Here is a 71529-nt window from a genome sequence, read left to right on the forward strand (position 1 = left end):
GAGCTGGCCAGATTGGTCCTCACTGACTTAGAGCGCAGGGTTTTGCCCCTTAACAAGAGCCTGCAGAGCCAGGAAGGGGAAGGGGAGGGGCCCTAGGCCAGCTGTGTCTGCAGAGCAGCAGGCCTGATATTTACGACTATGATAGTCCTTCTCTAGTGGACCTGCTTTGGAACATAAATAAACTTAATAGGCTTCAAATAATTGTGACAACCGAGTTTAAACCCTAGACTGTGGTCCAGAGCAATGGATGTCTTTCTTCCCAGGAATCATCAGGCAGTCCACCCGACTCCATAGCATCTATGCATTCAGTGTTTCGCAGGCTGAGCAGCACTGACCTGCTGGTACTTTGGCTAAGACGGGGCGGCCTGGGGAGTGAAGCCCAGTGAGGAGGCTTGCTCCTGCAAGATGCCCCAGGCTGAGGTGTATGTGTTCCTCAACTCACCTTGTCTGGCCTCCATCGATTGGCAGGAATTCTGTTTTTTTTTTTTTTTTTTTGCCTAGAGAGAAGCATGTGCCTTTCTCCCTTTCTGATTCTAGCCATCCCCAGAAGCCTTACTGAGACATGTAGGATTACGATTGGCTCGAGGTGCAGGCATATTTGGAACAGTTTGTGTAAGACATCATGCCATCCTGTAGGAAAGAAAGACATTTACTCTTGGGCAGAGAAACCCTGGATAAAAAGCTAGGCATAACACAGAGTTATAAAGAGAGCAGAGAGATAGGAGAGAGATTAGTTTCTGCTGATCAGGGATGGGACTTTCCAGGGGAGGGAACGACCTAAACAAAGGCACAGAGACGAGAGAGCAGGAGGAATGTTCAGAGAATGGTGCGGTCTGTCGGCTGCAAGAGCAGCAGGATAAACATGTTGGAGCCAGAATGTGGAGAGCCTTTCATTCTAAGGGATTTGGGTTTTATCGAGTAAGCGCTAGGAAGCAGGGTTTTATTTTAATGTTTTAAAGTCATAACATGCATAGAGTGAAATCTTCAAACAATGGCTCTCTGATCCCTAGGCACCAACCTCCCTTCTCAAGACGCATTTGCTGTTCCCGGTTTCTTGAGTATTCACTTGGAGAGTTGGTCTTTGCAAAAATGTACAAGACCGTATGGACACAATTAAAAAACAAGCTATTCCTGTGTTACATACATTGTACCCCGTCTGACTTACCTCACTGCAGATATTAGATGTCTAAAGTTTAGTCCATTCATCTCCACAGTTTAATTAAATAAAATCACACCTCGGGATGTTTCATGCTTGTAGTCTTTTGCTACTTAAAAACACGGGTGTGGAGAATAGCGCGGCGTATAATTGCTCTGCGCCAAAATCTATAAATTCATCGGCATAAAATTGCTTGTCAAGGGATATTTTATGTCTGCTGTTGTAGACTTCCTGTGGAAGAATCTAGTGGAGAGGATGTTGGGAACAGGCTTATTTTAGGAAGGTGTGTTTGAAGGCGATGGCAGGGTGGGCAGGCAAGGACAAGGTAAATTTGGAAGGTATTAGGAGAAAATCAGGCTAGATATAATGAAGCCCGGAACAGAACACTGGCTGAGGAAGAGAAGGTCAAAGGTGGAGACACTGGTCACTGTTTAGATGAGTCTGCGTGAGAGACAGCTTAGCTGCAGGGCCTTTCTATAATGGGGGTGGATTAACCATGGGATAGTATGCATAGCTTTAACCAGACCTCTTACAAAACAGAAATGTATCTGCGGAACTGGTAAGGAGAGCTGAGACAAAACAGAGCAGGGAAGAGTGCGGACTTGGAATCCTCGCCTTCAGAAATAGCTTTTACACTTTATTAGTTTAGCCCTCACTGGAAACGACAATCATGCTTCAGGGGTTTCACACGGTACAAGATTATCTGTGACACAAATCGCCATCTGACACAGGTTCTCAAAGGAGCGCCCTGCTCAGTATAGTTAATGAAGACCCTGTGTTCTTCCATATCCAGACTCTAGTGTCTCTTCGACCCCTGGGGCCCCCTCCATTCAGCCACTGAGTAGGAAAAGAGACTGTGGATAGGGAGGTTTAATGGAGGTTTAATACCCACCCGCCTGCAGAGTAGTATTGAATCTCCTGGCTGCATGTAACTGCAAGGAACCCTAGGAACTGCCTCTTGCCATTTGCCAGGAGGAAGAATTACCCGATGCGCCGGTAGGCGACCACTGCCTACAGAAGCTGCAGAACAGTGACTTGTAGTCTCAGAGGCTCTTCTCCCGTGTGTAGAATGGAAACAAGGGTGCTGTAACCTCAGAGATTAGGTGAGGGTCAAATGGGATCAGAGTGCCGTCTGCCCAGCTTGGCACTCAGAGGTAACCATGGCTGCCGTAGATACCCGTGATGTGATCTGTTTGCTGCGACCCTGTGAGAGCAGTTATAGCAGCGTTCCTTGTGTTTCTCTGTCCTTGCCAGGGCTAAACAGAGGAAAAGCACAGTCCATTTATGGCCAGCCTGGATTGGTCTGGCCCCAGAGTAGATTTATTTTCTTGAAATAAATCATTTAGTTTGGCCAACTCCACCGATCAAATTCATGAGATTATTTCCAAATCTCACTATGCCTGGTCCATGGAGCTCCAGTCTCTGCCAGACAGCTCTTTTACTGCATATGCAGCTTGCAGAACGATCCCTACCCAGTCTTTCATGTTGCTCCCACAGTTCTGAAGTCTGGAGGCAAGCTGAATGTTTGCTGTTCTGGGATCATTTGAAGCCGGGCATGCAGAGTTCCGAGTCACTTTCAAGTCAGCCTGTAGGAAATCTTTCTTGGCAACCAGACAACTAGCATTAGTTATTAAAGGCATGTCAAATGAATACAGACACCTCTGTGAGGAAAACCGCAAGGGCAGTTACTTTTTCTAATATGAATGGGAGGCTAATATCAAATCACCTTTAATTTTCCACTCTTTCTTTGCTGTTTCGATGGGAGGTCAAATCTAATAATACGGATACACGGGGAAACCGTTTGTTTTCATCTCCCTCTGCAGATGTGTGTCTTAAAACCAGGCTGGGGAATTTTAAGTGAGTACCTGCACACTGACAAGGCTGTTTCCTCCTGGAACGTTCCACTGGATGCCAAGCCGGTGCTGCCCTCACAGGCAGTGAGCTGCCGACCATGAAACGCAATCAAACTTGGTCTTGTTGATAAGTCACACAGCCCACAGAACCCAGGCCACAGCGTTTGCCCCAAGGCAAGGATGACCGTGTACACTTAGTTACTCTGCTCCCTAGGACCCAGGGAGACAGGCGGAAAAGCATTTTGGAAAGAGCAGGCTGTTTTCCAGATGTGAGCCCCTGAAAACCTTGAGAAGGCGCTTTTCCATGTGGCCTCTGTTTAGGATCCCCGAGGACAGGTTTGCGATCAGGGGGAGCTAGTGACAACCAGGAAGTGCCACATGGTGGGGAGGAGGCTCCGGTTGGGAGCACTGTGTTCTGCCTACACCGCTGCTTTCTTCTTGCGGGGGAATTGTGCTGGGATTTCCCTGGCCTTTGTTTTCTCATCTATAGAATGGGAGCTATGCCTTCTCACATGGTGATTTTAAAGATTAAATATGCAGAAATAGGGATTTCTCCTCTTTTACTACCGTTCCTACAGGGTCTGAATATGTACCTCAGATTAGCCCTGGACTTGTGACTCTCTTGCTTCAGCCCATTGAGTTCTGAGACTCCATGTGTTTTGTCACCATGCTGGGCTATCAGTGCCTTATTCTTAAACCAACCTTTGGGGTGATCTTCCACCATTTGCCTCTGGCCCTGGTCCTTCCTTTAGGTCCTTGTGCTCAGTTCCTTGATGTCTTAGGCCAGTGTTTTGTTCTTGCCACCTGCTCTTTTCCAGTGTCATATCTGAGGCTTCTCTTCCCTTCTGGGATCCACATTTGTGGTTGTTCTGGTTTTGTATTTGCTCTGAGATTGACTGAATGTCACGATACCTCAATTTATAACAGGCTGGGGATGAACTAGAATGAGCTCTGAAGAGATGGCCAGGGAATTGAGGAGAACTTTTAATTCTTTTTCATATTTCCTATCCCCATTCCTGATAGTTTAAAAATGTGGTCACTGGTGGGTGGGTGGGGGGCAAGACTGGAGAGATGGCTCAGCGGTTAAGAGCACTGACTGCTCTTCCAGAGGTCCTGAGTTCAAATCCCAGCAACCACATGGTGGCTCACAACCATCTGTAATGGGATCTGATGTCCCCTTCTGGTGTCTGAAGACAGCGACAGTGTACTCACATACATGAAATAAAGATATCTTTTTTAAAAAATGTTTTCATTGTAAATGAGCAGAGGAATCGATGTTCTGGTGGCCTGGTTTACATTCATTAGTTCCTCGGTCGAGACTTCAGGATGTAAAGTAAACACGGAAGAGTGAGTCCAGGAGCCTGAAGAGGTGGCCGGTGGGTAAAGTGCGCACTACATAAGTATGAGAGAGAGTCTGCGCCAGTCCCAAGCCTCAGACCTCATGTAAAGCGGGGTGTGGTAGCAAGTGCCTGCAATCCCACTGCACCAGCTAGGTGGAGATGGGAATCACTGGAGCCAGCAGAGGAGAACTGCGGAGCCACAGATCCCACTGGAAGACCCTGTCTCAGAATATACAGTAGAGAAGTAACTGAGGAAGACTTCTCATGTCTTTATGTTCCAGATGGACAGATGTGCACACACGCATACACACACAACACACACACACACACAAATGATACACACACACACACACACACACACACACACACACACACAAGAAGAAAAGTGACCTTGTCCTCCCTGCCCCCTTCCTTCCTCCTTTCCCTCCCATCTTTTTCCGCACTGTATTCTTTCTTGTCACAAGAATGTATTCTAAGGTGCAGGTTTATCAGAGTGAATTGGAAATGGAAAACTTTACCCAGGTGCTCAGATATGGCCTTGACAGTTTGCTTGTGTGGATCTAAACAAGCAGTCGATCGGCCTTTTCCCCCAAACACTCATTAGTCACCTACAATGCAGCTGGAGGCCTCTACGGAAGAGGACCCCCCCTTAAAAATAAGTTACTAATGTATATGGCCACAGTGTAGCTGTCTTCAGACACACCAGAAGAGGGCATTGGATCCCCTTATAAATGGTTGTGAGCCACCATGTGGCTGCTGGGAATTGAACTCAGGACCTCTGGAAGAGCAGTCAGTGCTCTTAACCGCTGAGCCATCTCTCCAGCACAAGATGAGCCCCTTGTATGCATGTGTGTATGTGTGTGTGTGGGGGAAGAGTGTGCATGGACAAGTCTAGGCACAGCAGTAAAGGAGCCAGCAGAGGTGCTGTGGGCAGGATCTGTACCACGGCTTGCTCTGTTGACTCTTTATGACTACGAGGCAAGGTTATGATCATCACCCAAGCAAAGTTCAAGGGTTTGAAAAAATGGCCTCCATTTGTCCATAGGGAGTAGTACTGCTAGGAGGTATGGCCTTGTTGATAGTGTGATGCTGTTGTTGGGGGAAGTGGGTCACTTTGAGGTCTTATAAGTTCAAGCCATACCCAGTGTGGTACTCTCTTCCTGCTGCCTATGGATCCAGATGCAGAACTCTTAGCTACCTCTCCAGCACTGTGTCAGCTTGTGCCCTGCCATTCTTCCCCCTCTGAAGGTGGTGGACTAAACAGCTAACTGTAAGCCAGCCCCAATTACATGCTTGTCTTTATAAGAGCTGCCGAGGTCATGACGGCTCTTCATGGGGAGAGAAATCCTAACAAGACGAGAGACTGCAGCCTGGGAAGGCTGGAGGGTTTGTCCAACTACCAGTTCCAAGATAGAGGAAGATGTAACTCCAGACGTTGTCTGACTTGGGAGGCTGGAAAGAGAAAATGCTCTAGAGACAGGCCCTAAATACTCCTAGAATACTAATACTCCTAATACTCCTAAATACTCTGTAGTGAAGCTCGAGCTATGTGCTAGCTCTGAACACCCTCACAAGAGTACACTGTAATGTCTACAAGCCTGGAGTCTCTGTACCTTCCCCTCTCTCCTTTTCATGGCTGCTGGAGCCCTGACCTGCCATGGCGACTGTCTGATGCAGGAGTCTGAATTTCTCTTATTGGGAGCTAAGGTCGCCACAGTGCCCATTAAGAGGCCAGAACCCTGCTTGGGTTGGCACAGCCCAGGGAGAAGACAACTCATTCAGTTCCCATTAAGCTGGATGACCTGTGAGAGGATGCCAGGGCCACGGGTAGAACAGGTCTGGAGAGATTTCTCTGCATGAAGCCGCTTGGTCCCAAAGCCGCACTGAACCTTTTAGCAGCCTCCTCTAACTGAGTGACAGGCCAGTCTCTGAGCCGCAGGAAGCCTACCATCCCCAGTTCCATCCCCAGCGCCACAGGTCACCCAGATGCAGAGGCTGCTGTAACGTAATGCAGTTTTCATGCTCATAAGGGGAGACCCTGTCCCTCGGGGGAGTCGTCACGTCTCTGCCCTCCGACCCCACGTAGAATCTCTGGTCTGAGCGATCCTCATGGAAGAACCGAGCCGGGGTAAGCCTGCACATATGAGGCCTCAATTTCAGATTAGATTCACAAATTTAATTTCCTATTCCTTAATTTAATTCTGAATTTTAGTTTTGTTTTTATTATTTACATGGGTTCCCTTTAATGATTCCAAATTGCTGCAGCCCTCTAGCAGTATTTTGTCTTAGGTTAACTTCTTGAAAACCGATCGGCGTTGGCGTTTACTCCGTGCTGGGTTTAGTTATTTTCTGAAATGAAACACAATTAAATTAGAATAATGAACACGCTCTTTAGAGGATTAATTCGTAATAAGCAGGCCATGTGCTACAGCTCACAGAAGAAAGGGCGCGGGGACTGAAAGCTGTTTTTTCTGCCTAAATATGAAAAGTGCACTCTACAGAGCAGAACAAATCAGCTAATGACATCCAGAGTGCTGGCCAGCCCCAGAGCGGCACGGAGCTGGCATCTTGACTTAGCACAGTCCCCGCCCACACTGTTGCCTACCTTCCCTCCCCGAGAGGGGCTGGCAGAGCACAGCCTGCCCGGGCCCTTTCTCTTTAGCCTAGTCGAGAGAAGCTACTGTGAGCTTCTAAATTCCACCGGAGGAAGCCCTAAAACTCTGCCCCTCATAGATAGCTTCTCAAATTTGGTTCTCAGAACATCTCAGTACCTAACTGCCATTCTCTCGCTCATCCATGGGATGACTTCCGGCGATGGGCCAGGCATTCATACACAGGCTTCAGATATATTTGAGAGGGAAACAGGCCTGGCTCTCTGCTCTCCTTGGACTTATGCTAGCAGGCAGAGACAGAAGGAATGAGCACATTATACAGTTAAAGAGTAGCGAGTATTGAAGAATGGAGGGGCTGAGACAATGTTACATCTATGTACCCTTGGCTTGCAGTTTAAAATGTGTTGGGGCGAGGTTGGCTCTTGGGAGAAGGTATCCATCGAATCAGCATCTGAAGGTGAGAAAGCTAACCCTTCCTAGGAACAGCCCAGGGGCTGAGTGTTCCAGTGGGAAGGTCTCTTGTGCAAGAAGAGAGTGTATTTGGCTAGGTAAGGGAGGACTACACCAGGAGTGCTGAGAGGAGAGAACAAACAGGAGCAAAGGCAACCGGATCAAATGGGCCTTGGCTTCTGCTGAGAAGGCATAAGAGGTTAGGGTAGGGTTCTGAATGGGCAGCATGCAGCTGACTTACATTCAAAGACTGATGGCTGAGAAGGGACTGTTGTGGGCGATGCTGCAAGGTGCATGGAAGCTGGGCAACTTTTCAGGAGACTAAGTAAGAGCTTAGGTCCTGGAACCGAAGCCTCAGGCTCGACTGTACCATGTTCTCTGGACTCAGGCCTCACGGCCAGGCCTAGGAATTGAGATTCTCCCTCGGCCTCTTTCCTACCAGCAGAACCAGAACAATGGTTTCTAAACCACCAGAGCTCACGCCCAGCCAGGTGTGCCTCACCGTTACTCCCTCTTGGTCTCGAGCTCTGCCCTACAGCCTCTCATCCTTCACACCCACCCAGCACACTAGACTCTGGCATCCGGCAGTGGGAAGGATTTTGCTGGGAGGAGACAGCCCTCCATAGTCTCTTTGGTTGCTTGGGACCCCACAGATGGAGGGAGCCCCTTTCAGCCAGGTACCCTACAAGGCACCTCGGAAGGTTTCTCTGGTGCAGCTGCCAGAGGGACGAGGAGAGATCAAAGCGAGAACAGACGGACATCTGTGGCAACCAAAGCGAGGACAAGCTCGAGGTACAGGCTGAATGAATAAGTAAGTGGATAAATGATTGATGGGGATGGGGAGGATGAATGATTAATGAATAAATGAATGATGGATGAATATACAAGCATACAGCTGAGACCCGGCTCCTCCTCTCTCCGCTTTCGGGTTTATTCCTGCCTGGGAACACAGGAGTAAACCCCTCCCATGGCTCTTGCCTGTGGAATTTCCCCGTGGGGTTGGGATGCAGCATCTGACCCCGGACTCAGGAAGCTTTGTCTTAGAGACAGGACCTAGGGCTGCAGGGAGTACAGTGCAGGAGAAAGACTGGACCATGACGGACCTTAAAGGCTCCAGAGCAATTTGTAGGTTTTGAGGGAGGAGAGCCTCACAGGATCTGGGGGAGGTGGCGGAGAGGGGGAGGGAGAGAAGGAGAGAGAGAGAGAGAGAGAGAGAGAGAGAGAGAGAGAGAGAGAGAGAGAGAGAGGACATTTAGGTTTTGTTTTCTTAGTTTTCCCCAGTTTATCCAGCCGATGCTAGGTCTTTGGTGAGTCCTTCTAGGACCTTCTAGGGCCTGTTGGGACAGAGAAACCCAGCTGAATTAAGTATCTGGTTGTGTTATGTCAACAAACAATACGGTTTTGGTGACTAAACTTGCCAGAATCTTTTTGGGGGAGGGAGGGCAATTGGAGATGGTTCACATTTAGACCCAGACAACCTATCCACTCTAGTGGCATGGTAGAGACCTCGCTGTGCCCTCCTTTCTAGAAGTTTGTATCCCAGTGTGGCTAGATCTTGCTGTCTCTTGGGGTTGGGGAGGATGCTTGAATCCCTTTGAAAGGAAGTAGAGAGTGTCTAGAGCCCCTGAGGCTCATAGCTCCGTGCAATTTTGGGGTTTTGTGTGGGATTCTCGTTGGAATCTAGACCGATTTTGGGGTTGTAAGACTGCGAGAGTTTGGAGAGATGGTTAAGTTGGTAAGAGTGCTTGTAAGGTAAGCATGAGAACCTGGGTTTGATCCCCCATATCCAAGTGCAAACTGGGCCCAGCAGCGTGCCCTGTAATATCAGCGCTGGAGAGGTGGAGACAAGCTGATACAAGGTGCTTGCTAGCCAGCTATGAGCTCCAGGTTCCCTGAGGAAAACTGTCAAAAAAAAAATAAATCAGATAGAGAGTGAGTGTGGAAAATGAATGTCATTGATCTCTGACCTCTACACATGGGCACATGTACACATGTTACAACTGGAAGGGAATGAGTCCGATTTCCACTTTATTTTCAAGAAACTGAGCTGATACCCACTATCAACCTGGTTCCCGTTTATTGAGAGTTTAGTTGTTGAACTAAGCGCTTTGTGGGTTTTATGCCATTGATTTCTCTTGTCCACCTCAGAATGCATGGTGGGCATTTTAAATCTTTATTCTATAGATGGAACAGGGATACACAGGTCCTAAATAATTTGCACAGAAGTTGTGCAACTGGAATTGACTCCTGGGGGATGCTGACCACTTGGAGCAAGGGGACTTCTAGGAGTTTCTTCTAGCAATTCTCCTGAATCTGGTTGTTTTTAAATCTTAGGGGACTCTAGACCCTCTAGGCTGTAAGTGTGCAGAGCTCATCTTAGAAAATTCACACTTAGGGTGGTGGAGGAGAGATGGCTCCATAGCTAAGAGCACTTGCTGCTCCTGCAGGAGCAGTTTTTGTTCCCAGCACCTACGGGACCTTCGTTAGGCACCATCAGGCACACATACGGTGTGTGTGTGTGTGTGTGTGTGTGTGTGTGTGTGTGTGTGTGTGTGTGTGTGCATACTAATACACACAAAATAAAAGAAAGTGCACATTTTGTATTTCCTAGGCAGTCTTGAGGTCCAGGAGCCTCATTGAGCATTACTTTTCCTTTTCACTGTCCGCATTGACTGTTTTCCTTCCTCATAACCTAAGGGCACAGGGCAGTGCAGGGCAAGGGGCAAGGCTCGGAGCCTCCGAAACTCACCCCTGTGGGGTGGGTATAGGATCAGACAGGACAGGTTAATCAATGAGAGCTCACTGCCTGCTCCTTCTATAATTGCATTCCTGCCTTTTTTATCCTAACAGCCAGCACTTAGAGTAATTGCATTCCAATAAGGCCCCCAGGTCTAGGGCCTCTGGGACCTGTTGACATGCCATCTGTGGGCTTCTGGAGACCAGGGCAGCCTTTTGAAATCTTTCCCTGTTTCTTTTTCTGTTTTTTTTTTCTGTAAGAAAGACAAAGGACTCTCTAATAGCCTTGTCCCAGATTCCTGTGTCTTAGCCCACCCTTATCACATTAGCTCTGGAGCTCAGAGGTCTCCACTGCCCTGCACTGTCCGATATCACAGCAGTGCAGCTCTCTTCCAAGTAGATGGCCTCTGGGAATACCTGATTTGGCATAGAGTGGTTGCTACAGCCCAAGCTGAGAGACCCACCTCTTAGAAGCTTGGGAGCCCACTCAGGGCTGGGTGTTGGGGATGCCTTCACCACCTATAGTTTACACATTCATAAGATTTATCAGCACTGAACCCAGAGGCTCCTACCTGGTGAAGGAAAAACAAAGCAAAACCAAACCAAACCAAAACCAAAACCAAAAAAAAAAAAAAAAAAAAAAACCCTTAGTGCAAAGAAATAGGGACTCTCCCAGGAGAAGCAGGGGTTTTATGAACCCAGAGAGTTGTATTTCTAGAAATATGGCTTCCTCCAAAGAAGGTGCATGCGTTCATTTTCTGGGCCCCGGGAAGATCATGCAGCTCACAGAGAAAGTGCAGGGTTCATGGTGATTTGAGTTTCCCAAAAGACATGGCTCCTCTGCTGGCCCCCACCCAAGGAATGAGGTAGAAAAGGGAGAGGTCTGGTGTTTGTTATATGACTTACAGATGCCCCTCCCCGTCACGCTATTTTTTTTTTCTTGGAAGAGGTTTCCTCCAGGAGTCTTCAGCCAGAAGGCCTCCTCGAGTTCATCTCCCTTGTCCCGCATCTTCAAGGTTGGGTTCCTCATCTATTCTAGCTGTAGGAGGGAAAAGGAAGAGTTTAACCTTGCAAGAAGATGAAGGAGACCCTTGAATGGTTAACCCTTCCCCTTCCAGCACCATCATTCTAGCTGCTGCTCTTCGGGTTAGCAGAAAACGCATCTCTCTTTCGGGAAGGTGGGCTGGTCTCTGAAATCTAGGCTCTGCAGTCACAGGGCGTGTGCTTTTGGTGGGGGGAAGTCTTGTCACCTCCTTGATCATAGTTTTCCCCCCAGTGGGAACAGAGGGTGAGATTTATTCTAGAAGGTAGAAATTAAGGGGGAAACATTTTCACGATATTCTCTATATAGTTTCCTTTTTTTCTTGCACGAAGGTACTGCATGGTCTCTCCTGGATGGGCATGCCATTCGATCCACTCACCCTCAGTCCTAACCTCTTGTTTCCCTACAGCAGACCACCTGAACCCCATAGCTTTGGGATTTTCCCATCAGTCTCTGTTCCACTCACAAGCTTAGTGTTCTTCCTAAAGTGCCGGTGTAGCCTGAGGCAGGGGGACACCCACAGGCAGGACAATTTGTTGTCTATTCTTACCTGCGTCTGATCGAAGACCTCTTCCATCTAAGACTATTCGAGATGCCCATGGGACCCTGCCTGGGATTTTCAGGACAAGATTCAGGTTGTTAATAAGTTCCCCATGTGGCCTGAAGACGGACATGGGCCGTTGGGTGGTGCGGGACACACACCACTTCTCAAGGCCAGGCCTAGCCCTTCCTTCTCTCCATCGATGATACCTTTGTTCTTGCCAGATACACCACCACTGGGACACTGCATGCACGACACTCAGCACCTGAGTCAGGACTGTCTGAGCTGTAGGGAGATGACACCCAAGCAGCACATAGCAACCAGACCCTCAAGGAAGACCCCCTCACCCCTACCACTGGCACCACCATTTTGCTGTGCTTTTGAAAGCATATGGGCTATTTGTCTAGAATCTTGAAGCTGACAGGTGGTAGGAGAAAGAGTGCCAGGGGAGGAGGGAAGGGGTCAGAAGTGGCCAGAGATTAGGGATTTCATTAAACTGCCTGTTTAGGTAAGGGCTTTTAGGTGCAAATCTTCTTTGCATGATAATGGCAGTTTATCTGAATTCCATTCTACTGAAGGAAGCTTCTTCTAATCTTAATTATGGTGGCTAGTAAGCCACTGGGTTTCTCTCCAATGCCTCCCCCACCCTGTGGAAAATGGAACCGTTTGACTCTCAGCTTTAGCATCCTTAGTCACTTCAGGGGACAGATCCCTTGTCGTCTGCCCCTTTAGGGTGCTTGGCCACAAAGCAAGCAACATTTGGTGTGTGGAGGGCTTTTGGGACAACGCAACAAAGGGAGATTCGGATCGAAGACTCTTGAAACTCTGCACAGCCAGTCAGGGTAGCAGAACAGCTCTGGTCTATGTGACTGGAACCCAACAGTACTCCCCACCCTCAACCCGAAGTGCAAACTGGGACTAGCGCCACCTGGATGTTTGGCTAAGTGAACTTGGTAGAGGCTGGATCAAGGGATGATCTTCTGACTTGAGGCATGGCCCAGTGGTTGGAGGAGAGGAGCTGGCAATATTATTCAGGCAAGAGGACAGCTTTCAGGGAACCACCAGAACAAAGGGTGCTAGACAGAAAGGTTGGCTGGTGGTGGTGGTAGGGGGACTACAAGGGAAAGGGCCTGAAAGCCCTTAGGGAATCTGCACACTGGGCAAAGACAGGGAAGGGTTAAAGGGCCTGGGAACTCCTGTTTCCAATCACTTGTCAGTTCGCTTTATCAGCGAGGATAGGGCCGCGCAGGGAGAGGCCCGGAGAGCTTTCGTTTCTAAGCTCTTCCCGGACTCGAAGCTCTCAGCGTTCTCATTACCTTCTAAGGGCTCTCGGCTCAGTCCGGAGGTGGGGGAAGGGACGGAGCGGCGAGGGTTGGGGGGAGGGCTTGGAAGCCAAGCACAGTTAATGGAGTAGAGTGCAAGTTACTAAATACAGCCCTAGGGGGTGGCAAGGCTGTGGAGTCTCTGCAGTAAACCTTCAAATGGCCCTTCCTCCTCCCACTGCACCGCTGAGAGCCAGACCTGGCGAGGGCTGCGCGGTCCCTCTTATTTAACTCACCTTAGACCGGCACCCTTCAACATCTTTCCCTTTTACAATGACCACTGAGCCAGAAGTCTCCACGACGTATCTGTGTTGCTCCTTTTACAAGTCTAGTGAAGCATCCTTCACCTCATGTTAGCCTATTTTATTCTTTGGAGACCAACCCAGTCTTGCCTTGAACTCTTGATTCTTTTTTTTTTTTTTAAGATTTATTCATTTATTATATATAAGTACACTGTAGCTGTCTTCAGACACACCAGAAGAGGGCATCGGATCTCTTTACAGATGGTTGTGAGCCACCATGTGGTTGCTGGGAATTGAACTCATGACCTCTGGAAGAGCAGTCAGATGCTCTTAACCGCTGAGCCATCTCTCCAGCCCTGAACTCTTGATTCTTTTGCTCCAGCCTTCCGAGTGCTGAGATTAGAGGTGTGTACCACTCTATCTGGCATCATATTGGCTTCCCAAAGGGTGGAAGTTCTCATCTCTTACTAAGCTCCCTGGTTGCAGCCATTAGGAAATTAGGTACATTTACTTCCTGAAGTTCCTGGCTCAGAATATGATGCCCAGGAAAGAGGGCTGCAGAAGGGCAGGCCGTTATAGACCTTGACTCCACTCCTGAAGGTCGCACTGACGGCAGCGAAGGATCCTCCACAATGTGCTTTTCTGGTCTCTCGCTGTCTACCAGTGCATCTAGAGGGCTGTCTTGAAGGAAGGCAATGCACTTGGTGTCTTGAATGGCCCAGATTTGTCATTCTGGGCAACCAGGCTAATGCAAGGAGAGAGGAAGATGTGCTGCAGCAGACAAGTAAATGACAAGTCAAATATAAACAGCAGAGCCACCATTTTTTGTGCAGTGTGAACATCACCTGTCAGAACAGAATTGCGTCCAGATATGCTGGGGAGTTAGGGATGCGAGGAAGTGTCGTAGATAAGAGGTGGTGATGCTGTAGGTGGCCTCTGGGTTAGTCTAGAGTGGGGAATCCGGCTACCAGTGTGGAAGAGACACAAGAGAATTGGGATCCTGTGAAGACAGAGGTAAACTCTGGGCCGGAGTCATGCTCTTCCTGTGGCAGACGACTCCCAAGGCTTTGGTTCTTCCAAGTTTGGACGTCCCAGGCTGTTTGGCTCCGTCCAGAATCCGTCTCCCAGCTGTCCACTCGGTTTTGCTGCAACTTTTACATCCTCTAAGAACCCTTCCCTGTTTCCTCCTCAGCTCTAGCTTCCGACTTTCCAGTGGGTTATTTCTCCCACTCTGATCCCTGCATAGACATCCGAATTTATGCCCAATTTGTTTTATTATGTAGAGTTTAAGGATGCAGGGCTTAGAAGTTTTATAGACATAGGAAGATGCTGCCTCCAACTTTTAAGCCTCGCTAAATTCCAATTTCCTCATCTATAAGGTTGGGACAATAATAAACACCCAACCAGACTGGCACAGGGTTTAGTTGGAAGGGAGCTGTATTCATTATGTATGGCTGCATAACAAATTACCCTATAATTTAGTGGTCTAAACTAGCAATAAACACAGTGTCACACAGTTTCTATGGGTCAGGGATTTGGAAACAGTTTAGCTGGATAGTTTGGACTCAAGACTTCTCCTGGAGAACCAGGTTAGATCTTTGCTGGGAATACAGGCATTGCAAGGTGTGGCTGAGGGTTATGGCTCTGACTCTAAAATGGCCTGCTTGCCTGGCTTAAGACAGGAAGGAGCTTAGCCGGGTACTTGCACTGTGGCTAAAATACCTGGTAAAGATGACTATTATTTATTTTGGCTTATAGTTTCAGAGGGTCTTTGCCCATCATGGCAAGGGAAGCTTGATCTCAGTTTGTGATGGCGGGAGGTTGTGGTAAGGCTTGTTTATATCATTGCGGACCCGGAAGCAGAGAAACGGGGGTGGGGAGGGGGAGAACCTTCACAGAAGACCTACTTCCACCAGCTGGACCCTATTTCCTAGACGCTCCACATCGTCCCAAAAGAGTAGCACCAGCTGGAGAACATGTTCAAAACAGGATGTTCAGATGTACATCCTGACGAGAGGTTTTAGCTCCTCCCCCTGGGACTTCCCCACAGGGCGGGGCTCCTCTGGAGTGAGTGAGCCAAGAGAGATGAGGGAGAAGCTGTACTGTCATTTACATGCCAGCCTCAGAAGTCACACATCCTCATTTCCACAAATCCTATTAGTTACACATGTCAGCGCTAATCAGTGTAGAAGAGCTCTATAGGAACACATGAATACGAGAGGGTAATGCGCATTGGTGGCTCTCCGGGAGGCCGGCTACTGTAAGTGCTTGTCTAATGCTTGTCAAAAACATATAAACTGCAACCCTAGCTACTCAGCCCAGGTGCATTACAAGTTCAAGACCTCCTTGGGCTAAGGAGTGAGTATGAGTTTGTCTCAACACCCAAACTAAGGGCTAGGGATAAACTCGGTGGTAGGGGGCTTACCTAGCATATGCAAAGTCCCCCCCCAACCCTTACCCTCATGTAACCTCTTGTAACACATACCTACCTTCCCTCCATATCAAAAGACTCAGAAAGCAGTAGCTGCTATTCTTAGTAACTCATACTTCAACACCCCTATTTTAAAAAATGAAGTCCTTTAGGGGTAGAGACCAGGTTTTGTGCCTGTGTGTATCCCAAGGTCCTGCCTAGCATTGGTGTAAGCATATTGGTAGGTTCAGACTGAAGGTTGAACCCACAGTGAAGGTTTGGAGAGGGTCTGATCGTTGGCAGGCTCTTGAGTGAATGCAGAGAGAATGCTTCCACAGATGCTACTAAGACCCTGTGCGTCTAGGATTCCCTGTTGGTATAGAACCAAGAGCTGAAGGCTTCTCATGTTTTGATGCTTCATTATTGAGTCTGTTTGATAATAAAATAGCATGTAGGGCAAGTGCTCTGGAAAAGAGGCCCAGAGCAGCTGTTTGGTGGGGAGTGTTTCTCTCCATCATTCGAAGGGTGACTTCACTGCTAGTCCCATCCCTGGGCCAAGGCATACATGGGGACCAATTGACATTTTGTCATACTCTATTTCCTATCTTGATGATTCCTGGGTCGTTCTCCCAGGTACAATTTCCCTTTCTAAGGGACTCTGACATACATTTTCTTAGGGTTCATTCAGAGGCACACCAAGCATTTTATGTGAGAGGCCTCCAAGCAGGGCAGGACCCGAGCCTGTGAGGTAACCGATACTTTGGGCAATATTGAGTTTCCAGACGTCTAGCGCAAACTGGAGTCTCTGCCCCGGCTCCTTGTGCTTCAGAGTTCACCAATTGTCTTTTACCCTACAGACAAAGCTCTCTGTCCTTACTGATCTGTGCTGTGTGCCCCACTTTCTCACAGGGAGCTTCTCTTGAGAGGCAGTCCCTCCCGGGGCCTCAGAGACAAAGACCTTTGAGGGACAGGTGTCTTCTCAGAGATTTCCTGTGTAGATCACATTCCTACCTGTTCAAGGTTCCAGAGCTCCCTCTCCAGTTTCTTAAAATCCAAGCGAGTGGTTTGAATCATCTCTCCTCCTTTCTTAAAACTAAGGGAGTGGGGTTAGATGAAGGAGAGTCTCTTTCTTCTGGGGTGGAGGGAACCTGGTTACACTGAGCGATATATTGCCCTGGATAATGAAAAGATCAAGACATACAGATTATGGATGAGGAGAGAGCCATGGGAACCAGACAATGTCAGAATTCCGTCTAAGTCAAACCAGGTCACTGCATGGGACTCCGACAGGAAATTAAAAATGCTTATAATGGAGAATTTTTTTTAAAAAAGTGTAATTAAAATGTTTATTGATAGTAATAAAAATTAGTATAACTGACTTTGAAGGAAACGATTATGCCAGGGACCATTGTAACCCAAGGCAACTGGACTCTAGAAAGATCATCGTCTTGAACAAACCTTCTATTTCGCTTCACACTAGGAAAAGTAAGTAGTGGTTTTATTTGGTACTGGGGATTGAACCCAGGGCTTCATAGATGCGAGGAAAGGGCTGTACCTGATCTATACTGCCAGTGTTTTTAATAGAGGTAACGTTGGGAAATATAGTTAGTCAGGGAGCTGGGCCTTGTTTGTGAGGAATCCCTTGGGTGCAGGATTGGATTGAGGAGCTAGAACTGGGCAAACATAACTGTTGGTATTCTGGCTAAGCTCCACCCCCCCACAGCTACCTGGCAGTAGCCTGGTATGCTCCACCCCACAGTTGCCTGGCAACAGCCAGCTGTGCCTGACTATAAAGGGGGCTGCTTGCCCCCTCCTCTCCCTCTTGCTCTCTCTTGCTCTCCCTCTTCTCATGCCCTCTTTGTCCCTGTCCCTTCTTTCTGTACCCCCCTCCCCACGTGCTCATGGCCGGCCTTTCCTCTCTTCTTCTACTCTTCTTCTCTCATTAAACCTTTCCGCGTGGAACCATGTTGGCTTGGTGTGTTCTGTCCCGGCACGAGCCGAGATTTAAACCCCAACATTGGTCCTGACAGTAACTATGTCCCTACCTAGTTGACAGAGAATCGCGCCATTTTGACTAGAAATCCTAGGTGATGCAGGAAGCACAGAATGCGACTTAAAAACAAAGAGCGTTAATGAAACGATTAAAGTACAGCATGGTTATTAACCCGGGTGTGGCTTAGCACGTATTCTCAGCGCCGGTATTCCCAGGGGAGGGCAGGAAGTAATGCTTGACTTTGCAGCAAGTGTGAGGCCAGCCTGGACTGCATGAGACTTTATACCAAAAAGCAAAAAGAAAAAGTTATAAATACAACTTAACATAAAATAAATACTCATTATGGCTAGTTGAAGTATTTTAAAAGACTCCAAAGGAAATATGGAGTGTTTAGAGGTTAACAGGGGAGGGATGGGTACAATGAAAACTCAATGTAGAAATAAAGCTGAAGAAACAGGACTTTAGCCAATGTTTATTAGAAAAATAGCAATAACCATTGATTAAACATATAAGTTATGATTATAGAAAGGCACAAAACAGCCTTGGGAAGTCTGTGTTAGATTGGGTAGCTGGGAATTTTATAGATACTACTTCTGATTTACTGTGTAATACAAAACACTACTTTCTGGATAATTGAATTACCATTAGGCATTCTGTTAGGACGCACATGCTCCATAGGCCCCCATTTGTGTTGGGTGACAGTTCATAGATTGTCATATTGGTGAGAGAGCTCAGTGGTAAGGGCGTTTGCTGCCAGGCCTGGAAATCTGAGTTCAATCCTCCAGACCCTTGTGGTGTAAGGAGAGAACTGACGTCCATAAGTTCTCCGACCTTCACAGGTGCACACACATATGCATGCACACATGCATGTATGTACACGCAGTGATTGGCTGGTTAACATAAAATATTGAAAGTATTGATTGTCAGGAGGGATTTGTAAGGGTGGGACTGGGAAGAGAGGGGGGCATGGGAACTGTGACTGGGATGTTAACACGGTGATGATGATGGTGATGGTGGCGGTGGTGGTGGTGGTGGTGGTGGTGGTGGTGGTGGTGGTGGTGGTGATGATGATGACTGTCAACCTGACAGGATTTACGACCCTCTGGGCCAGTCTGTGTGTGAGCTTCTAGGCTGGAGTAATTGATGTGGGAGAACCCCTGGTCTGGGTCCCTGGCCTGCATGAAAAGGACAAAGTAAAGCTGTTTACTGACACACATCTCTCCCTGCTTCCAGGGCTGACATACGCCACGCCTCTTTCACCATGCCCTCCCTGCCAGGATGGCGGTATCCTCAGCTGCAAGCCAAAATAAAACCTTTCTTCTTTAAATTGCTTTATTAATATCTAAGAAAAGCAATGCCAACACCTGTGTATCTTTATGGCAACGTAAGACTGAGTCCATGGCCTTCCAGAAGTGTGGTGGTAACGTTGAGGCGTAAGATTAGGTAAAAGTCACTGGACACTCGCTCTGCATCAGCTGCTTTCTGTGTAGTGTAGATTTGTTGTGGCAGGGGGTATGTGGTTGTAGTCATACTCTTATTTTCTTGGCATGTAGGTATTCAATGTGCGTGTGTGTGCATGTGTGCGTGTGTGCGTGTGTACGTGTGTGTGAGTGTATGTGTATATGTGTGTGCCTATGTGTGTGTGTATGTGTGTGTGCGCGCGTGTGTGTGCATGTGTGCCTGTGTGTGTATATGTGTGAGTGTGTGTATATGTGTGAGTGTGTGCCTGTGTGTGTATATGTGTGAGTGTGTGTGTATATGTGTGAGTGTGTGCCTGTGTGTGTATATGTGTGAGTGTGTGTGAGTGTGTGTGTATATGTGTGAGTGTATGTGTGCATATGTGTGTGTGCCTGTGTGTGTGTATGTGTGTGTATGTGAGTGTGTGTGCATGTGTGCCTATGTGTGTGTGCATGTGTGCCTATGTGTGTGGTATATGTGTGAGTGTGTGTGCGTGTGCATGTGTGTCTGTGTGTGTGTATATGAGTGTGTGTGCATGTGTGCCTGTGTGTGTGTATGTGTATGTGTGAGTGTGTGTGCCTGTGTTTGTGTCTGTGTGTGTATGTGTGTGTGTATGTGTGAGTGTGTGTGTGCATATGTGTGTGCCTGTGTGTGTATGTGTGAGTGTGTGTGCATGTGTGCCTGTGTGTGTGTATGTGTGTATGTGTGAATGTGTGTGTGAGTGTGTGTTTGTGCCTGTGTATGTGTCTGTGTGAGTATGTGTGAATGTGTGTGCATGTGTGCCTCTGTGTGTGTGTGTGTGTGTGTGTGTGTGTGTGTGTGTGTGTGTGTGTATGGGGAGATAGTTCAATTACTTGGTTAAGTGCAAGTGCATGCCTTGTAAGTAAAAGACCCCAGGTATAAACTCTATTGAGAGACCCTGTCTGGAAAACAGAAAAAAGAAAGGGGAAGGGCAGTGCTTGAGGACAATGCCTGACCCCAGAGGTCCCCAGCAGCAGGCCACTTGGTGACCAAGATGGCTAATGTTGGCCCATTCTTGGGGCTTTGGGTTACACAGGAGCTTGCTCTCCTGTCTCTGAGGCGTAGACCTGGTTTGGTACGTGGACTCCACAGATGTGATTTAAGCAGGGAAACGGAACTTTAGAAAGATGGTGGTAGCTGGATTGGTTGCTCATCTGTCTTGAAGTTTGAGGGCACATCCATCATGGACAATTTGCATTCACTGTCAGGAGACCAAGAGTGACAGAAATGGTCCTGCTCAACTTGCTGTCCCCCTTATTTAGTCTGGTGACCACGCACACAGAATGACACCACCTATAGGCAGGGTGCATTTACTTCTCTGGAGTTGTTTGTCCTCTGGGTAAGCCTACTTCCCAACGAACTGACAGTCCAGACGAACCATTGGCTATCATGAAAGGCCTAGGTAAGGACGCATCTGGGGTTTGGCTCCTTAAGGCCTAGCTTAGGATTCTCACAGGCAGCGGCCTGATCGATTCAGGGTCTAGGCACATAGCAACTGCAGAGGTAACCCAGGTGATTTACCCCAGGGCCTCTGATGGCTAGGCTAGACACCAGGGCTGCCTAGAAGCTACCCTTTCCCCTCCTGCAGGACTGTCCATAGCAACAGGATTCATTGTTTAGGGATGAGAAAATGTGTCCAATGTTGGCTTGGTGTTGGACCAAGCCCATGGGTAGGCCCCGGCTCACTCCAGGCCTGGCTATCTAGAATGCTCGCTCTCGAACACCTTTTATTTTATTTGTAAATAGTTGTTGGATTTGATTGAGGAATGCAAAGGTTGCTAATATCTTATAATAAAGATCACCAGCGAGCTAAATTTTCGCCTTAAATAAAGCCCCATTCTGGCTCATCTACCTCTCAACCGGGGTTCCTTCCTGTGCCTAGGGCCTCCTTCCTTCCCTCTCTTGTTCTCCTTTCCATGAGAAATACCTCAGGCTCCATCTTATCCTACAGGCCTTCTAACCTGACCCCTCTTTATTTTGCCTGTGCTTCTCTTCTGGTGGCGTCGGGCTTCCCTTCCAGTCTCCGGGCTCCAGCTTTTCCATAACTGTGTGGAAGCATCATCTATCTCTCTTTTACTCCACATCAGGGAATCCTAAAGGCTGAATAAGCCCTTCAGACGAAGCCTGAAGGGGACTTGCCTAGGGGAGTAGGGGGTGGGGTGCTCAGGATCTGACGGGGCCATACAGAAGCCCATTGAGAGGCAACCCCTTAACACACAACCCAGTCCAGCCTCCATGGCTCCGGGCAGAGAGAGGTGCCCCTTGAGGCAATGGCCAACAACACAGCCACCATGAATGACCTCAGTGTCTCTGGCTGGTGGGAGACCTTTCCCCTGTAGCCTCCAAATCCTCTGGGGCTATCAACCCCACCACTGGTGTAAATATATTGGTCTTGAAAATAATTTGTCAGCACATCTCCCTCAGTGGTGCTGACTTCATTAATTGGAAGAATTAGTTCTTTGTGGTCAATGGAAGAATACGGAGCCAAAGCACATGCCACGGTTTTCCCCAGTGACCCAGAGACCCTTGGACGAACTCCTGGGTGCCATGAAAATGGATCGCTTTGCAGAAAGAATACCATTGGATGTTTATTTAACATCACCCCCCCAAAGACCTTCAAATTGCCCTCACATCTGGATGCGTGTGTGTGTGTGTGAGTGTGTGAGTGTGTGAGTGTGTATGTGTGTGTGTGAGTGTGTGTGTTAGCACACGCACGCACGCACACACGAACGCTCGCAGAGCCAGGGCAGGGAGGAAACTTCATCACACTGAAACTATCCAGCAGAGTGTAAATTGAATGTGCAGAGAGGCCATAGGAGGGGGAACCTCTCTTCCTGGGGTAGAGGGAAGGCTATGTCTTCACCTTCATTCTGTGTGGACAGAACAGCTTGTGTGCCCTTGTGCCTGCCTCGAGAGGGCTAGTTTCCCTCTGCACCTCTGTTTATGCATTGGTAAATGAGGAGACTCATCCACGGTACGAGGGCTGCTGGAGGAACAGTGCCTGGAAGGTGGACATTGCACAGAAGATACTTGATTAACGGCTGATATGAATAGTGTTGCTGGGACCAAGACCAGAATAGATCCCAACTGTTCCCATTCCTCAGAGACCTACCATTGCTTGCCCCAGTCAGCAAACCAGATGGGCAAAAATATGTCCGATGGGCTGAGACAGATGGACAGAGGAGGATGGGGAAGATTGGTTAGAGTGGCAGCCCAGTGGAGTGACGGGCAGATGGACCGTCTCGTGGGAGAGATGGATTTATGACAATGCAGAGGAGATTTAGAGCCGGTTGTCCTGTGGGAAGGACAGATGGACATGGGTCTAATACAGAGACAGAGAAATGACAACCAAAGGGGAAGACAGATGGGTGGCTGTTTTGTGGTGGGACAGGAGACGAGAGGTGTGGCTGGACGAACAGATGGGCCGGCGTGCTGATGACAGAACCTGGATTTCCTGTTTAGTCTCTAGTCCTCAGGCATGAGCATCCCAAATTCATAAGAACCCCGGGAATTCTGTGGAAGAGGGGGAGGGGAGGAGGTGAGAGAAGGGGAGGGACAGGGAGAGGGTGAGGGAGAGGGAGGGAAGAAGGGAAAAGGGAGATGGGGAGGGGGAAGGGGAAGGAGAGGGGAGTAAAAAGAGAGGGGAAAAGAGAGAGAGAGAGAGAGAGAGAGAGAGAGAGAGAGAGAGAGAGATGGAAAAGGAGAAAACTTCTTGCCTGAGAAGACACTAAGCACTAGGATCAGTCTGGACTCTATTCCTCCTCTTTTCTGATGGCCTGTCACTGGGTAGCCCCAGAGATAAAAGTTCATCCATGAAGAGGAGGAGGAGGAAAAGGAGGAGGAGGAGGAGGAAAAGGAGGAGGAGGAAGAGGAGGAGGAGGGAGAGAAAACTGCTCTTTGAAGAGAAAAGGAAATAAAAACTGGCTAAAATGTTTTATTTATTTGAAATAAAGGTTCAGTTATGCTTGACTGTAAACATGTAGGCCCATCCCTCCCTCCCTGGCTCTTCTGTGGCAGAGGGCTAAGACCACACAGCGAGCTGGGGGCAGGAGCCTGAGAGGCCAGAGTAGGCATAGGCCTGGAGAAGGAGAGCACGGGGTGCTCCAGGTGTGGGAAGGGGCCCCAGAACACCATGACCTGCACAGCTGGGCTGGGCCAGTGCTAGGCCTCTGACCCTTGGTCCTCAGCCCTTCAGTACCCAAAACTAGCTAGAGACCTCGTGGCCTCTGACCACACAGCACAGAGCATCTAACACGGCGATTACTTAGATAAATGCAGAGACACCTGCATCTGTACCGACCATCTCTTGATTGTGTCTCTGTTTAACTCCTTGTTAGCAGTTCGCACAGCAGGGTCCTAGTGGAGGTGGGCAAGCCTCCAGCTTTGAGCTGCTGAGTCAGGAGGGGACAGGCAGGAAATAGTTTTTGATAAGAGGCTTTACCTCGTGCAAGCTTCCTTTGTTTGCAGAGCCAGCTGCAGGATACAGACAAGGCTGCCGAGCCAGGGCTTGGAGAAGGCACAGCAATACCCAGCCTTGGGAACTTACGGGAAGGGCTGTAAGTTTAGGGACCCCTGGGAGCCCAACCAGGCTGCTTTCTTTTGGGGCTTGGAACTTCAATATGACTTCAAAAGGTTAATCCCTTAACCAAACAAGGAAACAAACAAACAAAGACCGGGCCAAAGGACAAAAATACCCATGGGTTTTGCTAATTCAGTTTGCTGAGCGGGTGCCACAGGTTAGAACTACAGCCTGGTCCCAGAGACTCTTGTTCTCTTGATGGGCCCCAGTTGGAACCATCATAAATGATGATCAGTAAAAATGGAAAAGACTAGTCGGGAAATCCAAGAAGGTATTCAACCCCGAAAGACCAATGACTGTTGATAAACCAAGTCCCCAGGAACAGGTCTCACAGCCATTCACAAAGCTTGGTGCTCTTTGGGCTTCTCTGTAGCTTAAGGCCCAGGGATGATGTGACCATCTGTGGTTGACTACTTGGACAACTCACAAAAGGTCTGGTAGTGGAATCCCCCCTCCCAGCTCCCGTACCCCTTACACTATTGTATCATCGCCCCCTAGGCAAGATTAGCAGCTTCTATCCATCCTGGGGGGGCCCGCCCTGTAATGCTTGTGTAATGCTAATTTGAGGTTGGCAGGAGATTGATTGGCAAGGAAAAGAACAAAGGCATGACTAGGCGTGCTCTCTCTTATTCCTGGAGTGCATCTCTCTCTCTCTCTCTCTCTCTCTCTCTCTCTCTCTCTCTCTCTCTCTCTCTCTGTACGCTTGGGACAGAGATGGAAGTTCATGAAGCACAGAATTGGAGACAGGTTATCTTCCCCCATCCCTCATATTCCATTCACTGGACACGTGTCACCAGGTCTATCCCACAAGTAAGGGCGAAAGAGGGAATAACGGTGGATAGCGATTTCGGCTGTCTGTGACACTTGAAAAGACCCCAGTGTAAGTGAACAAGGAACCAGTGTTCTCTGGTCATGTGACTTGTCTAGGCCGTGAACTAGGTTTCCTAGAGCCTCCTGGGCCTTCCTGAGCCTCTAGTGTCGACTGTTCCGTATTGGTCTCTGTTGGTCTTAGTAGCTTGTTTTGGAAGACTGATCATTCTGGAACTCCGGATCAGCCTAAGTGGATTCAGCACTCACTCACTGTCCTCACAGCCTCTTTGTGACCGGTGTGTGGTCTTGGTTTTGTGGTCAGTGGCCAGCCATGTCCACCTCTTCTCCAGAGCATCCAGTTCTTTCTTGCATTTGTTTTCTCTCCAGCTGCTTGTGGACGGTCTTTCTGTCTGACCATCTGGTAGCCATTCACCTTTATGGTGGCTTGAGAAAGGAATTAATTCCACTTGTTTCTTTAGCAATATCTGCCTCCTTTGACAGCATGTTACCTTTATCACCTCTTAAAACTCTTACTGCGCTGGTCCTTCTGGTACTTTGGGGACTCATTGGATCCCTAAGTGTGTAACTGTGTCTCCTCCTCCAGCTCCTCCCCGTGCCTTTCTTTTCCCACCAAGTTTTAAAATATCCTACATAGACCCACACCTTCTCTGCCTCCTGTTCAGAATGAAGGATTCAATCTGGCTAGACCAAGAGGAAGCTACCAGAAAGCAAAGAGCTGAAAATCAAAATCTCACCCCTACCTCCATCTCCTAAGACGTCTTAGGTCTTCTGTTGAATTCTGGTCGGGGAATGTAAAGAAGATGGGAAATGGAATTCAGAGGAAATTCCTGGCGAGATTGGGTGCTTGAGAGCTTTTCTACCCTGATCTGGTCTGACATTTCTAAAGGACTCAGTCTTGAGTCTTCTTCAAGACTCCTAGAAGTAGAGAAATTAGCCAGGCCATGGGGGTGCTTGCCTTTATTGCCAGCACTCTCCAGGTAGAGGCAGGTAGACCTATGTGAGTTTGAGGCCAACCTGGTTTAGAGAGCTAATTCTAGGACAAAGAAACCTTGTCTCAAAAAACAAAACCAAACAAACAAATAAGTGGAGAAAGTAAGGACTGGTGTTAGACTAAATATCTAACAGAGCTCTCATATGTGAGTGTGCTCTGTTGGAAGGGATGAGTATCTTACAGGGCAGAGTTTATGAACTCAACGTTGGGGACTATGTACCTTGTAGACAGTGCTCAAGTATATATCACTGTTCAAGTTCATGACTGATTACCTCGTCAAAGTGAAGCTAAGGCCATCATCTGGAAGCTTGTACACACACACACACACACACACACACACACACACACACACACACACACCACATACCATACACATACATCACACACACATCACACACACATCATACACACATATACACTCACCACATACCATACACATACACATCACACACACACATCATACACACACACATATACACTCACCACATACCATACACACACATCACACACACACATCATACACACATACACACTCACCACATACCATACACACACACACACACACACACACACACACACACACACACACACTGCATACCATACACCTTTTAAATTGTTTAGTCACTGTTAGTAGATGTAGTGATGACTATTTTCTTTTGTAATCTGAACATAGTGACTCATTTTTAAGTGGCATAGTCCTCCTTGCCTATTATCAGATTTATCATCTCTGCCCTCCATGTCTTAGACAGCCAAGTCCTGCTTATCCTTTTTTTATTTTATTATTTTTTGGATTTTTACCATCTTTTATCATGGTTGTGTTTGTTTGTTTGATTGTTTGTTTGTTTGTTTTGAGATAGGATCTTCTATAGAGCCACAATTTTCCTGCCTCTGCTTTCTAAGAGCTGAAATTACAGGCATGTACTTCCCTGCCTGGTTTAGCTGTGTATCTCACTTCGTGGGCTAGCCATTCCTTCCCCAACTCATGAATGTTGAGCAGTGACTTAGCTCTTAGATATGCTGCCCTCAGGATTCCTCTCCCTGGGAACCTCATGCCATGCTCATCTCTAGAGCCGGCTTCCACGACCTGTCAGTTTATCTCTGTGCAATGTCCTCTCGGGGCTGAGGGATAGTCTGGCTGGGAGGTCCTGCTCCTTATCGTGGGTGACCTCATGGTGAACCTTTCCGAGGCAGCGGGAGAAATGTAAAACACTCAGACAAGTTGTTGTCATCTTCCCTGCCCACCCCTAAAAAGCTAATGGAATTTCGCTCACTCTCTAAAACATGAAACTCAGTCAAAACCCTTTTTGTCTGTAGACTTAGAAGGAACGTTTAATTTGGCTCTGGGGCTATGCTGAAGAAACCGCCAGGAGGCCAGATGGGGTGACTGTGGAGGGTAGGCTGTCCGTGTGGGACAAGGTTTCACACAGGAGACTGGAGGAGTCAGTGTGGTCTGAGATCCATGGTGATCCTCCTAGCATCTACAGCTGCCTGAGGCCAGGCTCTCCCTTGGCTCCTGTGGACACTCTGGCAAGGCTGTGCCCCTAGGACAGCTAGTCTTTCTTGTTTGGAGATGGGCCCGATGGTTTCCACAGCAACGGGATAAACACCCTAGTCTTCTCTAAGAGGCCTTCTTTCTGGCTTGGATATCGAGTCCTGAGATGAGCAGGTAGTCATTTCAGAAAGGCTGAGTCATTTATATATTTGTTCACAGGGAGCCGGCTCTGAGAGCCACAATCACACATACGTGGTGATGCAAACAGTGCAGCTGGAGGCTGGATATGAGGGTGTGAGGGCTGTGCTAGGCAAGAAGGAAGGAATGCTGACTCAGCCGATGGCCACAGATTCTGATGAGTGTTGCGAATTACCGGTTTGGCATGGGACCCGAAATGGCTTTCTACCAAATTGCTGGTGGAAGAAAAACGTGCTGGCAGCAGCAGAGTGGCTTAGACAGAGTGACAGTGTCTGCGAGCTGCTCGTAGGAGGCTGCAAAGTTTCGAGAGTGTCAACACGTCTTCCCGAGGTGGGCGAGGCGGGTGGATGGTAGAGCTTACTAGCTAGCTGTTCTCCGAAGGGGGAAGATGGCCGGCCATTCCTCTGTCCCAGTTACCACTGTCCGCAGAGTGGGCACAGCATACAGAAGTGAGACGTCTCTAAGGACATGCTTTTTGGGTGGGTAGGAGAATTGGGGAGAAGATATGTTGTTTTTCCAGTTAGCCCTGACGGCCAGAATTGACTAGATGGGGGAAATGATGGTTGCTTTTTATATGGAGGCTCAAGTAGAAGGGAAGGGGTGCTGGCAACCCTTCGAGCTGATCAGTTAGATGGGATTTGTCTCTGACCATCGACCATTGTCTAACCTGGGTTACTTCCTTCCTCCTTCATGGAAATGAAGGAAGAAGGACGAGTCCATATCTGTCGTTATCAGTTATCTCTCCCAGAAGATCGTGCTAGCTGCTCTGTGATCTGGGCAGGTGACTTTCTGGTTTCTGTCGTCTGGGCCTGGAGGTTTGGAGACAATTGGGTAGGGTGCTCCGGGAGCCATGGGAAAAACTTAACTTCTAACAGCTGCAGACAACCTCCTGTGTGTGTGTGGGGGGGTGGTGACATAAGCCCCTCTATCCTGGCCTTGTTTTGCTTTAGCAGTGCTGTTCATAGCCTCGACAGGTGTCAGACCAAGGTGTCAGACTTAGCTAAGGAAGTGGCTGTCCAAGGTCCTTTGTCATTCCTGATCAACTGAGGTGGGAACCTTGCTGTCAGGGGTATCTTAGTCCTAACTGCAGTCCATCCTTCTAGGAACGGGAGCTATGGAACCATATTTATTTCTGCTAAAAAAAATTCTGAAATCAGTTAGGAAGTTTTCCACATCCAAAGGGGAATCCAGAGGAGAAGAGGAGAAATAGGGTAGATGGGAGAGAGAGAGAGAGAGAGAGAGAGAGAGAGAGAGAGAGAGAGAGAGAGAGAGAGAGATGCAAATCATCTGGAAAATCATCCCATACATTTGCAAATCACAGGAAGTCAGAAGAGCAGAAACAGCTGGATTCTTTTCATCGCCTTAGCTTGGCTGTTATCTTAAGTAAATACACTACACTTTGAGAGTGTCTAGAGATGGTGGGAGGCAACTGCTGTGGGCCTGGAGGCCCTGGGCTTTAGACTGAATCAGAAACTGACTGGTTGTAGAGCTCTGCACAAATTTATTTGTCTCTACCAAGTTTTCTTTTCCCGTGTGTGTGTGTGTGTGTGTGTGTGTGTGTGTGTGTGTGTGTGTGTGTGGTCTATATCCTATGACTCACAGGTTACAGCATGATCATGTCTCACACACAGACTGAAGATGGTTGATTGCTCTCAGGAGTGGTACACCCTCCCCTCCCCAGCCTCCTCAGAGGGTTATCACGCTGACTTGACTAACACAACTCCCATCTGGACACAGTCCAAACGCCAGATGTGCCCCCCACCTCCATTAGTGTCGGTCTGGGGAATGTTTCCATGTTGGAGAGGTCAGTGTGGGCTGGATGTGCCCAGAGTGGGTGACTGCCCCCCACCCTGTGTCAGCTGCATGAGCAGAACCTCCTATTATCTCATTGGCCGAGGGTTGGGAAGAAAGGGTTGCAGATTGAGGAGGGCCTTGCTTCATTTGCCCTCTCTCTCTCTCTCTCTCTCTCTCTCTCTCTCTCTCTCTCTCTCTCTCTCTCTCTCCCCTCCCCCCTCTGCTTTTGCTTTTATATAAGCTCAGGATGTGATTTTTCCACTAGGAAGAGAGTCTGGGATAACCGCAGAGGGAAGTCCTGTTGGCGTATACTGAAAGTCCTTAGTTCTCCTTCAGATCTGTCCCGTGCTCACGTGTGATTTTTCTTCCGGGTGGGTGTCACCTCCACTATGGGAAGAAAAATGATCGATAATGCTTTGATGGGCTGGGCACTTTGTTGTAACCTATTTTCAGGCCATTTAAGTATCGTTTCCACACTTTAGACAGGCTTTCCTGTTTAACTTCATGCATGTAGAGCCATGGAAGACTTCTCTCCAGGTAGCAATGAAAATTAAATACGATGGAGTTTGATGCAGACCTTATTGATTCCAGACCCATTTCAGTAGCCTGTGACACTTCAGTGACCTGCAAATTCTGCACATTAGAGTTCATATTTTATATAAACTCCATATATTACCCCAGGTGTGGATTCGCAAGCAAGATCCACCTTCCCACAAAAGATACATGCCCTGTCAGAAGATAAACGCTGCTGCCAGGACAATGGCTGCTCCTTAGGAAATAAGACTCGTGAGCAATTTCATGGAACTTACACCTCAAGTAGAGGAATCATTTTCTGAATTCCAAATTCTCCCTTTTGTTCTCCGCATGCCACATCTTATCCTGTGTGACAGGACAACTCCATTTCAAAGGGATGGGGCAGAAGGAGAGGCTGTGTGTGAAAGGACTTGAGAAATGCTTACTAGAGAAAATTCTCAGTGTTTTTTGGTTTTTTGTTTTTGTTTTCCTTTTTTTTTTTTTGATTGATTGATGGTGTCCTGTCAAGCAGGGAGTTCCTTTTCTGTAGTGGTGGCTCCTCTGGCAGGAGCATCTTCAGAGAAGCCTGCTTGAGCAAGGATGGTTGGTAATCAAAACAAGACAAGCTTGGTTCAGCTGGCTATTCATGGCCACTCATGGCTACTCATGGCCACTCATGGCTATTCTTGGCTACTCATGGCCACTCATGGCTACTCATGGCTATTCTTGGCTACTCATGGCCACTCATAGCTACTCATGGCTACTCATGGCTACTCATGGCTATTCTTGGCTACTCATGGCCACTCATGGCCACTCATGGCTACTCATGGCCACTCATGGCTATTCTTGGCTACTCATGGCCACTCATGGCTACTCATGGCTACTCATGGCTACTCATGGAGTTACTGTGGCAATCATCTCTCTTCTGTAATGTGACCAAGAATTGCAGACTTTGTTCAGCCCAAAATGGGAGAAAGGGAATGTTTACTGGAGACCATGGCCTTCCAAGGCAGGGTGGAGAGGGAAGGGAGGAGGAAGTATGGGAGGAGGGGGGAGGGGAGCTGGGAGGAGGGTGAGGGGTTTGGGGAAGGGGTAGGCAGCAGAGGTGAGTCAGGAGGGCTTGTGGAGAGTGATATTCCCCACTGGTGTGTGTGTGTGTGTGTGTGTGTGTGTGTGTGTGTGTGTGACAAGGCCACTTGTAAAATGACTCCTGAGTATTGGCCATTATAGCAGAGGGTCTCAACTTTGGCTGTGGCAATAGAACCACCTGGAGAGCTTTTATGATGCTGATGTCTGGGGGCCCCTTCAGTTATGTCAGCATCTTTAGGGTGACTGGAGTAGTCCCAGCCCAAGGCAGATTTCTTTTTTAAGGCTCCCCAGGTAATTCCGGCAGACATCCAGCTCCTAGCCTTGGGATCTTCTGATGTAGGATTGCCACAGTCAGAGTGAGTTCGGAGCGCTGGCAGCGTGGGTCTCACCTGAGACTTGTTAAGTAGGCAGACTCTCCGTCCCTACCCTGGACTTACTGACTCACCATCTGCATTTTAGCAGGATCCCTGGGAGAGCAGAAACATATTAAAGTGTGAGGAACTGTGCCTCTCAAACTTTGTGACATATTAAAATCACCTGGAAAGCTTTAAAAGGCCCCAAATGTCCAGGCCACAATCTCATACCAATGAATTCAGGATTGCTAAGGATGGCTAATGTATATGTATGTGTGTGTGTGTGTGTGTGTGTGTGTATGTTTTTCAGGTGACTCCAATGTGTATAGATACCGAGTACAGGCTCCATATTAGAATTACCTGGGGAGTCTTTAAATAGCCTGACACTTGACCCCTGCTCTTAGAAAGTCTGATTTAATTGGTCTGGGATGGCAGCAAAAATATTTCTAGAAGATTCAAATATGTTGCCAGCTACAGCCTCTGTTGAAAATGTTAGTCCAGCTTCATTAAAGGGTCACAGGCTTAAAAATATTGCCACACACTTATAGATCTGGTCTTGGGGCTTTGATATTCAATCTCCTTACATGTGATTGAAACTGTGCTTGTATTTTTTTTATATGAATCCAAATATTTGTGTGTGCCTTTAGTTCTCTAAAACAAAAAGAAAAAAGTTTCTTTTGAAAAATTTAACCACGGGGCTGGAGAGATGGCTCGGTGGTTAAAATTACAGTTTGTTCTTCTTCAGGTGGCGAGTTCAATTCCCAGCGCCCACGTGGAGGCTCATTAGCAGCTGTAACTGTATTCTCATGTAAGTCCTGTGGAATCCGATGCCCTCTTCTGGTATGCAAACACGAATGGGAACAAAATATCCAACATATACAAATGCATAAGCAAATAAACGTTAAGAAAAGAGAAATTAACTTCACTAGAGCTGAGTTCGTGGACAGAAGTGCTGAATTACACCCGGGCCTCAGGAGAAGCTATGGAGTTGAGAGGAACGGAGGTATGAAGATTCAAGGTGGGGAGCTCAGAGAGGTGGGAGGGAAGGCCCGAGTGGTAAGATGAGTCCACTGTCCTATTTTGGTTGTTTCTGTTTCCAACAGGACTAGAGAATGAAGTGGTTCTAAAGAAGAGTTTCTGGCTTAGCAAATAAACGACAAGTAGCCCAGTTAAAGGTAAATTTCAGATTAATAGTAAATGCTGGTTTTTGGCTCAAGTGTGGGCTATATAATATTTGGGACATATTGGGACATACTTATATTCTACTTTAACTGCATATTCTTAATTTTGTCGTAACTGTCTTCTACAGAAAGCCCGGAATTCCCAGTCTTGGAAGATCCACTGGTGCGTAGAGCTTTCTCCGGGTCTTTGTTGGCTTTGCCACCTGAGGTAAGACTCACCTGTTTGTGTAGAGCCTTGTCTGTGGGAGATCTGCTATCCCGAGTTCTCCAGGAGTTACTCCAGCCAAAGTGTGTGTGTGTCCACAGCTGAGTCTTGTGGAAAGTGCCTTTGGACTTCATTCTGACAGGCTCTTGGCAATCCTTGGGGTTGAATTTCCAGGAAGTTCCTCAGAAGTGCCTTCTTCTCCAGCTGCTACTTGCTCAGTTCAGGAAAACTGTGCCCCAAAGAGAGGGTTAGCTAGTCATGTTGAGTGGTGGTAGATCAGACATGGGGAGGACAGGAGGCTAGAGAGGAAAGCTGTGTTCACCAGTTACCGCTTTAACATTTCCCTCAAGGGCTGCACCAGGTCTGAGCCCTGCGTGTCTGGCTTTTGGCGGAGGCTGCTGCACTGAAACCTGTTTTGATAGGAAAAAGAGCAGTTTCCTATCCCATTCTGCTTGGAACAGCTCATCCCGTGATGGAATGGGAAGGGGGTTGAGGGATAGAGAAAGGGAGGCTGAGAATAGGAAAGAAAGTTGCTAGCAAGAGAAGCACAGCCTCTACAAAATTGTGGAAGATGAGCTATCTATTATCTATCTATCTATCTATCTATCTATCTATCTATCTATCTATCTATCTATCTATCTATCTATCTATCTATCTATCTATCTATCCCATCCATCCATCCACCCACCATCCATCTGCACACTGTCAATTACATGGCTAGGGCTGTTAGGTAAGATATGGGTTGACCAGAAACTGTCCCTGGGCTTATTCTTCCAACCTATCCTAAGATGATCTAGGCTGGTATTGATCTGTTGCTTAAAGCAGCAACATTCCTCAGCCAATGAGCTTCAAGAGGAGGAGCATACGTGATGGACGCTGGACTTCAGGTTGCCATGCCTGGATGCCACAGCCTGTTCTGTTCGGGTGCCTTAGTGGTCCTGTGTGCTCCGTGTGAGGCTCATGGGCGAGTCAGACTACAGGCATGGCTGAGGCTTCCTTACTTAGACTATCTCCTATTGGAGTCTCTTCTCTCCTTACACCACCGCCTTCCCAGAGTGATAAATCACTACGGTTTAAATGAAGGTCATAGGCTTGGCTTTGTGTTTCTTCTGGGATTCAAGCCTTCGCAGGCTTTTCTGTATCCTTCTCTGTGTTGGGGTCCTCCCTCAGCCTTTTCCTGGTGGGTTTCATTGTGGACTGCTGCTCTTTCCAGAACTTCTCTTCTGAGCACCCTAGAGTCGCTGTGGGAGAAATGTCCATATTTCATGGGTAATTAAAATGATAAATGTGCATTTTGCCTCCCTGACCATTTAGTTGAGAGCAGGAGCAGCCGGAGGCTCTGGAAGATTGGGAGAGAGGCCAGGAACAGGGAGGGGGCAGCTTCAGCACAGAGCGACCTTCTAAACTCTCACTTATAAGGACCCCACAACTAAAAGTCCTCATTTAGACAAAGCTGAGGCCCAGGCAGCTGAACTAACTATACCAAGTCCTCGGTGGAGCTGGGTCTGGTGCTGACTCTGTGGAGTCTGGCTTGTCAGTTTTTGGCCAGTCTGACCATTAGCGTCTAGCTTATTGTCTTAGAGTTTGAGAAACCTGACTGCTAGAGGGAAAGTTGGCCTGGCTTTCCAGGCCACATCCCTCTTTTGGAATCTAAAATGGAAACACAGTGAAGTCACATATATCATGCCCTGTCATCGAGGTTGTATGTCAGGTTCCGAGAGCTATGGGGGATGGGCTTGGGTAACCTCTGTGTTAGGCTTACCTTCTTATTAAACCCTGACCCTAGGAGAGAATAGCTTTATTCACAGGAGTCCCTTCCCTGGCTGACATATAGTCTGGTGGGGCAAGGACTGATGGCTACATATTGGCTAGCTGTCCTCTATTCACCTCTGCCTAGTTCTGCTGTTCTTGTGGTTTAAGGGCCACAAGACATTCCTGTGACCAGTGCCCAGGAGAATCTGTGAGGGGATGGCATGAGTCAGGGGTCTGAACACAGGGTCAGTGTACATACATGAACAGGGTAAAAGATGGACAGCTCAAAGGGAGGCAGGGCTAGATGGCTGGGGAAGGAGCAGGGTCCAGCTCTTGGTCAGCCTCTGCTCTTCAACATTCCTTGGCCTTTCTCCTCGCATTCTGCCATTTCTCATATTCTGGGACAAGGTCTAAATTGGGCACTTGGAGAAGACGTCTCCTTGTAGCTGCCAACCTTCTCAATCCAGGGTGGTCACAGGACTGCTTGGCCACACATCTCCTCTCGGTTTGGCCCTCCTTCTAATCCCCATGCTGCCCGATGCCAATCCCTCGCTCTGGGCTCAAGGCTTTTTTTTTTTCAACTGGGCTCCATCCAGGCATCGTTTGGAGTTGTGGAGGTGAGTCTGCCTGTGAGTGTGTGTGCACACACGCGTGTCAATATCTAAGCACTTAACTAAGTATTTATTGGTCCCAAGTGAGGCACAAATTCTACAGTCTGCTCCAACCTTGAACTTATGTGATTGGAAAAAGTGCCCAAGTATAATTTGTCGAATGTGTATAATTCTCCCCACCCTTCAGGCTGAGCATGTGGGTCTTATACTCTCTTTTGAGAAGTCTTCTGTGGGCTCCCCCCTCCTTCCCCAGAGTCTCCTTCCCTCTCTAGGCTTCTGTAGCAGGGTGTGCCGATCTGAGCTCTGTTATGTCTGCACACGTTTTGAAGCATTTACATGCTGATCCCGGGGAACAGGGACCCAACTTACTGCGGTGTCTAGATTCCGGTTCAATTCTTGGCTCTCACGAGCTGGCAGCCTTGAGAATTCCCTGGGACTCAGTTTGTCTTCATCTGGTGGGTGTGGGTTTGTGCACAAGCGGCAGTGCACAGCCCAGACTTAGCTCTTCCTGTGTCTCAGTTCCTGTTCCTGAACTTCTCTCCTCGGTTGCAGCCACAGGGCTGGGCTTGTGGTTGCTACTCAAAAAGGTGGTGGTGACTGATTAATGATTATGGAGCCTGCAATTATTGGGATGAAGTCCCTAAACAGAGACCCAGCTCTAAGCAAACCCATTAATTAGGGGCCTGTTTGCAGTCTTTTTGTCCTGGCCTGTCATGTGTTAGCTCAGGGGGCACTTTGTAACCCCAGAGCCCACCCTCCTAGAGGTCATTCTGGGAAAATAATGGCCAAGGAGAAGCTTAGGCTTGAGGTGTGCAATTCCCACCTACTCGTGACCCTCACGCCCACCCTCCTCTCCCCACCCTAGTTCTGGTCCAATAAACAAGTTAACAGGTGACAAACACAGACCTAATAAAGAAGGCCTCTGGCTTAGGACAGCAGCAAATCTAAGCTAATGGGCTTTTACTGGGGTTTAGGGACTCCCTGAGGGGAAGGGCTAACCTGAGTGACCCTCAGGCTAAGAGAGGCTAGGACTAGCTTCTGCCCCCCCCCTTTTAAAGCTTTAGAATATATTAAAAATATAAAAAACAGAGAAGTATAAACATGTAAAAACCCCTAAAGAATCTTCTGCAACCTTCAAAATAGAGCATTATAAAATATTATAGCTTGGATCTGGAGAGATGGCTCGGGGGTTGAAGAGCACTGGCTACTCATCCGGAGGATCTGGGTTTAAACTCGAGCACCTACACGGCAGCTCAAAACTGTCACTCTGGTACTATATCTGATACCTTCACACAGACACACATGCAGGCGTGATGTACATACATATATACCTACACACACACACACACACACACACACACACACACACACACACACAAACACATACAGATACACATACACACATACATACATATACATATACATACACACATACACACATACACACACACATACACACACACACACACACACACACACACACACACACCTACATGGCAACTCAAAACTGTCACTCCGGTTCTAGATCTGATTCCTTCACAAAGACACACATGCAGGCGTGATGTACGTAAAATAAAAAGAAAAAATTAAATAAAGTTTAAAAAACATTATAACTTGAATATTTGTTATCCAGATCACAAAGTCCAATCCCTAGATGGAATAAAATTGTGGTCTTTTGCAATAATTTCCAGACAGAAAAGTTTGCATTGCTCACCAATCAATGGTAAAGTATATGATGGGAAATAGATTGAAAGTAATATGGTAGATGTCTTCTCGTCCCTCCATCACGGGGACGGTTCATGGCTTCTTCTTCACTGGACCTCACTGAAGACCTGTCAGAGATAAGCCGGTCCTAGACAGAGATATGGAGGTAACCCCATCTCACCAGAAAGGACAGCTCCACAAGCCACAGGCTCACACACATGATTTAGGTGACTGTGGCTTCCTTCAGAGGTGTGTGGTTAATGTCAATACAGAACCCAGGCTCCAGCGTCCTGCATGTTGTGTGTACACTCTGGGGTTATCTGCCTTAGACACAGCCAGTCTGTCTTCAAGCTCTTTCTTGACAACTACCCCATGTCCTATGAGCTGAGGCTACCTTTCCCACTTGGTGGCTTCAACATCTACAGGTAAGTACTTCACATATAGGCTGTCATTGATGTGTTTATAAAAAGGTAAAGAGAGGGGGGATATGTTCTGTGGAGGTGTGATGAGGTATGGGGGAAGAGGGTGCCTCCATGGGCCCATGTTGAGGCATCCCTTCCCCAGAGGACCAGCCACACAGCGATACAGTATAGAATAGAGGTTATTCAGGGCATGGGGAGGGGAGTTAAGAGGGTAGTAGAACTCAGCTATCAAAAACAATGACTTTATGAAATTCATAGGCAAATGGATGGAACTGGAAAATATCATCCTGAGTGAGGTAACCCAATCACAGAAAAACACACATGGTTTGCACTCACTGATAAGTGGATATTAGGGTTGGGGATTTAGCTCAGTGGTAGAGCGCTTGCCTAGCAAGCGCAAGGCCCTGGGTTCGGATCCCAGCTCCAAAAAAAAAAAAAAAAAAAGAAAAAAGAGATAAGTGGATATTAGCCCAAAGGCTTGAATTACCCTAGATGCACAGAACACATGAAACTCAAGACGGATGATCAAAATGTGAATGCTTCACTCCTTCTTTAAAAGGGGAACAAGAATACCCTTGGCAGGGAATAGGGAGGCAAAGATTAAAACAGAGGCAGAAGGAACACCCATTCAGAGCCTGCCCCACACGTGGCCCATACACATACAGCCACCCAATTAGACAAGATGGATGAAGCAAAGAAGTGCAGGCCGACAGGAACTGGATGTAGATCTCTCCTGAGAGACACAGCCAGAATACAGCAAATACATAGGCGAATGCCAGCAGCAAACCACTGAACTGAGAACAGGACCCCCGTTGAAGGAATCAGAGAAAGAACTGGAAGAGCTTGAAGGGGCTCGAGACCCCATATGTACAACAATGCCAACCAACCAGAGCTTGCAGGGACTAAGCCACTACCCAAAGACTATACATGGACTGACCCTGGGCTCCAACTGCATAGGCAGCAATGAATAGCCTAGTAAGAGCACCAGTGGGAGGGGAAGCCCTTGGTCCTGCCAAGACTGAACCCCCAGTGAACGTGATTGTTGGGGGGAGGGTGGTAATGGGAGGAGGATGGGGAGGGGAACACACATACAGAAGGGGAGGTGGAGGAGTTAGGTGGATGTTGGCCTGGAAAATGGGAAAGGGAATAACAATCAAAATGTAAATAAGAAATACCCAATTTAGTAAAGATGGAGAAAAAAAAGAGGGTAGTAGAGGCAGAGAGAGAGAGAGAGAGAGAGAGAGAGAGAGAGAGAGAGAGAGAGAGTAGGGGCCAGCCATGACCACATGGAGAGAAAGGGTGGAAGGAAATGGGGAGAGAGTGGGGGCAAGAAGGCAAGGGAGCAATGGGTGGTGGTGGTGGCCAGCAGCCCCTCTTACAGTGTCAGGCACACCTGGCTGTTGCCAGGTAACTGTGGGGTGGGGCTCAGGCAGAGCGCCTATAGTCATAGCTGGAGCCAGCTCTAAGACGCACTCCAAGAGTGGCTTCTTCTCCAGGCTCTTCTCCACTTCAGAGCCCAGCATATTATAGAACGACTGCATCTGGTCACCTGCCTTTGTCCTGCACAGGTGTGAGATGTGAGCATCTTTGTGTGGCTGGCCCAAAGAGAGCAATGACAGAAGTCTCCCACTGGCTGGCTGCCTCTGGGGGCCATGTTTAGCCCAACAGGACACATCCCTCCCAGCCCCAGGCCAGTGCACTTGGTGGTTTTGCTTCTTGATGAGTGCTTTCCTGTTTTACAAATCTCTGTCCCTAGAAGCCGATGTTCATTCTTCTTCTTCTTCTTCTTCTTCTTCTTCTTCTTCTTCTTCTTCTTCTTCTTCTTCTTCTTCTTCTTCTTCTTCTTCTTCTTCTTCTTCTTCTTCTTCTTCTTCTCCTTTTTTTTAAATCAGGGCACATCTGGTTGTTGGTACTTGTTGCCTAGTTAGAAAGTCTTAAAACAGCATGAAATTGTTAGCACGTTGCTCTGGCCTGCCAAGCTGTTCATGAGACCCAGGCTTTGGTGGATTTAGTTTTCTGTTTGTTTTCTATTTTCATGCAGTTTAGAAAATTGGTCTGTGACAACCTAAGGGGAAATGAGCCTGCCTCAGGCTCCGCCAAGGAGAGACAAGTCTGCATTGAACTCTGAGGGAGGAGGGAACTTGGAGCCCAGGGCTGCTGGCTTCCTGGCTTGCATTTCTTTGCCTTGCCTTTTGGGTTGACACTCAGGCTAATTTGGTGCGTGTGGGGAATAGAATGCCCAAAGGTCGAGGGGAGGGCCGGGTAGAGAACGACTGCATATAGGTCCTCACAGGGAGACCTGCATGGACTAGTATGAGTTCCAGAAGAGAAAGACAGACGTGCTTTCCCTAAATGCCGGGGGATGGGAGTCAGGGAATCCTTCGCTGAGCATTTGATTCCTGTGCTGTCTTTGAGTGTGGGCACTGCCAAACATCAACTTTCCCCACATGGCTCCAATATGCCATCTCCCCTCCCTCTCCTCGGTAGCTCTTGCTCTTGGCAGATTTCCTTTCTGGAAAGAATCGCATGTGGGGAAAGCCTAGGCTATGGTATTTCTCTTTGGGTGGTAGCTGCTCTCTGACTGGGTCTGTGAGTCCAGCCAGCACTGCTTCTGGACAGTGATACTAGGCACCCGGCAAAGCATGTTGCAAATGTCCCTAGTGCCCCTCCCAGCATTCAGCTTGACTCCAGGCAGAGGAGATGGGATTCAGAAACAGCTCTCTGCTCCAAATGCCAACAGTGGCTTTCTCTCTTTCCCCCCCCCCCCAGACGCCCCACGCCTGCTCCCGGGCACTCTCTATTCCACCCTTGATTGGCTGAAAATCGTCCCTTTTGTGCTTTTCAGCACAGAAGATCCCATTTTAGCCGTCTGTCTCCCCAAAGATCCTAGATCTTTGTGAGCATGTCAGAAATGTCACATGGTAGTGCCCGGCATCCTGACTGTACAGACTTTACAACTCATGCCAGAGGCCCCCAGGATGGACATTCAGCCTCCTTTGGGGACTGAGGTAATTGTACCTTAAACACCTGCGTTCTCCAAGAGTCACGCTTGCTTGGCTTCTGTTACACGCCAGATGTTGAACCCGTCCGTGACTTAGATGTGATGAATTGCCAGCACCGTATTGACTGACAGTGGGTGACTTTTTTCATAAAGAGACATCCAACGATGTAGCTGTCTCCTCCTCATTCCTCGAGACTAGGACCCATGAGCTCAGGAAAAGCGAGGAGTATAGCACGTTGCTTTAAGCTTTGCATGGTGGCAGCAGTCTCACCCTTCTTCCCGTACTCTCTTGTTTTTTCATATTGTAACTCTGAGCCTGAGGAATGTCAGGGTGTGAAGCCAATCAAGGCCAAGTCCCTCTGCCACCATCACCATTTTCGTTACAAATATTGAGATGCTCTTTGATTTTAAAGAGAGAGAGAGGAGGAGAATGAAAATCAGGAGCGTTGGAAGAGCTTATGGATCTCAATTCCTTAAGCAGGCAAGGCTTAAACACAGCCAGTGTGCTATACTTTAACCCAAAGTCATCTCAGGAGCCCTGAGAATGGGGCTCCTCGTGGTCTGTAGGGCATCCCTTGTCTCCCCACAAGGAAGGAGTCAAAGCAGTGTGTCTGTCCCGTCTGCAGCCTAGACTGGTGCTCTGGGGACTAGTAATGGGTCTCTGGAGCCTGCGGGATTTCCAGAAACTGTAATTAGACTCTTGCATGTGTTTTTGTTTTTCCTGGGGAGTAGATTTGTTGATTTGATTAGATTCATGGAGAGGTCAGTGACTTCCTTCTGAAGATCACTAAAAGTGAAGTCCATGTGAGAAAACTTGAAATACATACACACACACATACATAAGGCATATAATACATATACACATACACATCATATATACATACATATATACATACACCACACACACACACACACACACACACACACACACACACACACACACACACACACACCTATCTCACTGTGTAGCCCTGAAGCTTGCTACATAGACCAGGCTGATGTTGTACAGAGATCGACCAGCCTCTGCCCCCTTGAAGGCTAACATTAAAGGCATGTGCTATGATGTTCTAAGAAAATCCTGTCTTAAAAGCAGGTGCTAGGACAATTTTTACTTCCTCTGATGGGGTGGGCCTTAATTTTTAAGGTTCGTGACACCACCACCATTTCTATTTCCATTTTCAGTCATTCGACCTCAGTCAGTCTACTTTTATGTGAAGGATAAAGGAGGAGTTGAATGGATTCACTCACCATTTTCCTTCTTTCCCCTCCATTCTTGAAACACCTCCAAGGGTTGTTTCAGCTACAATGAGAGTGAGCACCTGGGGAAAGCCTTTTCCTGAGAGTGAGTCTCCACATTAGAGGGGTCAATATTCTTGGTGGTCAAACTGCCCATTTCTGTGTGGGTTAGGAGAAGGCCTTGGGCCAGGACGAAGCAAGGCCATTCTACCATAAGACCAAGCGGCCTCCAGCTCACAGGCTGTGGTGATTTCTCCAGGCAAGACATAGTTAATAGATACAGACACACAGTCTGTACATGTCAGCGAATTAGAACGACTCCTGTGAGCCCTGCCGTTCTTCTATCACCAAAATGTGAGTCATTCTGAAGTCATCCTCTGTCAGGCCCTGAGGGCTCCCCTCCACCACAGACTGATGTTGAGCACTGCCTCTCGACTGTAGGGCAGAGACCTTAGAGCGAGTCCCTGACTATAGAAACAGCTGTGCCTCTCAGCCTCAGGGGCCCCATGAACTCTGCACAAGTCCTGGGAGGAAGGTGTTGTCCTAATGTGAGGGGAGAGGGGATAAAAAGAGGTGGTGGCACATGGGATAGAGCAGGGGTTAGAAAAACACTGTGGCCTTGGCCATAAGGCTCCCTGGGTGCAGGGGTGTGCTTCCTGAGTCCCAACTTAGCAACTTTAGGGTAATTCTGATCTCCTTCCCATCCCTTCCAGACACTACTGTATGTTCCCACATGGCACCTAGGACACCACAGAACTTGTGGAAGGGGGACATAGAGGCTACTGGATTGACTTGTCTTTATTTAGGCTTTAAGCTGGTCTTCCCTGGGCCTTACACTTGGTCCATCCCAACCCACCAAGATAATGTTGGGTCCAAGGTGCCTTTAGACGTTTCTGATGTTGGCATTGGTAGGTTGTAGAAATCATCCTTGAAATGTGGGTGACCCCATGCTATGTGCCTGCTGACTGGCTAGTGTCTTCAGTTTAAACTCCTGTCCTGTAAGTCACATAATGCAGCTTATTTCAGATTCATACTTTGGGGTTCAGGGTCAGATTACCTGGTCTAAAAATCCCACCTTTGTCATGGTATAGACTTTAATCTGGCCAAATCTCATAACCTTTAAAATCTCTTAGTTTTCTTGACCAAACTGCAGGCCGGCATTGTACTTACATGTGTGCTGCATGGAAGTTGTATGTGTTATACATAGTATTGTAAATATTAGGTGCATAACCTGGGAGCTGGCCATACAGCTCAGTGAGTAAAACTCCTTATCACTCGAACCTGGTAGGTAACTTGAATTCAGTCCCTGGGACCTATATAAAGGTGGAGTGAACTGACTCCACAAAGTTGTCCTCTGACCACCCCCTCCTACATGCACGCATGTGTGCACGCACACATGCAAATATTAAGGCACACAATATATGCTAGGCACTCAATCAACATTTGCTGTTTCATTGTTACCCTCGTCCTTACCCTGTGACATCTACAACTTCGGAGCACTCTAAACCATTTGGGGTGTCTAGAAGTCCCATGCTTAGAGCCTAGAGCCTGTATTGACTCATATTCAGAGGAAAGAAATGCCTTTTCTTGCTACCTTGAAACCAGAGCTGACAGTATATGCTCGGTAGGAAGACTGGATGAGAAAATGCAGACAAGTAGCCTGTTCTACAGTGGCCCCAGCACACACCCCACCCACGCTGGTTCTGCTTCCCCTGTTCTGTTGATTCTTCCGTGCTGTGGAGATAAATGGGACTGTGTATCACCGCTTTCCCGCTCAGCTGGGATGGGAGTACAAGCATAGCAGCAGCATGGTGACTCCTGTAGGCACAGCTGGTGAAGGGCAATCGGCGGTGCCTGGGCAGCAGTGTGACCTGTACTGTGTAAGGTTGGGGCTGCAGGCCATGTGGGCAGGGCCAGGTCTGGGTGTCAGGCTTGTCAGGGTCAAGGATAGAAGACAGGATTTTGAGGGGTCAGGGAAAGTGGGTACAGTTTAACAGCATGCTGGCAGTCTTAGTGAGAGGAAGTGGAGCGTGTGGGTTTTCCTGACTGAACTCTACAATTACAGGGGAACAGGGATGGGGTGGGGGGAGCAGAAGCCACAGGCACATAGTAATGGCAATCGCAAGTGCTACAAAGACTGTAATATTCATCTTAAAGAGATGTTTGCCAGGCTCTAACTAAAGGAGATAATTGATATAGTGTGAGGCATGCAGGGTGGGCCCCTTTCTCCAACCGCATCCTCACAGGCAAATCCTCGTCGGCTCATGAGTTTTCTGCCCTTGCAGATGCAGTGGGTCTGAGTTCCACACACAGGGACCTGAGCCCAGGGCCTTAAGTACCCTTGGTGGTACTAGGTGGTTTCCTATGGGTGAGTGAGTTCTTAGATGCATGGGTATGTGTGTGTGTGTGTGTGTGTCCAAGGCATGGCAGGAATGGGGCCTGAGAGGCAAATACCCACAGCCTTCTCTTCAAACTTCCTTTACTGAAACATTTAGAAATTTCTACTGGCCATAGATAGAACAGGCTGGTTCTCTATTTCCTTCTTTGCTGACTGAAAACCATAACGTCATACTCCCAGACATAAAGAATGACAATGCTTCCCTTAGAGTTTGCTTTTGCCCTCCTTTCTACCTCCTCCTCCTCCTCTTCTTCCTCCTCCCCCTTTCTCCTCCTATTCCTTCTTGTTCTTTTGAGACAGAGTATCATGTAGCCCAGTTTGGCTTTGAATTTGCAGCGTAGACAAGGATGACGTCGAACTTCTAATCCCTCTGCCGGTATTTCTGTAGTCCTGGGAGTTGCAGGCATGTGACACCCTATCTGGCTTACAAGGAGCTGGGCGTTGAACTCAGGGCTTGGTCTGTGCTAGACACGAATTCTATGTGAGTTACATTTGCAGGCTTAAATTTTATTTATCAATAAACAAAGAAGGCCTCCTGTTGATATTGCTGACATGCCTTTCTCCACAATTCCCATCTGGAGGCAACCACTGTGGCTGTTATGATGGGCAGGCCTCTGGTTCATGGTTCACATGCTCATTCTGAGAGTATGCGTACGTAGACATCCTGTATCCTGCCCTGGCTTTTGCAAGTCGCATATAGCATTTCTACACTTTTTTGTTGCTTCCCCACGACTTTTCACATCCATATGTCTAGACATGGACTCCTATAGATGTATATATCCCCGTGGAGATAGAATTTAAAATGCTTAAAGTTGTGTGCCAACCTTTCATGTTTGCTGGTCTAATATTTAGCCATACTGTGGTTTTATCCAACAGTTTTTATCCTTGTTCCTTTTAAAATCTATACATAAATATCTACACACAATTATACACATACACACACATATTATATAATCTATACCTATTTAGAGTTACTAAGTATCCCCCAAGTTTCTTTAGTGTAATGCCACTTTTTACATTTATATTTCTCTTTGTTTTTTTGTTTTTTGTTTTTTGTTTTTCTGAAGGAACCCTTTAGGAGTTATTTCAGACTGGATCTGTGTTTAGTTAGCTCAGTCTTTTTCTGGAAATATCTTTCCTTTGTCCTCAGTTCAGGCGTGAGCCAGATGAGTGGAAAAGATTGGACAGGCTTCTCTTTCAGTGCCGATAAGATATTGCTCCTTGATCTTTGGGCGGCGATCGCTGTGGAGACCAGGAGGCTGATAGCAATTGCGTAAACATTTCTTTGAAGATAATCAATTTCAACTCTGCAGTATCTTAAAAATATTATCATTTTCCTTGATGTCCTGCGGTTTCACAGTCCCGTGCCTGAGTGTGTATTTGTCTTAGTCTGTGTGCTTTTTCAACTGAAGTCTCAGAAACTTTGCTCGAATCTGGAAATTCCTAGCCACCATTGGTTCATATGCCTTCCTCTGCTCTTCCTCAGCTCTCTTTTCTCTGTGGACAGAATCTGGCCTGGGCCATCCTGGTTTCTCCATTTCTTTTTCATGTTTTAAAAAACATGCCCATTGCCAGAGGCGACGCCACGTAAGCACATCTCTATTGCCTAGGTGTTACATTCTGGGTGATTTTTAAAAACAAGTTTATTTTGTGTGTCTGGGTGTTTTGTCTGCATGTCTGTCTGTGTGCCATATGTGTACAGTACCCACAGAAGACTAGAAGGCATCAGATTTCCTGGGACTGGAGCCTTGGATGGTTGTGAGTCACCGTGTCGGTGATGGGAATTGAACCTGGGGCCTCAGGAGGAGCAGTCAGTGGTTCTAACCGCTGAGTCATTTCTACAGTCCCCGGATGATTGTTTTCTAAATGTAGACCTGTTCTTCATTCATTACTCTTTTTGAAAGGCACTTACTCTGTAGTGCTGTTTGCTTCTAACTCCAGATCCTCCTGCCTCTGTCTGCCGAGTGCTGGGGTTATGGTTGCGATTTGTTTTTCTACGTGGCATGGGCAGCCATTTTCTCATCTATCCCTCTGATGTAGGAAGAAATATCGAGATGGGATCATCCTTCCCCAAATAACTTCTTTCTAGCTTTCAGTTCCTTGTAATAAATGGTGGTGCCCTTGACTTCTGTCTCTATTTGGCGTTAAAGGTCCTCCAGTGTCCTTCTCCCCTAAAGCATGGTTTCTTGTACTTCACTGAGAGGAAGCCCATATAGAACTAGGGACTGTGAAGACTGCCCATCCAGCACACCTCAGTCAGGGCTGAGACCTGCATTTCCAATCTGCCCAGGAACTCCCACAGAGCTGACAGAGGGTCTGAGCCCAGAGCTCACCTTCACAGAGGATTCCAGACACTGGTGACCCCTTCCCCACCGTTCTCTTGGAAAACTGAGACTTTTGGAAAAATCCCCCTTTTCCAGAGTCCTTTAAAGTCCCCTTAGGCACCAAATTCCATTTTCTTCCTAGCTTTTGTAAGCCCCATTTATTTAACGCTTGAGAAAGACAAAGAATGACTGTGTGAGTTACAGAAAGGGACTGGATGATGGGCACAGCCAACAAGATCTGTGCTCCTTACATTTTTCTCCTGTCACCCTGGGTGTGTCATTTCACTGGTTAAAATTGCAGTAAGAACATCCAAAGACTGGAAAGAAGGGCTTGACTAAGAAGGTGAGCCTTTAAGGATAGATTCTTCCCTTAAATTGCAACTGCCAGTTTCACAATAGTCTCACTGGCTGGGACTTGGTCACATGTTTGCTTCTGGTTGTAAAAGGGTCTGGGAAATATATTTATTTGCAGGGCCCAGATGTCTGCTGAAAGGGGCTTCTGATGCCAAGGAAGAGGAGAATTGATAAGTAACAGTCTCCATGATTGGAATGAAGTTTTCTAGAATTTTAAAGTATCTTCTTTGGTTAGTTTTGGATCCAAAGTGGGCAGGATGATGGTTCTGATGAGAGCATGCAGGCACTGACATCTGTGTATCCACAGATGCATTGGGGCTGGAGAGATGGCTCAAACATTAAAGGTCAGCTCGAAGTCAAAAAGTAAAATGTCAGCACCTACCCTAGGAAATAGCCAGAGACAACCAATCCATCAACAGAGAAGAAAACCTAGGACCAGGGAACTTCTGGGTGGCAAGCACAGAAGGAAGCAGGTCAGGGCAGACATTCAGCAAGGTGGGAGAGTAGGAGAGTCAAGCCAGGCTGTGATGTGGAGACACCCAGTAGCCTGTCAGGTCAAGAGTGGAACACACCCAGGGGAATGCTTGTGGGGTTGGTGAGAGCAGGTGCCAGGAATGAGAGAGGACCCCAAGCATCGTGCTGCATCTTGGGACCTCTTGGATCTTCAAGCCAAAAAGTCTCAGGGTGGCATGAGAAGGCAGTCTGGACTTTAGATACCCTTGTTAGCTTTTATTGTGAGACTAAGACTAAACTGGTGGACCCCAGACCCTAGCAAACACCACACTTGGTAGCATCATGTAGCACACGCACTGGTGACTCAGAGACATCTCATATCATGTTTGATGATATGATGAGACAGCCATTTGTGTCGTCCTACAGATGCTTGCCTTTTATGTGTATATATATGTATTTGAACTTTTACTTTTTAGTATGAAGTATATTTTTCACAGAAGACCAATGATCTGCCCTTTAGCCTACCCCTCTTTAGTATACCCCTCTGAAAGTGATACCACAGACAGAGAAACCAGTTGCCTGGAAGGGTCACTACTTCCGGTACTAAACTCAGATTGCCCTGGAGGGTACTCAGTAAAGAAAACATGGTGGGCTGCAATGCACAACTTCTCAACACCCTAAGTGGTCCGCTGCAATGATGCTCTTCTAGGGGCTGTTTCTTATAAGGACATTAAAAAAAATGCTGATGGCACCATACCAAAAACAGTTTAGCAAAAGCAATTCTGTTGGGGCTGGTCTGATGCACTCCAGGTACCTGTGTTTTAGCAGCTCGGGCAGAACCAGAGATCAGCGTTGGAAAATCTGGAAGTGTGGAGAACTGCTTATCCTTCGAGCATTCTTCCTGGAATAGTGTTATTTCTCAGCGGGGCTCTTACATAAATATTTAGTAGTGGGACTTCAAACTGAAGTCCCTAGATAGCTCGAAGGTACTGTTCTTTGTTATCCTTTGAGTCTTGAGTCATGTGTCTTAACTGACTATCCAGGCCGGGGCGAGCTCTCCATCCCTGTCCACCAGCAAGCAAGGACTATCTTGTGAGGTTGCCCAGAGGCTTACTGTGTAAACGAACTGGCCAACCAGGCCCACAAAGTCAACCTCATTTAGCAGGGCTGAAGTAATGCCCATAGTTAAGCATGTTTAGGATTGGTCTAACCAGACCCTTGCCCTGGCCAAATAAAAACTTGGCAAAACACCTGAGAGTGCCTGGCTTTGAGCAATGCTACTGTCAGGATCTCATCCAACACAAACGCTGTGTTAGTGCCAAGGTAACCGAATGAAGTAACTTGTACTGGGTCATTATTTATAAATCAGTGAAAATTCGGAGTGCCGATCAGAGATAATATATTAGTTTTAGGGGTTGACTTATGGACGTTCTTTCTAGAAATAATTGTCTAGCGTGGCAAATTTATTTTCAGGTCACATCTAATTTGAGGTAATGAGACGTCATGTCCCTGCACAGGAATGTCTGGCTTTTGTCCTGGATGACAGCAGGGAGGTTGGGATTGACATCAGGATGCCTGAAAGATCATTAGGAAACAAGCCAGAGAGGAGTGATTTCAGAGTGTGTCCCTATTGGACATGTCTGGACACCTATTTAGCAGCTAGAAGCCCAAACCCACCGACATTCCCACCTGATAGAGCGGTTCTATCTAGACAGGCATCCACACCTCATGTTCTCCCAGCAGCCCAGGCCAGGGTCCACTTCAGGCCAAGAGCAGTTACTCATCATTTGATATGCTCTAGAGGGTTGAACATTACAGTGGCTTGGGATGGGATAATGCAGCTAAAGTGTGCACACCTCTGACATGTGTGCATTTGGTATTTTGGTAGAGCATGACTTTCTTTTGCGGAGTGTTAACCTAGAGTGGAAAGGGGGACTATTGATGGTCACGAGCATTTACATTGGTCTTCTGTCTTGGAGGTGAGAAGAATTGTGTGTGTGTGTGCATGGGAGGAACAGATGCTTCAGTTCCCAAAGCTCCCTGCCTAAGCCAACTCCTGGGACAAGTGAAAGTGTTAACGTTCAGAGAGAGACAGTTGGAGAAGTTAGGTGAAACTTCATTCACTTATATGTGTATACACACAAATGTAATATATATGTGTATATTAGCTTAGCGTATAATAAATGAAATTGCCAACAGAAAGGGGGGAGATAGATTATTTAATAAATGAGATAGGGTTACTGAACATTTAGGAAAGAATGCTAAAGGGAAGAATTGATATCTATAGAATTAATTCCAGAGAGAACGAAGAGTTAAACTGAAGACGTACCTCCAGAGATGGACATGTAACTCCGTGGTAGTGACTGTTTGGTGTATGTGAGGTCTTGGTTTGGATTTCCTAGGACTGCAGATGCAACAAAACCCAGCAACACTAGCACAGGCAAATGGAGGTGAATAGTTCATTAATCTTGGCAGTAGCAAAGGAAGCTTCAAAGAAAAGACTTTGTTGCTTTTGGCTACATAAAAATAGAAACTTGTTTGTCACGCTAAAGAGAACACCAAGGAAGCCACAAGTCAAAGGTCAGCCTGCATCCTGGGACGGTGTAACTTAGTAGCAGAGAAGGAACTGGAACTGCAAAACAGACCTGGTGGAAGCTGGAATACCTAACAGGTGACCGGAAGTGATAGGAGACAGAGAGTAACCACAGAGCCGTCACAGAGAAGAGCCTCCACTGTAATAGGGAATTAAAAGCTAAGGAGGTTTCTTCCATTTTGTTCCCCCTCCCCCCAGTTGCCCAGGACTGTAATCTCAGCACCCAGGAAGCAGAGGTAGAAGCATCTTGGAAGTTTGAGGTCAGCCTGCTCTATGTACTGAGTTCCGGACCAGCCAGAGTTACATTGGAGACTTAGGAAGATTTAAAATCCTCCCTGGAAGCTGGCTGGTGGCAGCACCTTTAATCCCAGCACTCAGGAGGCAGAGGCAGGCGGGTCTCTGTGAATTCGAGGACAACCTGATCTGCAAAGAGAGTTCCAGGACAGCCAGGACTAACTACATAGAGACACCAACATGCACCCCCAAATCTTTCCTAGGGTAGGAGAATTCTTTGTGCTGTGTAAATCTACTGGTTATTTTGCTCCAGGGGACAAGCATGTATCAGAAGCTATCGGAAGTTTCCTGGTGGCAGGGATGTAGCCTGGTTTGTACAGTGCTTGCTTCCCTCACATGTACAAAGTCCCTGGTGTGAGCTACAAGTATCATGCACAACTGAGTACCACAGTGCACACCTGTACTCCCAGGTCAAGAGTACCTTATTGTTGTTCTAGCCCCCAAAGTGAACTTCTTAATTTTAAAATTTTATGTGTTTGGTTTTTTTTTTTGTTGTTGTTTTTTAATCTGCATACATGTGTGAGCACTACATGCATGAAGTACCCGCTGAGGCCAGAAGAGGGCATCAGGCTTCTGGAAAAGAACTATAGATCGATATGAGCCACTACGGGGATGGTGGGAATCAAAATTTAGGTCCTCTGGAAGAGCTTATCCACAGAAGCCATCTTTCCAGGCCCCCTAAATGAACTCCTGGCTTCATTGTATCCACCTTCAGAGTATAAAATGATCAGGAAGGAGATTTAGAACCGGGACAGCACTGTGCCTCATTCCCGTGTGTGTGTGTGTGTGTGTGTGTGTGTGTGTGTGTGTGTGTGTGTGTGTGTGTGTGTATGTATGTATGTAAGAATGCATGTGCATATATGAGAGTGTGTGCGCACACATGTGCATATGTATATGTATGTACATGTGAATGTGTGTATGTATGCCCTGTGTGTATGAGTGTACACGAACATGCACACAAGTGTGTAAGTACATGCGTGGGGGGGAGGGGAGACAAAAGACACAGGAGGCAAACTCATTCTTCCCCTCCCACCACAGGCTTGCAAATCACAGTCCAGTGTGGGGAAGGACCACGCTGTGAAATCAAATTATAACGTTTGATTATTGCACGGAAATGGGCATTCATTCAGATTACCACACTGCACCTATTGTTCGTCACTTCAGGTGACTCAGTGTGTCTGTCACGAGCCTGAGCTTGAAGCGCTGAGTGAGCCGAGCGTTTTATTCAGCGATGGACAGAGTCAACGCATGCGCAATCATGACTAAAGAGAAAACTGGGCTCTGACTACATCATCGGGGCAAGGAGCGAAAGCATGGCGTCCACGCAAAGGGAGGAGGGTGGTGTGGGCTTCACAGTCGATGACTGTAGCTTTTCCTGTAAATGTGATCCTCGAGCAAGCAGGAGTCTGCCCAGGCCTAGCTGCGTTTGTGAACTTGGAGATTCACCAAGACCCCCTGGTGTGCCCTTTTCGGATGCCAAGGGTTTACGATGCTATATTTTGGAAGGTTTTTCCACTTTAAAATTGTGCCTTGGCACCTAAAGGATTAGCCTCCATCTATCCAGAAAATGAAGCTGTCTCGGTGGAATGCACACCAGCGTACTCTGAGGTTTTGCTAACCCATCTCAGCCCCAGAGGGTGCATGCACGCCTCTCTGCAGGTGTGGAGGAGACACCTCAGAGACTTGCAGGTATTCTCGGCAGCAGCTCTCTGTTGCTGTTTTTTACTCAAAATTCAGCCCAGTGGTCCCCTTTGGGAAGCTTTCCTTACTTCTGAGGCCAGGTTGCTCACTTCTTCCTAGATGAACCGTCAATCTCTGTTAAAGAATTTGTAAATATGATTTTCTCTTATTTGCGCATCGGGCTCTCCAGAAGATGACCAATGTCCTGGAAGTAAGAAGCACTGTATCTTGTTGGCTATGTGGGTGCATGTTTGTAATCTCAGCACTCAGGAGGCAGAAGCCGGAGAATCATGAGTTCGAGGGCTGTCTGGGATATGCAGCAGAAAGTTTCCTCAGGGCTGACAAGGTGGTATAGAAGGTAAAAAACACGTGTTACTTGGGCTTGGCTGACTGTGTTTGATTCTCAGAACCCACATAAACATAGATGAAGAGAATGGAGTCTACAAAGAAGTCCTCCCACCGCCACAAGTGAGCCCTTGTGCAAACCTCCCTACCTAATGAGACAGTACAATTCTTAAAGAAGGTGTCCCCACCAAGCCAAAGGAAATCAAGCAAAGAACAAAAACAGACAAAAACAAAAGAATAAACAGCATAGTTCATCCACTTAAAGACACACATTTCCCTTGCAATCATACGTTTCTGAAATTAGAATTGCTTCTGGTGGTATGCCTTTTAATCAATGGGCAATCGCGTTTTCTTAGTGTTGTGTACTTTTGTTACAGCCACACACAAAACATGTCCTACATTTGACAGGGACTTTGAACCAGGGAAATAAATGTGCTGTGCCTAATTCACTCTTTTCACTAACCATTAACACGTGACCTACTGTGAGGTAGGTGCGCAAGAAATACAGGGAGTGAGAAGGCTTTGTGGGAGTCATGATGCAGTAAGTTCATCAAAGGCTAGTAAAGCCATAGTCAGTAGGCTGTCCATACGCTAAACATCTTCCAGAACAATGGAGGGGATATATCGATTGGGGGGAGTCTAAACTGCTGTCCTAGCTACATCCCTATGATGCGTTATCGGCTCAAACTCCAAAGGGTTTTATTTTATTTTTCACTAACATTGGCTGTCTAGAGCAGGCAGTCCTCTTTATTGGTGGCTGCCCTCACAGAGAAGGACCTCTAGAAGTCAGGTCCTTCTTCACGGGATATCTTACTGCCTCAGGACCTCCTACCCTCTGATGGCGCAAAATGTCTTCTAAATAAAAATGGCTTCTCTCTTTTCTTCGAATCCTGTTTTCTTTGAGTTATAGTTGATGGAGAAAGACCATGGCTGCTGGTGACATCTGGCCCAGGACTTGCTGAACTAGCAACGTTTGAGAGCCAGCTAAGGAACAAACACAGACAAGTATGTTCTGGAACAAAAATAACAGACCCCCTGTTTGACTAACATTTCTACAACCGTCAGGTTAATGACTTCCTGAATCCCACAGCCAGCCCTGCATAAACCCATCCCCTTGCCATGCAGAGCTATTCACAAAACCCTAGCTTGGAATGAGAGAGCCCCAACAGTGTTCTTAGTGTCTCAGCTCCTCTCCGTCTGTAGAGAGAGCACTGTTTTTATTAGGCCATTCCAGTTTAAATCTTTGCTTCGCCAGACTTCAGCCAGCTTCAGTTCCTACCAAGCCCCCACCCCTGTATCTAGGCAGAAGGGCAATACAGTGTGGAGAGGCCTCTGTGTGGAAATGGTGCCTATGGCTCCTGCTTACCCTATACTGCTGGGCCTCTGCTGCTGTCATACTGAAGGGCAAGGGAGGTGGGTGGGGAGCGTTGTAAAATAGACAGTGGGCTGGACATGCCTGTGGCTGCAACCTTGTCTGATGGAAACAGAGCCTGTATTTTGATGGGCAGCTGCCTCTCTCTACCCCAGGGAGCCACTGGAGGGCTGCCTACATCAGGTAGAGCTGTCTGTTTCTTGCTGCAAGTTTAATTTAAATGTGAGCTTTCAGTGATGCTAAGCAAACATTTCTCAGTTGCAAGAGGCAGACCGCCAGCTCTGACTGGTCTTAGGAAAGACGGAAATGTCCTAGTTAAGTGGAGCTGGGCTGAGGCGCTCAAGTAATGTCAATCCCACGCCTTCTCCTGTTCTCTATCCTCTCTCCTTTTCCAGAGAAGGCCTGCCTTCACAGACAGGAGCAAGAGGTCTCAATGTGGTCTTCCAGCCCATGGTCTCCGAAAATGAAAACTTTCTTTCTCATAGACGCTATTAATCTGCACCCCCTTCCTCAAGGAGGGTCACATGACCCAGCTAAGGACATGCAGGGTCTTTTATTGGGGAGGGTGTTCAGAACACAGTCCACAACAAAACTGTAAGCTCACTTAAATATTCTGAGATTCTTTGTGGGATTTTTTTAAAAAAAAATTTCCCCCTGGTAGCTTAATTGCAAGGGTGGGTGCAAGGGTGGATGCAAGGGTGGACTTTGTAGGCGATAAACATGGTTTTGTTACAACCTGAAAAGGTTGGACATGGCTGGGTCTAAGTGAACAAATACCCTGCAGTAGAGCGCAGTGTGTGTGTGTGTTTGTGTCTCTGTGTGTGGTGTGTGTGTGTATGTATGTGTGTGTGTGTGTATGGTGTGTATATATGTGTGTGTGTATTTATGTGGTGTTATTTATGGTATGTGCATGTGCATGTGTGTGTGTGTCTGTATGTGGTGTGTGTGTATGTATGTATGTGTGTATAGTGTATGTGTATGTATGTGTGTATGCATGTATGTATGTATGCATGTGTGTATGGTATGTATGTATGTGTATATATGGTATATGTGTATATATGTGGTGTTATTTATGTGTGCATGTACATGTGTGTGTGTATGTGTAGTGTCTATGGTATGTATGTGTATGGTGTATGTATGTGTGTGGTGTGTGTATATATATATGTATGTACTATGGTGTGTATGTGTGTGTATGTATGTGGTGTTATTTATGGTGTGTACATGTGCAAGTGTGTGTGTGTGTCTGTATGTGGTGTGTGTGTATGTATGTATGTATGTGTGTATAGTGTATGTGTATGTGTGTGTGTATGTATGTGTGTGTTTATGGTATGTATGTATGTGTATATATGGTATGTGTGTATGTATGTGGTGTTATTTATGGTGTGTGTGCATGTGTGTGCGCATTTGTGTGTGTATGTGTGTGCGTGTGTGTGTATAGCATCTATGGTATGTATGTGTATGGTATATATATATGTGTGTGGTGTGTATATACGTATGTATGTACGTGTGTGTATGTATGTATGTGTGTATGATGTATGTGCATGCATGTGTGTGTTGTGTGTGTGCATGCATGCATGTGTGTCTGTGTGTGTTTCTATTAGGAAGGAAGAACAGAAAAAAGGAAGTTGTTTACTATTCCTAGCCCCCTCTCCAAATTCCTCTCCAACCACTATCACCATGTGCGGTTCTCCACTCTCATGGAACTTATGTCACTCTTCCAGATCCCCTAGGTCCCTTCTTACCTCCTCTGGAGCGACCTTGCTCACTCTTCCCCATCTGCACGTGGAAAGCCGCTCATGGCCATCTCCTCTGTGAGGTTCTTCTTGAGCCCTCTCCACAGACAGTATTTACATTCCGTCCAAACCCACTGCTCTTTGAGCTACACGGGAGGAGGCTCCTACCACTGAGTCCTGAGGTCCTGCCATACTGGCTTCCTCACATCTGGGTACACATCTGGGCTGGGCTGGAAGCAGTTTGCCATGTGCTGTGTTGGCTGAGTCCTCAGAGGTGTAAAACGCCCTCTCATCCAAAACAAACATGCGTTCTGAGGAAACACCCACCAAACAGAGGCTACAGGGTGTGGGGGAGGTCTGCAAGGAGCCGGCCTCCCACAAAGCTCCAATTAGCCCCCAAATTATCTCCTGTGTCACGTGTGCAAGGATTTCTAACCAAAATTTACTGGAAAATGGATTCTCAATGCTTCTGTCTATTTACCTAATACTTAACCCAAGGATAACAGCACACACACAAATTTAAAATAAAACACATGTTGGTTTTTTTTTTAAATAAAAATTTGAAACAGATGGTCTCTTTTAAGACAAATATTTATTCCCCTGACATTTTTTTTCACTTACATGTTTATATTTTTAAATATAGGCTTTATGCAAAGACCTTAGCGATGTCACGATAATAAAATCCATGTTGATGGTAATTGTCTATTTCCTAGAAGTGCAGGGCTGTGAGCGAGCGGCCTCCAGAAGCTGTCTCTGGCATTCCCCTCCTCCAGGCAGGCCAACGTGCAACCAGCTGAGACCAACTGGTGTTTACTCTGTTTATTTTGGAGCCTTTTGAGGAAGGAAGTTGTAAACTTTTCTGACTCACGGACTGGCAGTTGCGCAGTGGATCCCGCGCAGAGAGAAGAGCCGTTGGGTAGGACAGAGTTCAGAGCCAAGTTGCTGATGGCGATGGTTCCCCGGTGTCACACTCTTGTCCACCCAGCCCAGTACTTGCAGTTCAGATGCCCTGTCTTCGTATCTTATGCTATTTTGAGTTCATGCATCCACTATTGATGAACAGCTCTGATCTTGACTGGGGAACTCAAGTTTTTCTCCTTCTAGGGTTAGTGAGTAATACTCAGGAAGAAGAATCAGATATGTGAGCTATTAACAGGAAAAGAGGGACATTTACCATTGGCAAGAAGGAGCCAGGGTGTCCTTGAGAAACATCCAAAGCAAACTAACTCATTTGTGTTTCTGTAGCAGCTAGCTTTCGCTGTGTAACACACCATCTGAAAATGTGCTGACTTAGGGCTAGTGAGACGGCTTAGTAGGTAAGGGTGTTTGCTGCCAAGCCTCAAGACTTGAGTTTAATTCCCAGGGCCTCCATGGCAGAAGGAGATTATCGACTCCTCCGAGTTATCCTCTGACGTCTACATATATACTGTAGTATGAAAATATGTGTATGTACAAACACAATAGAGAAGCAAATAAATATGAAAATTGTTTTAAAATGTTTGGAGTTAGAGTAACGAGATATCATTTCTTACTGTAGGGTAAGGTAGGCAGATTGGAATGGTTTGGGATGCCTCACGCTTGTCTGCTGGTTGGCCCTGTGTCAACAGAGAATACTTGTCTGTGTGCTTCTCATTATGCAGCGGGCTAGCCTGGGCTTGCTCATAACATGGTGGTTGCAAGTTTCTCAAGAGGAGAAAGCCCCAAGTGATTTAAAGTCTCTCAATGCTTGTTATTACCCCACCAGCCAAACCAAGTCCTGTGGCCAGCCCAGGGTCACAACAGACAGGTATGTCTCAAGCATGGATAGCAGGAGGCCATCTTTGCAAGCTTGCCTCAGTCTATTTACCTGATAACTAAATTGATATGAGGTAACTAGCCTTAAGCCATTCCAAGCAGGAAGTGTGAAAACATAGGTCAGGGTAAACCCCTCTCTAATTTACATGTCCAAAGTTCATGTCAAGCTTCTAATGACATCTAAATTCCCCATGACAGTTTACAAACTCATAGTGGTCTGGGCTCTGTCTCCTGTTTCATTTCGTTATGTCTTCTCACCCTCTTTTACCTACTAAAGTCAGTCCTAAAAGGGTTTTCTGTCCATTTTGTTTTTTGAGACAGTCTGGCCTTGAACTCACCATGTAGCTAAGGGTGATCTTGAACATCCGATCCTCTAGTTCTTTAAGGTGGTACTGGGAACTTAACCTAGGGCTTTGTGAGTGCTAGCCAAGGACTCTCCCAACTTAGCCATGTCCTAGAGGCGGCCACAGTAAAGCATCTCACCTCTTATTTGGAACTTCTGTACTGGAAGGCCGCTCCTACCACTTGGATCTTTGCAAGATTGGCACTTCCTTTTCCTTCTGATTTTGGTTTAAATGTCATTGTTACCTCTCGAAAGGTGGATGAGCTCTGGGCGATCTATACTCACCAATTCTCCATCACTCTCTATCCCTCTTCCGGTTAGAATGCTGGCAGCTCCATGCTAGCACCTCAGAGTTCTGCCTGATGTCTCCCCTCTAGCATCCAGAGCATCGCTTAGCACACGGTGTGCGGTTTCATCGCCTGAACCAAATACCCAAGAGAAACAGGTAAAGGAGGAAAGATTCATTTTAGCTCATGGTTTCAGATGCTTCAGTCCATCAGGCAAGAGTCATGGGGCCTAGAAGAGCACAGTAGCTCACTTTATGGTATGTGTGCGCACACACACACACACACACACACACACACAGAGAGAGAGAGAGAGAGAGAGAGAGAGAGAGAGAGAGAGAGAGAGAGAGAGAAGAACTATCTAACTATCTGCTCCTCTTTTATTCTTATTCCATTATTCCATCCAGGCCCCTGCCCTGTAGGATAGCCCCACCACCCACTCAGGGTGGTTTAAGTACTCTTAACCCCCCACAGGAAGCACCTTCAGAGACACATCCAGAGGTGGGTGTTCCTGTTTTCCAGGGCGCTCGTCTCAATCCAGTCAACATGATCTGCAATGACAAGATGTGGTCATGAAAGATTTCTATGTGATCTTTTCTGCCTTAATTTCTTCTTTGTTCGTCATCGTATCACCAAACAAACAGAAAACGCCTCCGTTATTCAGGGCTAATTTAATCTGACTCCTTCTCGGTAACCTTTTCGTGTAACACAAGGCTCTTGCAACACAGTCCGGGTATTCCTGAGAATCTCCATCTGTGCTGGTTTGCTCCACCCCCCACCCCCCTAAACTCCAGGAACAAAAAGTTGAGATCACACAGTGATAAATTATGATAACTCTTTTCCTTTCTTTTTCTTCTTTTGGCAATAGCATTTACAAGGGGGCCTTGCCTTGAAAAATATTTTAAAAGTTAAAAAAAAAATTGTCAAATCAAATAGCACCAGAGGGCTAATGAGAAGCAACAGTTGTCTGTCCTTACCATCTGCCCCCCTCCCCTGCCTCCTGCGCTGCTACCGAGAGCCCTGTTTTATCTGTTCCCGTTTTAGTTCTGAAGCAAATCTAAATGGTGTGCTTCTCCTTTGATTTATCAACTTCAGACCTCATCTTCTGCCATCCTCCGGGGCTGTGACGGATGAGGATCTAGTTCTTCTTTCAAGTCGCAGGCTTTCCTCGGTGTCTGGGAGTCAGGACCATCTGACTCCAGGGACCGAGGGTCAACAGGGGCTCTGTGCTCACTGGTGCCCGAATGCGCTGGCCACCTTGCTGTGGCTCCGGAAGTGTACGGATATTGGGCTTTTGTGTTGTTGTTCCTTTTATGCTGGGACGTGACATTTCCCCTCCCTCCCCGCCCTGCTCGCTCCTCTGCCTACTCTTTCCCGTTCTGCCACGGATTTAGTGCGTTCACCATTCTGTGCGCAGATTCGAATTAATCCCCTGCGTCTCGATTCCCTCAGCGTCTCCTTAGGATCTGGCCCGTGGGGCGGCTGGAGCTCTTTTCAGGAAGGTCCCAGGCCAGGATCCTGTTCTGCCTTGTCATCGGATTCCCTTCGGTCTGATCTAAGTTTTCTGGAAATGGCCTGAAATTCTTCTGCTGATGAACTAACTCCTTTCGTTCCTTTGAAGGAGCTCATGCCTTTCAAAAGTCACACATTCTAGGCTGGAAAGATGGCTTTGCCGTTAAAGGCAAAGACTCATAACCGGAAGTCACATTCTCTGGGGCTTTAAGGGCAAGAAAGTGAACATAAGTGGCTGTCTGCCGCTGAACAATCTTCCCTACCCCCACCGGCTTACTCAAATGCTGTTCAGTGCTCTCTCTCTCTCTCTCTCTCTCTCTCTCTCTCTCTCTCTCTCTCTCTCTCTCTCTCTCTCGTTATTCAGCATTTTGCTCTGATAAGCTTTTGACAGGTCAAGTTTTCCTATTGTGCTCCTCCGCGCTGCTGTCCTGCAGCCTTGGCCTCCGCACGAAGCCGTAGGACGTCTCCGTGTCTCCCAGCTCTTGCTTATTTTCACATGCTGACCTGCCCACTTGACGCCATCAGCAGGTTCTCTAAAAGTCTTTGATCAGAGCAGCAAACTGGGTTTCTTTCATCAACCCAGAGGCTCCCTGATGCTGGGGTCCACCTCTCTGTCAAACTGGGGCTATCCAAGGTTGTGAATGACAACTTCCTCATTAAACAAAGGAGTCTGCCTCCCTCCATCTCTTCTGGGACCAGATGGACTCGTATACATGTGTGACACAGGGAGACATTTGTAAGTACAAATGACGGAGAGCCTGGGGTGGGACAATCAGGGGGAAGCAGTAGCAGTGTGATGATTGGCTGTCCTGGCTATCAGTCTGAACCTTGGACGTGCTTCTTCTAACATGCGTTGAAGAGCTGGGGTATTGTCTTCTTTCTGTAGTAGGACAGTGGGGCCTACATAGGTGAATGACCTTTCTCACCTTTCACCCCACAGGAAGAACGCTTGCCCTCTCTGCCGGGCTCAAGAGATCATACAGGTGAGCCAATTTCAGAGGATTCGCAAGGCCAAGCCCAGCACTTACTAGAAGCTCTAAGTGGAAACTCAGGTATCAGGCATGGTACTATAGATAACGACATGTATGGTCAGAAGAGGATGGGGCCAGAGCTGATAGCAAGGCCACGAATCCCCAACTGGAAAGAGTCCTTCAATACACCACAATAGTAAATAAGCTAAGATAGTTATATTACAATAACATGTAACCATTAATAATCGTCTCATTGTTTCCTTCTCCAACCTTCCTTCTCCCCCTCCCTCTTCTTCCCCTTCCTCCTTCCCTCTTTCCTCCTTTCTTCCTTCCTTTCTTCCCCAGGGTTAAGTTGTGGAATGTAGGTTGGTTTGAAATGTACTATGTAGATCACATTGCCCTTGAACTCACAGACTTCCTTGCAATCTTCCTATGCTAGGATTTCAGGCATGTGTCATCGTACTGGGCTACCATTAATACTAGTTCTTGTAGAACACTTTTATGAGAAATCTGTGCATAGTAGGATTCTGTTTTTTTTTTTTTTTTTGGTTCTTTTTTTCAGAGCTGGGGACCGAACCCAGGGCCTTGCGCTTCCTAGGCAAGCGCTCTACCATTGAAGGATTCTGTTTTAATCGAACGCCTATCACATATACAGATGCCCCCATACTCGTAATGGACTACGTTCTGATAAATCCATTGTAAGCCAGAAATGTGTTCATTACACTAACCTGCTGGACCTCCTAGCTCACTACAGCAGAGTGTGGGTTCTTCTTTGTGAACACACGATTGGTTGCGAGCTGTGGCTCAGAATTGTGTAAGAGGACTGTGTTATATCTTGCCAGCCCAGAGGAAGCTCAAAAATGAAACATTTTAAATACAGTTTCTCCCGAGACTATCTTGCTTTTTTTTGTACCATTGAAAAGTAGAAAAATTCTCAGTTGAACTGCAGAAAGCTGAAAACTGCATCTACATACTGAATAAATTGTGTGTGTGTGTGTGTGTGTGTGTGTGTGTGTGTGTGTGTGTGTGAATGCTCTCAAATGATACAGTCTTTTTTTTTATTCTGGGTTTTTATGTTTTTATCATTAAGGGAGAATGTTTTGTTTCCAATGAGTTTCCTTTCTTCTTTTCTTTCTTCCTCTTTAAAAGTGATACAGGGGCTGGGGACAGAGCTCAGTTGCTTGCCTTGCCTGCAAGAAACCCTGGTTTCAATCCGCAGCACCGCATAAACCAGAGTCTTTAAAAAAAATCAAACAAAAGAAAATGACATACAGTTATTCGTAGCACACAAGAGACTGCATGTTCGGAGTCTTAGAGATTTTAAGAAGGCCCTGCAAATGAACGAACTTGACCAGGTTGAAGACAAACCGACTGCCAGAAATATAATCAAATGTCCTTTCATTTTTACTTGACCATGGCATCAGAGCTTATTACACAAACACACGTGATATTGGAGATTGCATGTTAAGTTTGAAATCAAAAACGTAACATCTGAAAAAACAGAAACACGTAATTATTATTTTTTTTCTTTCAGACCTTGTTACTTCTTTACTTTAAAAGCAGAAAGGTGACACCTTTTCTTTGCCCCAACATGTCAATGTAGGGTCTTGCATTTCATACTGAGATGTGCGCTACAGAATTCAACCTTGAATCTTTTAACCGAGAGCAATAGCTTTATTTAGTTTCGTAATGGAGAACAGCTGTTCATGGCTGAACATGGATAGAATCTTTGTCCGATAGTTTTTGCAAGCAGCCTAGCCAGTCCTGAGATATTTGTAAAATTCTGCCATTCTAAAGTTGCAAATTTTAGTTTTTGGGGACTGAACCTATGGCTCGAAAGATTCTCTTTCCGACACAAGGTTAACTGAGAAATTTGAATTTTTAGAGCTCCTCGTACGGCATGATATTAATGAAGAAAGGTAATTTTCAGAAGATTAGGATCTTTTGTGGCAATCTCTCCTTCACGCCAAAAGGTTGGGAAGAGCAGTTTAAATCTCTTCCACATCTGAAAATTGATTTAGGCCTGGGGAAACGGACTAGGTTATTCTTTACCCACTGAGTTTCTTGAGGTATAATTTCATCAAGAATTCACAAATTAAATAGCTTATGTGTATATGTGTAGATGGTAATCATTTTACTGAAAAGGCTGGTAATACTTTTATTTTTGTTAATGAGTTAGGGCGAGAATTTGTCGAGTGATATGAATACTTAGTACATTTCAATTGTTCCTCCGCCCCATAATAAAGAAATGCCAACATCATTAATGAGCCCCCATTTATCTGGACGGTTGAGAGTTAAGGCAGCATGGACTCCCTGTCATTCCAGCCATGGGAGCGACTCCAGGCCCACGCTGTGGTCTAAATTTTCAGTACATCATTCTCTAACTTCCTGGTCAGTTATTTAGCATCCACAATGACCCACACTTTTGGCCCACATTTTGTCACCTTGGATTTAAGTTTCAAGACCAGAACGCTGACCAGCTTAGGAGCCCTAGTTCCTAGCTTCATAGTTACTGGTGTTGACCTGTCTGTGCTTAATGTTTTAAGACTTGCCAGCACACAAGGCTGACTCATTTCCTGAAACTGTGCCCATGATGGACACCATGCCCCAAAGGGCTCCAGTCACAGGCAAGTCTCGGTGGAAGCATAAATAAATACAGCAGACTGGGTGGCATTATTCAAACTAGGTTCCCACAAGCTTCCCTAGAAAATGCCCCTCATAGTTCACCTGGCTCTGTCCTGTAGGTTCTCAGCCTTATAACTACACAGAGCCACCGCATTTTTGTTTAGTCTTCTATTCACAGATGCTTGTCTTGTTCAAGCCATGGGTTCCTGGCCTCGAGAGACGAGAGACACTCTGTTGGAGGCGGCCTAAAAGCCTGGAGCACCTCCATTTCCTCTGCCCCGTTTCATTACACAGGGGCAACGTTTGTAATAAACCTGAGAAAGAAAACCTTGAAACCCAGTCCTTTGTTTTAGATCATGAAGTTTACATATCCAGGACAGGCTTCTTGGATTGGATTCCTTTGATACCGATATATTTTATTTGCATGTCAAAATGTCAAACTTGGAAGAATGTTTTGAAATCATGATAAAAAAGGCTATATTCTATTTCTATCCAAACATGCAAGCCATATATATATATATATATATATATATATATATATATATATATATTCCAGTTTCTTCTCTTCTGATCACATTACCTATATCTAAGTGGTATGTATAGGACTTTTTTCTTTCCTCTTTAAAAGGCACACACATGGCTATGTATCTATCTGTACATGGTAACATGATTTTCTTCTTGACTCTAGTATAGTCTAAGGCTGTGGTCAGTGAGTTGGTTTCAGGCTAGGGGGGAAGGGGGTAGGGATTGGTGGGTCGTTAAGACAACATGGAAGCTTCAGCAACAGTGAGCTCACTCAACGTGATTCTACCTCACAGCTTCCCCATTGCCAAAGCCTGCCAGAGCTTGCTACACACCTTAAAACCACCGTGCACTTGAAGGATGCAGTGTGGTGAGTCTTCACGAAGAGAACATGGTGGAAAGGTCTGGGGCTATGTTCAGTCAAGAACTTTGGGGGGTTTTTTTTTTGATGGAAAGAAGTTATATGGACTCATATAAGAACTGTTCTAGTTATAAACTTTGTTATAAACTCAAATACATATACTTGGAAAATTTTGTATTATATCTATACCTATACCTATATCTATATCTATATCTATACCTATACCTATACCTATATCTATATCTATATCTATATCTATATCTATATCTATATCTATATCTATATCTATATCTATATCTATATCTATCTGTCTGTCTGTCTGTCTGTCTGTCTGTCTGTCTGTCTGTCTATCTATCTATCTTATCCTTGTCCAGACACATCACAGGGTCTTGGTTAGAGTCAGCCCTCAGGTCTCCAGTGGGAACCTCTGGTGTGCACGTTGCTTTGGATGTCAGTCAGCTCACTTGTACACTTCTCCTCCATCTTGAGGGGCGGGAAGTGGGTTCCTACTTCACGATCCCAGTCATGGTTGACCAGTCTTTCTCTGGGATGTTGGAAGTGGGACAGTGGAATACTCTTCAGCCAGGTAATAGTGCAAGTCAGTTCTACTGGGCCGATAGATGATCAGAGAAAAGTTTTGTGAGAGAAAAAGACAGAGCAGATGCAGAGAGAGCCAATAGAGAACGTGTGGTGAGGGATCAGGACGATTACCTTAGCTCTCCGATGCTGTGTTCTTGGTTCTAGTCCATCCCGAGGTCAGTAAACAGAGAGATCAAATGGAAGAGGATTATGCCAATAGGCCTCCTATGAATTCAGGAGGAGTGATCTGGGAGGGGATCCAAGTGATGCTACTGAGAGCAATGAAACTAGAGCTTAAGCAGTGAGTCCGGGGTAGCGGGAAGGCTTAGCAGGCAAGTAAAAGATGGATACTTCCTAGGTGAGCTCAGAGCGTGTTTGTGTGTGCTTCCAAGTACCTCCTGCATGTGTGTGAGCTCCAAGTGCCTCTCTGCATATGTGTGTACATGGGTATGCACAGGTATGCACACACAGGTATGTATGTATGTGTGTGTGTGTGTGTGTGTGTGTGTGTGTGTGCGTGCGCGCTCCAAGTGCCCCTCTGTGTGTGGGGAAGGGGTGGAGGGGACAGTTGCTGGTCTCTTAAAGATCTAGTAGCTGCTATCTACTCATTTGCTGTTTGTTGTTGTTTGTGTTATATGTGGGCTCTGGGACCTGAAGAGTGAGCCTCTATAAGAACAACAAGCATAGCTATGCTACGCCATCTCTCTAGCCCTCTCCCTCATTTCTTGAGAGACGGCTGGCCTCTCACGGTATCTGGAACTCACCAATTGGCTAGACACACTGGCCAGTGAGTCCCTGGAATTCTGTCTCTACCTCCTGGCCGGGGAATTTTAAGGACCTGCTGCCACACCTGGCTTTTTCGGTGGGTGTTGGTGGTCAAACTCAAACTTCGTGTTTATGCAGTAAGTGCCCCATAGCCATCGTCCCAGCCCTGTGACTATTTACTGTTCACTTTTGCACTGCTGGGGATAAGACCCACACCTTCACTCATGCTAAGCCAGCACTCTGTCACCGGTCCCCATCCCTTCTGCTCACTGCTTCTCTGGCCGCTCGACCTGGGCTGGGTTTGAGACTGGAGAGCCTCGTCTACTTCCAACCGTCTGACTCCCCCTTTCACAACGTCATATTCTCTAAGTTCGCTGTGGACCCGAAGGACAGGGAGGTGAGCGGATCACACTCTGTCGACTTGTAGACTTGTGTTGCCCCGGCAGGAGACGCTGGGCAGGAACACAAACAGGGTGTTTCTGATTTTCTTTCTTGAGATTCCTTTCCCCAGAGGCTCCTCGGCTCCGGAAGCCCCTGTCATCCCCTCACTGAGGCAGATGAGGATGAGGGTTCGTTTGGGAAGCATTTCCACTTAATCAAGGCCAGTCATACCCAAGCTCGAGGATTAGCCTGAGATCTGCAGATCTGCACAGTTGCTCCGTGCAGCCTGCTTTCTGTCTTCACTGCCTTGTTATCGGGCCCTTCTCTGAATTCCTGTAGCTTTTCCAGGACTTAAACGATGAGATTAACAGCTATCACTTTCTGAATGCGTGCCATATGCTAGACTCTCCAGTGGATCTTTCACAAATATTATTGATAATAGCACGGCAAAGATAACTAATATTTATTAAGCGTTTACCGTGTGCTTGGCAGTGTGCCAAGCCTGGTACGTGTATTAACTCACTGAGAATCCTCACGGTGAGGCAGTGTATGCTTCCTTATTTTTTTTACGTATAAGCGATGGTGGAACTGGGATTTGGACATAGCCTGGCCCCACTCCAGGGCTTCCCCTCTCCCTGATTTGTGGTGCACTTTTGCTTGGTTGTGTTTGAACTGGGCCAGGCACAAATGCCTGAGATGGGCTGGGCAGATGGTGCTAGTTCTGCCCATTACTAACCGGAGAGAGTGGGCTGCAGAGTTCGGGAGAGCACTGTATCTCTTGGGAGCCTCGTTTGTCTGCAAAATAGACACAAGGGTGTTACTTCTTTATTTTTGGTTGTGAGCCTAGCCTTTAACGGCTGAGCCATCTCTCCAGCCTGGGTGTTGCTTTTTATAAAAATGAGTTATACAAGAAGCAACATTGGATGAGGAGGGGGTGTTCTGTGCAGAGTTAGTCGCTTCTACAGAAGTTCTGAGATGGGACAAGGCTGCATTGAGGACACATCACTGACCCTTAGGCAAGCAGTGTCTGAGGAGAAGTATCCTGACTGAGAGCAGCATTGTCTTATAGACCTGAGGGGTAAGTGACCTTCATCTTCTAGAGACCAGGGTGGAGAAGTAGTCACTAGCCTCTTCCTAGATGAGTTTTGGAATTCCACCCCGTGTTCAAAGGGTTGACTTCTTGAATGAGGCCCTTTCGATAGTATTGCGTTACTAATAAATATACGACCATGCTCACGCCCCAGGTGCTGTGGGGCTTTTGAGGCCATTTAGACATTCTTGCCATTAAAAGTGGTCTAATCTCAAACGTGGAATGGCCACAGTGACTCACTCCTCTTGAAGAGGTGGTAGAGAAAGGCATCTTCCCAAGCTGCTGGGAAGGGGCGAGCAGAGTCTCCTCAGGTCGCTCTCTCAGGAGAACCAGCCGCCATGTTGGGATTAGGCTTCAGAGAGCATAGAGAGACCACATGGAGCTTCGGACAACAGCCCCAGCTGACTTTCTTGCTCACAGCCAATGTCAGCTGCCAGAAAACTGAATGAAACTCCAGGTGATTTGGCCCAACCTTCAGCCTCTTGTTCCAGCTGACAAGTGGTGGGGGAGCAAGCTATTCCCCGTGAGCTCTGTCTAATTGCTGACAGGAGCCCTGTAAATGCTGTCACTTCAGCTGTGAGGTCATGGGGCCTTTTGTTACCCGGCAGCGAAGTGGAACAGACACATGCACATAGCAGAGCACTGAGAAACGTTGGACAGTTCTGTGCGCTCGTGCTCTGAAGTCATACGGTTGTATCTCAGGCTTTACTTCTGCTGGCAACTTCCACAGCCTGTTGAGACTGGTTGTCCCCCATGAGGTGGTAATAATGACCAGGTTGCCATGACAAACGCCATGTTCTGGGTAACTCAAACAACATGATTTTCTTAAGCTGGAAGTCTGAGGCAAGGTGCTTGGCAGAGTTGGATTCTTCTGGGTCTCCAGAAGGCCGCTTTCTCTGTGTTCTTTCGTGTGTGTGTGTGTGTGTGTGTGTGTGTGTGTGTGTGTGTGTGTGTGTGTCTGTATCCGCCTTTCTTCTTCTTCTTTTTTTTTCCTTTTCTTTTTTTCGGAGCTGGGGACCGAACCCAGGGCCTTGCGCTTGCTAGGCAAGTGCTCTACCACTGAGCTAAATCCCCAACCCCGCCTTTCTTCTTAAAGGGAACAAGTCATACTGCTTAGAGTCTTAGAGCCTACCCAAGAGCAACCAGGGCCTCACTGCTTGCTCCATGGGAGATCTCGTCTCCTCTCACTTGACTAATGAGTAGACCAGCTCTCTTCTAAACATGGTATGACTTGCTGGCCCTCCACTTGGTGGTGGTAGCAAGGAGTCCCTTCCAAAGGCAGGTAGAAACTATTTTCCAACCTTTCTGTGATTGCTTCTCTCTTTGGAGACCCTTTGAAGGTCTCTTGGATTAAGTCTAAGCATCCCAGAGTAGTCCAGCTAAGGAGAGGGGATGTTGTAGACAGCAACCGTGGTGTCTGGGATTGTTTGCCTGTTCCAGAACTGACCCCTGGCACCAGTCCTACTGCACACAGTTTGGAAAAGGTATTTTAGAGAGAAAGTCCCAGTTCAGAGAAACCTTTCTGCCAAGTCCTTTGTTTTCCTTATGTTGCCACGGTGTCTGGGGCTGAATTTTTAAAATGGCATTTTCCTGGAAAGGACTTTTTGGTCTTTTTTGGAAATGTATCATGTAAAACAAGATCACCAGTGGGCCATGGGCATAACGTTCCCAGGACCAGCTTGGGAAACAGCAGGTGGGGGAGGGTCACTCAGAGTGGGAAAAGGAACAGAAACATATTTGGAAGGAAGGAGGGCGGCCCCTGAGAGGCCATCATTCCTGGGTCAGAACTAAGCTCAGGGTTCAGATTCATTCCAATGGGCAGGCATCATGATGGGGGGGAGACGGAGAGATTTGGCCCCAGAGCCAGGCTGTGGGAATGGTCCCTGAGATCTTGTTGACAGCACTGCTATGTCTCTGTTCATTACAGATGGAGCAGGTTCCCCAAGCCTGCTGTTGCTGTCTGTGTAGGTGAGACAGCAAGTACGATGCCCCAGGAGCCACGACTCCTCCCGTTTTGAAGACAGCTGGATCTATAGCATTTGCTGCAAACTCGGAAACGCTTGAGTCATGTCTTCTCACGGGACTGGAGGGTCCTCAGTGCAGGGACCTGCCCCTCCTCTGCGTGAGGATTCTTGGCGCTCAGAACTGTTCACATTCTGTTTTCCAGAATGTGGAGGAGTCTGGTGTGTGTGGCTGACCCAATGGCTTCTTCCCCCCTCAGCAGCACAGACACAGGCCGCCCTATCACCACCTCCTTCCAGGCTCAGGGCCGTGGGAATGACTGTTGCTAAATGGAATTTCTGTGGCTGGAAGGCTCTTGGAGGTTCTTTGTAGAGCTGGCTTTCGTCCGTTAGACTCCTTTCTTATGCTGTCCATTCCTTGTCCTGGCCCAGTGTCCATGTCCCAGTCTCTGGTGTCCTGAGTTTAGAGTGACTGAGCAAATGGATGTGCTTGCCAATTCTGAAATCCGCTGGACCTCTCTGTTTAAGTTTCTGGTTGTTTAAATGACTTTCATTTTGTAAGTAGGATTGATTACATTCTGGGCCAATGATGGCTGAAACGGACTCTTAGCTGCTCTCTGCTTTCCGAGGTTAGGGATGTAAAAGTCTGATGGATGGATGCTGGTTAAATCCTGGCTCCAGGAGTTGGTTTGAAGTAGGGAGGCCAGAGGTAAGTGATCAGAGTTAGTACAAGTCTTTATAGACACCACTAGGTAGCTAGAATCTTTTTATTGTAATTTTCTCTCATCTGTTGAGCAACTTCCCCTCTTTCTCGTTACAAGATGTCCATTGCTCCTCCAGGCATTTTGTCCTTATTCCTGGGTAAGAAGAAGATAAAATGGAAATGAATAACCACTCCTCCCAGAGGCCCATCAGGTGGCTTCTGTTTCTGCTTTCCTGGCACATGGGTGCCACTGTACGTGCTATTTCCTCTGCGGCACGGTCATTGCTGACGTGGAGAACTCCAGATTCTGTTACAGGAATGAATAAGGAAGAACATTGACGTGGACTCCAGTGTAAGTATCTATGTCATGCATACTACTGCAATAATTTTTCATCGACTCACACTCTGTACATGCTAAGGGTGCCCTCATCCTAGCGACTGGGTTCCATGCTGTTAATAGTTAGCATTTGATGTCCACTTTATCTTCAAACGTCACAAAACCAGGCATCGCAGGTGTTCCTATCTCACAGCCTTTGTTACGTAGACTATAGGCCCCTTTTCTTCTCTTGTCAGTGACTCTGCCATCCTGCTCACCTCAGCTAAGTCTCTTGTCCTCTTCTGAAGATGGGGTGTTTTTAAAACCTGATTGAGCTTGGTCTATCACTCTACAATGATGGTGATGTTCCTTAGCACTGAGGTATGACTGGCTGGCCTGGCAAGTCTGTTGTCCACTCTTTTTTTTTTTTTTTTTTTTTTGCTGGTAGTTTCTCTTACCCTCTGGTGCTGTTTTGATGATTCTGTGGCCTGTAGTTTGCATTTTCCTCAAACAGGCCTGCATGTAGTTTTCTGTTTGCCGCAGGTTCCGTGTTTCTTCAGTGAAAGGATCTATGTCTGTGTTAGACGTTAGATTATGTCTTCTCATTGCTGTAGTGGGACAGCCATCAGGGCAAGCCAAGGAAGACGGCAGAGTTTATTGTGGCCCACAGTTTGGGGGTACAGTCTGTCACATACATAGCACCGAACAGCTAGTCACATCGCTTTGCCACCAGGGAGCAGATCAAAACGGATGTAGGTACTCAGTTTACTTTCTCTTGTATCTATAGCTTGGGACCTTACCCCACAAACAGTGTCCACATTCTTCAGGAAAGCCTTTCTGGAGAAACTGCAAAGGCAAGACCTCAGGTTACTCTCCATTGTGATTTCAAATTGGCAATCGAAGTTGCCCAACAGGACTGAATGGCTGTTGTTACTGTCCTCAGGCAGTTTCTGAACGCTTCTCCTCCCTTTCCTTTAGCTTCCCCCCTGTGGCACTCAGACAGTTGGACCCTGAGCATCTGTTCCTCACCGTTACATTCTTTCTGTATTTTTCCCTATCTTAATTGTTCTATATCACATTTTGGATAATTTTGAAAGCTCATTTCAGCTTGTTAAACCTCTTGTCAGTTTTGTAAACTGTACTGGATTTTTTTTATTTTAATTTTAATTTTTTGTGATATTAGGGTTTGAACTCAGTGCTTCATGAGTGCTAAGTACTTGCTTTATCACTGACCTATACCGTTCTATCTTCTATTTAATATCGCTTGATTATATCTTTTGTTTCTCAAGCTGTAGAAGTTTCATTTTTGTCAAATACGCCTTAAAAACAAACCCACTATTCTATTTGTACTTTATGGTTTTAAATCTTTTTCCTTGCTTGCCATTTCTAACACGCGGACTATAATTTCTTAAGTGACTGTTTCATTTTAAAATTCTTGGGGTATGGAATGGCCAATTTCAATGGTCCGCTTGACTGGATTACAAAATGCTTAGGGCACTAAGGCAGTATACTTTGGGGCGTGTCTACGAGGATGTTTCCAGAAGTTTAACTAAGGAATGAAAAATTTCCCTTAAAGTGGAGGTACCACCCTTATGGGCTGGGGTCCCAGACTGAGAAAAAGGGGGACAGAAAAAGCCAGCTCTGCATAACTGGCTTTCTTTGTGCTTGGTCAGTGCCTTGGACCAAGCTGCTGCCGCCCTCTCTGTGATGACAGACTGGACCTGAGGGGAAGTGAACCCTTTCTCCCTTAAGTTGCCTTTCTCTGGCATTTGGTCATGGGGTAGAAGTGTAATACACACAGGGTAATAACTCTCTCATCTGTTTTATAGCCCTTTAAGCTGTAATTTTAGTTTAGTTGTGCTCTGCCTTGTAATAAAGAGAGTTCACGGCAGGAGGTTTTTCTTTGTCCTTCCTGGTGTCCCAGGGACAGTTCAAGGCCCAAATTTTATGTCCCCCCTCCTTTTAATGATTTAAATGTCAGGCATACGTTTAATTTTTGTATGTTAGATCTGCTAGGTTACTACCTAGATTTTGTCACCTACCTTTGTAGATGTTACTGTAAAGATGTCTCTGGAGGTGGATTAACATTTAAGTTGAGAGACTCTCCAATGCTAATGGGCTAATTCCGTCAGTTGGAGGGCTGAAGAGAAAAAGGTTTCTGCCTCTCATCCTCTTTGGACTTGAGCCGTAGCGTCGGTGATAGCCTGGTCTTCCAGGCTAACTTATTAAAGTCAATCCTATTGGCTTTGTTTTTCTGGAGCACCCTGGTCCATATACTGGGTGAGCAGTGTAGACCTTTGTATTTGGTACAGTGCTGAGAGCGGATTTGATTTCTCTTATCTCCACCTCTGGAGAGCAGCAAGTATCACTAGGAACTCTCCGGGCCCACGAGAAGGACTTAAAGCCACTGTAGACTGAGGGTCTCCAGTCAGGTTGTCTGTTCACAGTTGGTGGCTTTTATCCATCATTAATGCCAACATTGTCTTCTACAAAGTTCACACTGGAGAACCGGAGCAGTGGAATTAAAAAGAAAAGTCATACCGTTCAGTTTATGATTTTGTGCTGGACACATTCACAGCTGCCTTAGGATTCTTGTGGACACAGGGCGGGCTCCCCTGGGGGAGGGCGTGCCTTCCTGAACGTCGCTC

The 71529-nt window shown here is 47.0% G+C and overlaps 2 long non-coding RNA genes across 10 annotated transcripts; both read right to left on the reverse strand.

The window, feature by feature from the left end:
• Positions 1–6557: 6557 nt before the first annotated feature.
• Positions 6558–35274, reverse strand: LOC120103473 (uncharacterized). Of its 7 annotated transcripts, XR_005505678.2 has the most exons (4): positions 35135–35274; positions 32417–33643; positions 11054–11186; positions 6558–6698 (listed from the first exon to the last, which is right to left on the reverse strand). It is a non-coding gene; the product is annotated as an uncharacterized LOC120103473 (long non-coding RNA). The 7 variants fall into 7 exon arrangements; XR_010052477.1 differs by lacking the exons at positions 6558–6698; positions 11054–11186 and having other exon boundaries at positions 28484–32631; positions 33269–33643; XR_005505675.2 differs by lacking the exons at positions 6558–6698; positions 11054–11186 and having other exon boundaries at positions 28484–32812; positions 33269–33643.
• A 19973-nt stretch (positions 35275–55247) lies between these two features.
• LOC100910081 (uncharacterized) lies at positions 55248–58636 on the reverse strand. Of its 3 annotated transcripts, none has more exons than XR_005505685.2 (4): positions 58499–58636; positions 57577–57646; positions 57097–57230; positions 55248–55820 (listed from the first exon to the last, which is right to left on the reverse strand). It is a non-coding gene; the product is annotated as an uncharacterized LOC100910081 (long non-coding RNA). The 3 variants fall into 3 exon arrangements; XR_005505684.2 differs by lacking the exon at positions 58499–58636 and adding an exon at positions 58193–58331; XR_005505686.2 differs by lacking the exon at positions 58499–58636 and adding an exon at positions 58073–58205.
• Positions 58637–71529: the final 12893 nt, after the last annotated feature.

The sequence above is a fragment of the Rattus norvegicus genome, chromosome 6 (genome assembly GCF_036323735.1).
Source record: "Rattus norvegicus strain BN/NHsdMcwi chromosome 6, GRCr8, whole genome shotgun sequence".
Lineage (NCBI taxonomy): Eukaryota > Metazoa > Chordata > Mammalia > Rodentia > Muridae > Rattus > Rattus norvegicus.